At 40.2% G+C, this 72,089-nt stretch overlaps 2 protein-coding genes across 2 annotated transcripts; both read left to right on the forward strand.

The window, feature by feature from the left end:
- The first annotated feature begins 18,712 nt into the window (after window positions 1-18,712).
- On the forward strand, window positions 18,713-43,728 carry LOC137916051 (collagen and calcium-binding EGF domain-containing protein 1-like). Its single transcript, XM_068759172.1, has 11 exons — window positions 18,713-18,825; window positions 20,244-20,318; window positions 39,220-39,272; window positions 40,882-41,016; window positions 41,382-41,519; window positions 41,716-41,849; window positions 42,096-42,204; window positions 42,397-42,536; window positions 42,798-42,833; window positions 43,207-43,242; window positions 43,540-43,728. Exons 1-11 carry the CDS (start codon window positions 18,713-18,715, stop codon window positions 43,726-43,728), a joined length of 1,158 nt encoding a protein of 385 aa, XP_068615273.1.
- A 22,843-nt stretch (window positions 43,729-66,571) lies between these two features.
- LOC137916050 (cytochrome P450 1A1-like) lies at window positions 66,572-69,705 on the forward strand. Its single transcript, XM_068759170.1, has 6 exons — window positions 66,572-67,414; window positions 67,513-67,639; window positions 67,713-67,802; window positions 68,040-68,163; window positions 68,306-68,392; window positions 68,648-69,705. The coding sequence occupies exons 1-6, from the start codon at window positions 66,572-66,574 to the stop codon at window positions 68,943-68,945; spliced, it is 1,569 nt and encodes a 522-aa protein (XP_068615271.1). The 3' UTR covers window positions 68,946-69,705.
- The last annotated feature ends 2,384 nt before the right edge of the window (window positions 69,706-72,089 follow it).

Genomic DNA, 72,089 nt, shown 5'->3' on the forward strand with positions numbered 1-72,089 from the left:
TAAAAACGGCAGCTTAAGTGCGAGTGATGTCTGTGAGGTGAAACGCTGGTGACAGAGTTAGTGAACTGAATCTTGGATGAAAATCTGTTTGCACTTTGCTGCCTGGCAGGCTAAAGTGCTGCCATTGGGCAGGAAGCTGGAACTCGTCATGCTATAATAACATGTGACATGAGTTCAAGTGGAAATTCACACATTAAATATTACATAACAATTTAAAGTTCCTTTTTGCACGAGTGGTCAAATTGGTTTAAGCCTAACAGCTGCACGTAAACCATTATTACAGCTTGAAGAGGCTTGAATTGTGATTCAGCTATAGTCTAGCTCTGCTATATTCCTGAGCAGGAATCTTTTTCCTCGATCTGCATGATTTCTCAGTTTCTCTCATTGGTTTCATAGTACATTCTCCCTGTTTGTTAATTTTTCACGTCTTTCATTTTTTATTCTCTGCTTCCTCTCCCTCCCATCCTCAGAGTGTGAGTTCTCAGGAAACTTTGGGTCACAGAAAGAGCTCGGTGTGTGTGCCGCGAGCTTTGGGCCAGCTGTTAATCTTGCTGCAGTACCAGACTGTGGCTCAGCGCATCAAGGTGATGGTCCGAAAGGCTGAGAATCTGGCCAAGCTGACACGGATTCCTGGAGCTCCAGGTAAAGAACAAAACAATCCTCAAAAACAAGCAATATAACAATACAATACTGTTGAAGAATCGTTGTTTATTTATTATATTTGAATATTTTCCCAGTTTTACTGATTATGTTCCACAGCAGACAATAGATAAAATGTTATCAACCAAAGTAAACTGGTAGAAACAGACTAGCGCCTTTGTTAGTATTCTCCTCTACAGCTTGTAGTATAACCAGATTAGGAACCAATCGGCCTGTTGTCATTTCCTCTCCTGTCTCGTACTCGCTCTTACTGCATGTGATTTTAAGCTCCGCTCAGGCAGATGCAATGTTCTTGTCTAAAATGGCGCATAGCGTTTTAATTTGAGCACCTCTAATTAGCAGGCTGGAATGTCTGTGGAGATTCTTGATAATGAAGCTAACTGGAAAAAGCTTGGAGACATTTTCTCTGGTTAACATCAGGTTAAATATCTGGAACTCTCCATCAGCCGTTCAGAATTGAAGAAGCCTCATGGAAGAGAGGTGTACACTGTACACACTTCAAGACTCCCTACAAGTCTAGTTGACGTTATGCAACACAGAGATGATGATAGAATTGATTTAGGAGGGAAATCATGTTTATTAAGTGATGATGCAGATGGAAGATGGTGGCAGTGGAGGGCTGTTCAACATGTACAGACCATTTCACAACACGATATGCCAAACGTATATTTCTGTTTTAAAACTCACACTAACAAAAATGTTAATTTCATTTCAATTTTGGTTTTGCTGCTTATTTTATGCAGAAGGTTCAGGGAACAAAATCAGGAGTGTTTTCCTAATCTTGTTCCCATAGATCACTATGTTGTCATCAACCTGCATCAGGATGACAAAGTCCTTGTTACAAAAGAGACCAAAGGGGCCAGTGGACCCAACCCTGTCTGGAACGCTCCATTCCTCTTTGACCTGCCCTCTGGTGACATCACTCAGCTCCCATTGGCCCTTGAGTTTATCATCATGCAGGTATGGAGCAGTGTAAATGCATCTTTACACATTAGACAACATTCTGCATTTTATTTATCTTAATAAGATGAGATATTGAGAATTGAATATCTTCATACTTTACTTTCATTAAATATATCTGCAGGGCCGTCTTTACACCAAGAGCAGCATTCTTGGTCACGTGTTGATTGGCAGAGATGCTTTGGAGGCGGGACAGGATCACTGGAGGGAAATGTGCAGTCAGGGTCAAACGGAGACAGCCCGCTGGCACGCCATCCAATCAGATTCACCGTAACGGAGATGAACCGCTTTCCTTCTGTCACGCAGTGAGTGAGTTAAATGGGAATAACATTTATGATGATTAGGTGCCCAATCCTCTCCTCCCACATCCAAAGTGTTTATTGTGTTTGCTGTTATTTATTGTTGTTGCTATGGCAGCTTTGATAGTCAATATAAAGTGTTAAAGCTGTTTTCAGGACAGTCTGGAGGGAGACGCACTGCTTCCTGTCAGAATGAGAAATGTACCCTGGCCTTCCTGCATTGATTTAGCATTTATTTCCACTGTATAAATGTTTATTTCTGTTTGTGTGCTCCTTGTGTTGCTTAAGTTGGGCCGTGTGTCTTGTGACCAGAGGCTACAAATATTCTAAAAGTAGGTTGGGCTACTGTATATGTTGTCAGTATAGTTGTTCTGTCTGTTGTGCGTTACGCTGGTCCAGTATTTGTCCATATGCTGTAAACACTTCTTATGGATTCTTTATGAATGAAGCCTCAGTAACTTCATGTTGTGTGGAAGCTACAACACGTGTGAGCCCGATGGGTGAAGGATATCTCACTTTTATTTCGCAAAATCTTTATAGGTGGGTAAATACTCCACTTGTGTGCGTAGTCCTGTGTGCTGTAAATGCTATGGTTAACTTGTATAGCAGTGGATACATCAAAGAGAAGCGTTGTTTCTTCGGCTGTGGGACACGAGCTCTGTGCTCGCCGACTGACTGTGACCAATCAGCAGCATTCATTACTGACTGTCTATATACTGACCTACTACACTATGTATATGCACTGTACTCTCCTTGTTATTAAATTTTACTATTGAACATAATCTGCACGTGTGTCAATTTGTGTGTCCACTTATAAGAGCTGCCAGGCCAAAAATAAGATTTAACTTAATTTCACTGAGCTTTCCCTGCAGTCAGTGCAGCACGAACCAAATGAAACCGTTGCCATCTCGTTTCGTCAAAATAAACAGCAGCATTTGGAAAATAACTTGTGCTTATATAATTAATATTTTAGTAATTTGGTCAATTTTACTGCCAATTTTACAAAAAAAAACCCCAATAGACTCTCTATTTTGTAAATCATTAAAGTTAAGGAGCTGGATTCAGCTTTAAAAATGTATTATTACTGATAATTGATTATTAATATTAAAATAGTTGGACACCAGGATTTAATCTTTTTAGCCACGAGATTCATAAGGGACTTTGGAGAGTGGTGAGGACACCAGAGGGGATTATGGGTACTTCTCTGCCATCCATTGAGGACATGGACAAGCTGTGTCAGTGCAATAACCCAGTGCACGATTCCTATTTCATTCCGAGTCTAATCCTTATGTGCCATATTACTTTACTACTGTGTGTTTCTAATATTCTTAACTGTTTTGCCTGAGACAACTGTGTATTTTATTGATTTTAGTTGACGCTCCAGAAAGTCAGGTTTTGATGATATTACCAAACGTCAACTAATGAAAGTTGTTTATGATGTTTCGTAAGCATATTCCGTCTGGAATTGTGTTCATGTTAATGCCAAAGGAAGTAGAGCTGCAGCTATTAAATCAACGTAATTTTTATGCAACATGCACCTTAACACTCCCGCTAGAACTCTGCGGTCATGAAGTGTTGGTTTACTTGCGGTTCTCTTGAATTCAACAACCCATTATTAAAAACTATCTGTAGCTGCAGACTCCATGGCTAGGTTTTTAATTTTATAGACTTGTGGTCATAGACCTAAATGAGGCATTACAAAGCTGCAACAGCTCTGCGGGGCTTGAGTGACTCTAACGCTGCTAGCAGGAATAAAAAAAAACTTTGTAAGTCATAATGTAGAGCTTATGCAGTGATTAATAAATTTGGCCATGACATGCAGCATCACTAATGTGATCCGCATAAAGGTCAATAACAGATTATAACAATGACGTCACTGAGAGATAGATTCTGACTCGGCTGCAGAGACCTTGAATTGTTTTTAAAAAGGTGGTTAACTGTTAGAAGAAGGCATTCATTCAAATGGGAGTTAATAAAATAAGAAATTACAAGATTGGGTGACATCGCTCCCTGTAGCTATAAATAGCCATCGGATGTGCAGTCCATTGACTTCTTGTAGATCACTAAAAATATGTGACATCCGCATACACAGTTTGGGAACATACAGACAGAATACACACATCAATGCACACACCCACTCAACAAAGTCACATCCTGGGTCCTTGTGAGTCAGAACACCATTACAATGTGTGAGAAGTGGAAATTAACTATAGTCATGGGTCCAGTTAGCCAGAAAGCATATCCTTACTTGATTAAACTCATTATATTGAGTCACTATTTCCATTTTGGTTTTTGTGCCTTTCCATACAAATGAATATAGTTTCTTTGAACCTGGAGCCCATTATCTCCAGATGTGCTTCATGAGGGCTTTCTTGTTGCTAAAGAAAATAATGTTTTTATTTACCAGGGACAGGAAATAAGTTACCTTTTTCAGTTTAGCCCAGGGACGTTATTAAGCGTTAAAAAACCATTAAGAACCTTTAATTCATTCATTTTCCTGACCGATTTGTCCTAGCCGGGTCGCGGGTTGTGCTGGAGTCTATCCCAGCAGGCAACGGGCGAGAGGCGGGGTACACCCTGGACAAGCCGCCAGTTCATTGCAGGGACACACATAAACAGACAATCATTCACACACACATTCACACCGCTGGCGTAACCTATTTAGCGTAACCAATTCACCTAATTTGCATGTTTTTGGTGGTTGGAAAAAGTCGGAGAATCCGGGAGAACACTCCTCACAGAAATGCTGCAAGTCGGATTCGAACCTGTGACCTTCTTGCTTTGAGGCAATAGCATTTACCACTCAGCGACCGTGCTCCACATGTTCCAAATTTTTACCTGTATTTAAAACTCGGTGGCTGTCCTTTTGTAAAGATCATTAAATTATCTAAACCGTATGCAGCTTGTGGTTTTACATTTTCTGAAGGCATCATATGGCTTGCTTGGTTTATAATCTGTAGCACATTGTGATGGTTAACCATTAAATCTAGCAGAGATGTAGGGACTGATTACCTCCAGTCTTAACTTCCACCCCGCACAGTCTGTGACTCACACTCTAAGATCAGTGCTGCCTACACTACGCCCATGATCTGACATTTAACATCTGTCACCGTGCACCTGCTCTTATCTGAGGAGAGTATCCTTAAAACAACAGGAGAAAAAGACAACTTCCCACACACTGACTCATCCCCACATTTACTACGGGGCCATCAAACAGCGAGACCTGGTCTCATTTTAATCACTGGGCTCATTTTGTTTTGTTTTGATATAATGCCAGCCTGTCCACATTGACGATCATGAAACTTTGACCAGATATCCGATTACAACTCCCCCTTGTGGATTTATAAGGTAAAGCATCTGCCATCTTCTCCAATCTGAACCTGGAAACCAATAGTGACGACACAGCGCTCTCTCTCTCTCTCTCACACACACACACACACAGACACCACGACAAATATAACTAGTGTAATTTGTCTATAACATTGTTACAAGTACACCTCTGCGTAACATTGTATCCTTAGAGAGTGGAAAACGAAAAGGTAAAAAGAAAAATCTCGATCCTCTTACAGCAAAGAATAACTTTATTAACATTGGCTTCTTCAGTCTGAACCAGAAACAACTCAAAGTACATCAATTTGCCTCAAATTCAAGAAAATGAAATCCTTATGTGATGTGAGGGAAATTGCTCTGTTGTGTCTCTGAAGGATGCTGTCTCCACCTTAGTAACTAGTAAAGCAACATATCCATCCAAAATCCTGCACATGATTTTACACAATGCCTTTTGAGTATGAATACATGTGGGTGTGGATGCAAGACAATATGTGTGTCTGGACCTGTGTGTGAGATCCTGCAGCCAGCCCACAGCCCAGACTCCACATCTGGAGTCCACTAGGTAAAAGATCAGAGGACCGCATCAGATAAGATCTGTAGCATGTTCTGTGACCATGATTAATGAACACACGGATTGATTAGATCAACTTTCACACCCTTTTGTGCCAGTTCGGAACTTTAACCCCCCCCCCTCCTCTGGCTCGGGTTGCTCTGGGCCCTGAAGCCAAAGAACGGTCAGAGGTCTCGGGTCTGTCGGCACCGGATCAAATGATTGTAGAAGACAGGGACACGATTCAAGTGTCTGGGAGCGTTTAAGCAAGACACAGACAGGGAAAACATGTAAATATTTTAACTCTTTTACAGATGTGTTTTAGAAAGCCCACTCTCTCACACAATGTGGTCAGAGGACCTCAAGGATTGGACACAATTTACTGATGAGAGGAAAGGACTGGAAAAATACATTTCACTGATAGAAAATCACAAAAAAAACCACAAAAAAACTCCAGTATTTTCTCTAGCTCCTCCTACTTAGATTAGAAAAAAAAGCCATGATAATATTCTAGCAACACAAGGTAGTAACAATGATATAGACATTCACCTGCACACACCAATCCCAAATTAATAAAATCAGCTTATTTTGAAACATGATATATTTAAGAAAAAATAAGACCCTAATTCTCTCCAATAAGAATAAGTGATATCTTCACTGTTGCTCCCTCAATAAGCATCCCTTCTGAGGTGGCGTATAGATCCCATCTGGGGTGTTTCTGTAGAAAGGAATGACACTATGTAAGATGCATGGAAATAATGTATGCAATTTTCTGTGACAGAATATTTCCATCTATACTTCAGTTGTTACATGATTTCAGAAACTTCACCAGAATATTGACCAGCAGAGGGGAGAACACATAATAACTGAATTTCCATTTTGGGTGAACTGTTCTTTTAAATACTTTCGTCCTTAAAATGTGCGTCCTTTTCAGATAAAAAAAGATGACACAATGAAGGGTATTTGTACTCTTGAAGAACACTCTTCTCTGTAGCTGGTAAGTATAACAGGTGCTGATCTATATACTGCACACTCACACCAATATTTCCATCGCAGCAAGCCTTCCCTGCTGTGCATTCAGTGGGACAGCATGGTGCGTGACTGCAGCTGCAGAGGATGGCTGGCGAGAGCAACAGTGAAGATGGGTTAAAAACTACAAGGCCCAAATATTCCAGAGCAGCTGGACTCAGTGTGTCTCTCTCCTCTCATTATAAACAAAGGGCCAGGCATCGTTAAGCAAAAACACATGAATCTGGTTCATGTTCAGGCAATCCTCGTGTTGTGTTTCCGAGCAGGCCCTTCTGCACGAAACACATTTTTGAACTTCTGATGGGTTTTGTGATGCTTTGAAAGGGTGCTATTAGTGGTGCCTTAACCCAAGACAATCCAGGCCATTCAAGGACCACATTTCATGTTTTGGAGCTTTCATTTCTAGATGCTATTTCACAAACAAAAGTAAAAAAAAAGATGAAGACTGTGACCGTACTATGGAATCAGACCTTAAATCGTAGTAGGAAAATGGTAAATGGTCCGAGGCACTCTGATGACAAGTAAAAAAAGAACAGGGGCACCTATACGTGTTACATATACATTTAAGTGTTCTGTTCTGATTTTTATATTTAAAAAAAACTGTTTATTTACAACATCCCATCAATATATTCCAGACAAGTTGAGAAAGGGGCAGCACCCCCTTACCCCTTAACTTTACACACCGAGAATACTATGCAAGCCTTGCATAGTATTCAAGGTCACAGCTTGACAGAAAGCCCCTCACTTTCTTCCTTTGTCTACCTTTTAAGGCACAGATGGTGTTACGGGAACCCAGAACCAGTCTGCTGATCAGGAAGGGGAGTGAGCATGTTTACTACACGCACATGTCAGTCACAGCATGCCGTTAAGCCAAATCCATATGCGGTGTGTTATACACCAATTAAATTGCTATTGACAATAAATGTTGAGAACAAAACAGTTTTATTACACTTAGATATGCTGTGTTATTAGTTTGCCTTTGGCCATAGATTGAATATACGACAATGAATTCCAGCTGGCAAGTTCTCAAATGGAAAAACTCATTTACAGACGTATTAAACTCACATCTGCACGTAACAAAAATTCATACCTCTGCTCTGTGCGCTGCTGACAGAAATGTGGAAAATCTGAATGTCCATGACTTGATAATGTCTTATGGGTCACAGTATTCAAAGGAGTATCCTTGTTTGACCTACTTTTCTCTTATCAGAGGTAGAAACTAGAAAGGTACGAAGGCAGTTACTGTACATTGCAATAAATGTAAACTTGAAACTGATAGATAGATGCAGTATATATCTGTATATAGTATATCTGTCTGTCTGTTTTTTATCAGACACTGCATTTTTTAAGTAAATCCCATCGAATGCCTCCAACTAATCCCTGCATGCTGAAATCATTGGATGCTAATGAAACAACATCAACGTTCACAACCGTTATATTAAAAGGACACTTGAATGGTAGTAGCAACATGTGCTGGCCTTCCCATCTGCTGCTGCTTACTGGCTGTTCATTTTAGTTTATTGTTTTGAAAATCACGCCATTCATTTCCAATCTGCATATTCTGTTAAAGACTGTAGAATTTGATTGTTTTTGGGAGCCCGATTTATTCAGTCTTTGTTTATCTTGCATCTTACATAGTTTTGCTGGGCCCTCAGTGTCTCTGTTAGGACTCCGAACTGTGACACATACTGCAGGGACCTCTTCCTAGCCATCCTCGTAAAAGACATTATGGAGGAAGGCATTTCATCTAGGAGGTCATTGACCGTGAGCACGCTGGAGGCCCGGCTTACATTTAATCATCTATTTTCTTTGAGCAAAATGAGTCAAAGGAAATTGTAAAACAACAAGTAGCTTCAACAAAACGATTTGATTGGCCAAATACGCGTCCCAGTCGTAAAACACAAGAACATGGTTGTTGTGGTGGTTTTTAACTTTGGCTGTGAATCCCCATTTATAAGTATATGCCCCGTTGTGATTAGAGATGCAGCTTGGACTGCATCTGCTTTATGATAAGTGTTCACATGAACTGGACTGCCATGCACTTCAACTGTTAGGTACCGCCAGTAGACAGTGGGTCAGTCAGGATGTCTTTACACACCTGTAAAATAGAGTACTGTCCAGGGCAGCACGGATAAACCACAGACCTTTCCTGTGACGTGTTGTGACATTTCTGATTTGCAGGCTTGATCACCGAATCTGCCCAGTGTGTTAAAAATAAAAATTTTATGGCCCAATGTCTCTCACAGCTTGAAAATGTTGCGCCAGACATTCCAGACGCAGTCAAATATTTCTACCCCATTAAACTGATTTCTGAAAACACACAGCGGGATTTTCTCTGACTGGGCTATGATTCTACAGCAGCAGGATTTCCCCGCTGGCCTGACTGATTAAGACAAGGCCGAGGGTAAGCCCACCTAAATCGGTTTACGCATCATTTGATTAGAATTACAGCCCCCCAATGAAGGCTCTCACAGTAAGTGCCTCTGACATAACAGATGAAGGACACGGGTCAGATGAGGCATGTAATACATTAGGGACTGTTTTTATTAATCATCATTACCTTTAATTGTGTATATATATCATCTCACCTGTGACAACGTGTTTCTCAGGCTTTGAAGCTGATTATAATCATCTTTTATATATTTCTGTTCTTTCTCCTTATTTTGGCTGCATCATCCACCTAGCTGAGCCAAATCCATCGCAGCTGACATAGTTCCAGCCCGGCGACGTGTGCTGAGGTTTGAGTCATGTCAAATCCAGACTCGGTAGTGAGAGTCTGTGTTTTCAGCTGCTGACTACTAATTACACCTGTGAGAGCAAACAAAAACCTCTCAAAGTCTCCAACTGACTATAAATCAGAAGATCATTGTGCAGGTTCTTAAGGGTAACAGAAATCAAAGGGGTCAAATTGACAGCATGAATTCACGAGTCGGTTGATTAATTATATTTTGCCAGAAACCAACTTTTGATTATTGCAATTTATTCTGAAAGACAAGAGGACTGTGATGTTCAAACTCAGGGGGAATTTGTACAATTGCTTGTGTTTGTAAATCTACCATCATATTTCTCATTGAACATAAAATAATATGACTCTTTTCTATTATTGAGAAGATTCTTTCAGAGATTTACCTCAAATTTGAATCAGTCCTTCCTCTGGCCCAGATCCACTGATGCACAAAATTGTACCAAAGCAGCTTTTGAAGATATCTAAGAGAAAAATAAACAAACACAAACAAAAATGGGGTATCACATAGCCTTCATTTAATTACACAAGTGCCACTACAACATTGTATGATTACCAACAGCATGACATTTCTGCTGATGGCCTGATGTAAGGCAAATCAGCACAACACAGCAAAAACAGCAGCATTGAGAAACGTCTCACAGAATTTTATTATTTTCGCAACGTGGGGAATTTTTAATCCGAAGCCAAAAGTCTGGCGCATTCATCATCTACACTATTGGTTATTTATTTGCTGTCAACAACCTTAAACATGCAACAATGTTGGAAATCATTTTCTTCATCATTCTTTTGTGTAAATATATCCACCTCTGCATTCCAGTCAAGGTCTCTGGTGTGAATACTAATAAATACAGTGATGTAACTGCACACTGAGCTAACAGAGATGTGTACTAGCATATTTTACTCATCACTGTTGTGATTCATACACTTTACAGACACATAAAAAGTCATTATTGTTTGTATTGTACCCCCTTTGTATGTGAGTGTGAATCTCACAAATGTGTTTTTCATTATCCTGTCTTTTGATAACCCCGAGTTTAATCCACAATGGTGATGCAGACGAAAGACAGGAAACATGATTTCATGAATCACAGCACCTGATAAAGTGCAGACAAATGGGAAACTGGAGTAGTTTGGAATTCATTTATTTTACCTTTATGCAACACAGCTAACCTGCAGTGGAGGTATTAAAAATAACATATTTCAAAAGAGGCCATGTTCTCATGCTTAAGATGTGAGCAGTAGTTGGAAGGCAGAATGAAACACCATGGAAAGTAAACACAAAAATATTTTTTCATTGGCTGCGTCATGTCTCTAGAGCTTTTTAGAACAGAAAGAAAATCTACTTTTTCAGTTTTGAATTTCATGAAACAATAAGAGGTGATGCCGCTGTGTTTTTACAAATCTATATACCTTGTCTGAATGGGGCAAAGGCCCCAGGCCCATGTCAGTGTGAGTCTGCAGCATGCACGCCACGACACACTCACCTTAAATGCTGCCAACATTTCACAATGAGAGCTGAAAAAAACACTTTCATAAACACTGTGGCTGTGAAAGAACTAATCTCCAATTCCTTTCTTATCTGGTTTAATGGAAAAACAAAATGCATGATCTTTTATCTCTGCTTAACATCAACCAGCTCCATTTGAACTGAGCAACATAAGAGGAGGATCAGTTCTGAGAATAGAAGGATCATTTCTGTTATTTTGACTTGAACACTAAGGTCATGATGATAAGAGAAACAGGCAACATAAACTCCCTCAGCTTCCAAGCAACACATCTGAAATCAAAACAACATTCTAACAATGGATCCATGGGGAAGACCTGGAGATATGTTTGCTTGACAAAAAAAACTCTTGTATTTTATTGACACATTCGACAGGAGACCTGACAGGAGACATTCGAAAGAACTGTGAATAAATCACACAGATGGAGGAAGGCAGCAGAGACCCATTGCCTTCTGAGGACACGCAAAAATAACTGATGTCTTTGTGATATGAGGCCATAATTCTTCTATGAATTTATCACAAGTGAGAGATTTTAATGTTTGCCAGCGAGGAGTGCTCATCTCAATGAATATTAGTTCTGTAAAATTAGAACGATGTTCTGTATACTGATTTAACTTGACTCGTTAAGCAGGTTTTTCACTGGATCAAATGTAAATGAAAAATAGAATGTACAGTTTTATATGTTTTAACATCATATCATGTCTGCCTCGTGTGAGAATCTTGAAAAAATAAACTCTTAAAATGACTGAAAACAAAATAATAGTTGTCTGATGTTTGAGAGTGTTTTGGGAAAAAAGATTTTGCAATCTTTTTTTTTACACAAATGCATAAAAGCCAAAGAGGCATGCCGTGTGTTTGTACGGAGCAGACCGTCCACTCACATTCTTGTTTGAGTCAGTGCTTTAATGAAAACGGATTAGCAAACTGAGTAAACTGACAACGATGCGCCTCTCGACCATGTGACGTGAGTTGAGACTACATGCAAGAATTGACAACAAGCAACTGGCGCCATCCGGATACAACATGTTTCTCATACCAGAAATTTGTGTAACTCCCCGCCCCCCGTCATTCAGGGATAGTTCACATGTTCAGATGCTGAACCTCACTTGCATTGACTTGTCTGAAATAAATGATTTAAGAGACAAGGCCAATGTCTCAGACAGAATCACAGAAGACAGCATATCACCAACGACTGTGCTCTATGAGATGATATAAGCCAAAGAATGGAGACAGCACGGATCATTCAAGAACTCATTTGTGTCCTGTGGTAAGTTGTTTTTGGTTTAATTGGTTTGAATGAAGGTGCTAGAAAGTAAGAGATCACATTTCTATTTTCCCTGCAGTATGGACTGGCTGAACCAAACGAGACACTCCTGATCCCCATTCCAGCTCATCACAGCCATTCCTGCTGACCTGGCTCACTTTTCCAGGCTATGATTCCGCCTTTGTGTTTCGCCCCTTGTGTTTACCTGTGTATCCCTTTGGTGCAGGTTTTCAGTATTTTGCTAGGCTGTGTTTTTGTTGTATCCTTATTTAGTGACGGCAGCCCGTCTATCGTTAGTTTTTGAATATAGCAACTTTTGTTTTGGCCGTGTATTTTTTGTTATTAATGGTGACGCCAGCTCGTCCTACTTTAGTTTTTGAGCTTCAGTATTTTGTTGGGAAAAGATTTTTGTATATAAATTATTAAAGAAGTACAGATTGTTCCCGGCGTCTCCGTTTCTGGGGTCAACGACCATAATAGCCCAAGACTTGACACACCCGCTCTTCCTCTGACCTTATAGATGGTCAAGCTAGTCTTTTTTCACAGCTGGCTTGTTCAACAACACGATGTTGATGAGGATGCAGAATTTGCTCCAGCCCTAAATTAAAAACATATTTCTCCCTGGCCTGCTTCTAAGCAGGTAGGAAGAAACAACATATAAAACCCACAATGTAAGTGAACTAAGAAAGCCGGCGCTCCATCATGGGAACAAGCGAAGCCCAGGCCCGTGTGGGCATAATAATGCAGCAGAGAATGTCATTTCAACTGCTGCCCCTTGCTGTGCTTCTTTAATAATGTTGCTTCATATGTTTTATGGATTTATTTGATTCCAGTGGTAGAGGGTGCCAAAAAGACTGTGTAGTTTAATTTGATGTGCTCAACAAAGTTACTGTAAGTGAGTGCGTGTGTATTTTTAACATGATTCATTTGTGGTGAATAAAACCAGCTGTTTCATTTGAACGGTGGCCAAACCCCCCCACAATGCACCGGGGGAATAGACGGCGTGTAAGACCACTGAGTGCAGAGTTAACTGAGATTGTCCACTGAGATGAATATCAGATCTGCTCTCACAACAGTGAAAATATTTGTATATGTATGCTTTGTATTTTTTGTTTAATCATCAAGAAGATCATTCATTCATTTTCTTAACCGCTTCATCTGAAATCCGGATCGCAGTCTATGGGCGAGAGGCGAGGTACACCCTGGACAAGCCGCCAGGTCATCACATGGCCACACATAGACAGACAATCATTCACACACACACTCACACCTACGGACAATTTAGCGTAACCAATTCAACTAAGATGCGTGTTTTTGGTGGTGGAGGAAGCTGGAGAACCCGGAGAGAACCCACACGACACAGGGAGAACATCCAAACAGCTCACAGAAAGGCCCCAAGTTGGATTTGAACCTTTTGAAATCAAAGAACTTCTTCCTGTGAGGCAACAGCATTACCCAAAATGTCTTCAGATATGGATATATTTGAACGTGTAATCTGAGTGTAAACTTTTAATTTTTAATCACAAATATTATTTTGCATACTGCATAATACTAAATACACAGTTTCGTAGGACTGCATACGTAAGGACGTTGATGTATTTCAGGAGCGCTTGTTGCTCTTTTTTCTTATCACTAAGTTCACTAATCGGTAAATGTTGAGACATACTGTTCATTTTGGCTCTGCTTTCATTTAATTTATCACGTGAACAAGTCTCTCATTTGTATTAATGGTATTTCATATTAACCATATGTCAAAAAAGATTAATAAAGATCCAGCATCTTCTTAGCCAATAGATACGTTTGTATTCTCCAGTAGTATGAAAGAAATGACGAATATTCTTTCAGAACGAATAAAAAGAAATGAATGAACAGTTAACAGGGGTCATGAGGTCAATAATATTGCGGCTGTAAATGTGCACACAGTTGTTCATCATATTAATGTGAAAACGCTGCATTTAATGGGTTGTGTTAATCTGATCGTTTGAAGTTACCGCTCAAATAATCAGAGGTTGATTGAAAGTTTGAATAAACAAAAATAATGAACGATAAATGACTGTGCAGAGAAATCTGGCTTCAACATGGAGGCTATAATCTTATATGTTCTATTTTTAAGTCTACGTCTCTCCACCATTAGCCTCGATTTAACACGATAAATGACAGATAAGTCTGTTAGGATGAAGTTTATCTTGTTCATTTTTACATTTTTTAAAGGATATGTAAGATGAAACAAAACTGTGAAGACAAAATAATACATTGGTTATCAATCCATTCCTCTAAAAGTCCAATCACAGAGAGAATGTATACATGTACTTGCCATTTCTTTTTATAAATGAAACAAAGGAGATCAGAGCACAGTCAGTCTGGTAAATCCTCTGCTATTTTGGCTCTGACTTTGAACGCATGGACTGGAGCCTGCTTTAAAACAGACATCTAAGTAACAGACTGTTCTTGTAGCTTTTGTAAAGATCAGGGATAAATTGTCGCAAGCGTCTTCAAATATAGGCTGCAGTTGGGACTCGTGAAATAAATTTCACTGTCGCGCCTAACCTGCTTGGAACCTGTTTAATAAGAAAAACTCCTTCTTATATATCTGTCATCTAATTACGTAAATTATCTCATGCATTAACGGATTTAATTTGGAAAATGTGAAATCGGTAAAAATACATAAAAGAGAAATACAAAATTTGATGGTCAAACAAAAAGACAGCAAGGTGGTGCTCACCTCCGAAGAATCATAATGCTTCAGGGCTAAACAGATTTAAACAGTTAGAAGTATGAATTCATCTTGAAATAAGATTTAAAGCTGTTTATTTCTGGAATACATGTATAATAAAAAAACAACCCTCAGCAGCTGTAACTGATCCAGCTTCAGTCATAACACAAACCAGAATACAACAATTGCCAAATGCCCTGAATTCCAGTCAGCCAAAGAACCAATGTGAATTCATTGCTCCTTTATAAATCAATATGTGTCTTGCCACTAAATCCATCTAGGATCTTCTGATACAGCATTGGCATGCTTAACCTTGGAGGTTGGTGGCCGAGTTGTTCCAAAAATGAAATTCATATATGGAAAAATGTCTTGTATCCTCCCAGGTGAACATAAACGGCAATTATCTGACATATGCCGCATCTTTATAAAAGAAACTGAAAATGTATGTGTTTGCCAATGTTTTATCACTGTGCACACTTTTATCAATTCTGCATCAGTTTTATGTAGTGTTCTTAGGCACTATAATCTCTCCAGCGCTTCCTAGGTCTTCCCGGAGGCCTCCTCCCGATGGGACCTGTCCGGAACACCTCCCCATGGAGTCGTCCAGCCACCTCAGTTGACCCCTCTCAATGTGGAGGCGCAGTGGCTCTAATCCGAGTTCCTCCCTGGTGACTGAGCTCCACGCTCTAACCTTCCCTCACTCGTGAACAAGACCCCAAGATACTTGAAATCCTCCACTTGAAGCAAAGACTCTCCACCAAACCACCTTTTTTAGATCAAGAACCATGGCCTCAGATTTGGAGGAGCTGATCCGCATCCCATTCGCTTCACACTCGGCCGCAAAACGCCCCAGTATATGCTAAAGGTCCAGGCTCGATGAGACCAACAGTACAACATCGTTCGCAAAAAGCAAAGATAAAATCCTTTGTTCCCCAAACCAGCCCCCCTCCGGCCCCTGGCTGCACCTAGAAATTCTGTCCAGACAGTTTATGAACAGAACCAGTAATAAAGGGCAGACCTGCCGGAGGCCAACATGCACCTGGAACAGGTTTAACTTACTGCCGGCAATAAGAACCAAGCTCTGACTTCGATCCTACAGGGAACAGACTGACCTAAGCAAAGTGTCCCGGACCCCATACTCCCCCCCCCCCCCCCCCCCCCCCCAAAGACACTACGAGGGATGTGGTCAAATGGCATCTCCAAATCCACAAAACACATGTGAACTATTTGGGCAAACTCCCATGAACCCAAGAGCACCCGATGGAAAGTGTAGAGCTGTTCCAGTGTTCCACGACCGGGACAAAAAACATATTGTTTCTCCTGCATCCGAGGTTTGACTATCGATCTAATCCTCCTCTCTAGCATCCTGGAATAGACTTCCCCTGGGAGGCTGAGGAGTGGGATCCCCCTGTAGTTTGAGCACACCCTCCGGTCTCCCTTCTTGAGGAGCTTGACAACCACCTCAGTGACTTCAGCCCAGGTGATGGACGATTCCACCTCTGAGACCTCAGCCTCTTCTGCCTCCATAGAAGGCATGGTAATGGGATTAAGGAGAACCTTGAAATATTCATTCCACCGCCCGACAATATCCCCAGTCGAGATCAGCAGCTTCCCGCCTCCACTGTAAACAGTATTGGTGGAGAACTGCTTTCCCCACTTGAGGCACTGGAGTATTTGCTTCCATCGATAGTCGAGCCTGCCGGTACCTGCCAGCTGCCTCCGGAGTCACACGAGTCAACAAGACTCAACAAGACTCCTTCTTCAGCCTGATGGCATGCCTTACTTCCAGATTCTACCACTGGGTTCTGGGGTTGCTGCCGTGGCGGGCACCGGACACCCTGCAACCACGACTCCGAGAAGCTGCTTCAACAATGGAGGTGGAAAACATGGTCCGCTCGGACTCAATGTCCCCAGCCTCCTCTGTGATCTGGGAGAAGTTCTCTCGGCGGTGTTTACTCTGCCCCTCTCTTCACCCGAGTGTCCAAATCCCGCGAAGGGAAGTCTGATGACACAACAACAAAGTCGATCATCAGCCTAGAGAGGCCTGGTGGCGGTGCCATGTGTACTTATGGGCATCCCTGTACTCAAACAAGGTGCTTGTTTTTGACAAACTGTGACTAGCACAGGAGTCCAACGACAAAATACCACTCGCATTCAGATCGGGGAGGACGTTCATCCCAATTACCCCCCTCCAAGTCTCACTCTCACTACCTATGTGAGCGTTGAAGTCACCCAGAGGAACAATGAAGTCCCCAGTTGGAGCACTATCCAGGACCCCTACCAGGGACTCTAAGAAGGCCGGGTACTTTCCAATGCTGTTTAGCCCGTAAGCCAAAAAAACAGAGTGACACCGGCCTCCGACCCGAATGCGCAGGGAAGCGACCCTCTCGTTTACTGGAGTAAACTCCAAAACATGGCCGCTAAGCTGTGGAACTATGAGAAAGCCCATACCAGCCCGCTGCCTCTTACCGCGGGCAATACCAGAGAAAAGTAGAGTTCAGCCCATCTCAAGTAGTTGGGTTCCAGAGCCCAAGCTGTGGGTGGAGGCGAGCCCGACTATAGACGGTACCTCTCAACATCCCTCACAAGCTCCGGCTCCTTTCCCACAGCAAGGTGACATTCCATGTCCCAAGAGCTAGTCTCTGTGTCCAGGGATCGGGTCATCGGGCCCCCTGCCGTCAACTGCCACATTGCAGCTGTCCCCTATAGTTCCCTCAGCGGGTGGTGAGTCCACTACAGGTCAGGTCAGTCCATTACCCAGTGATCCTTTCGGGCTGATCCCGGCTGGACTCCGTGGTCAGAGTCCCAGCCACCAGGCACTTACATTCGAACCCTGACCCCAGGCCTGGCTCCAGGGTGGGGCCCCGGCTGTGTCATACCAGGCGACGTCACTGTCCTTGATTTCTTTCTCTTAGGGGATTCTTAACTGCTCTTAGTCTGGCCCGTCACCCAGGACCTGTTTGTGATGGGAGACACGAGCAGGAGCATAAGTGCCTGGTGGCTGGGACTCTCCATACTGTAGCTCCTGGAATCATTTGGGCTCTCAAACTCGCCCCCACAAAAAGGTGGCAGTTTAAGGGCAAGTAATAAAGCTCTGAATTAAAATGAAGAAAACTCTTTATTTTATAGGTTAAATTGTTTCATGATTCATGGTGTGGTTCAGTGTATTTCATAATGACGTGATTTTATTTTGATATTGGATATTTGATCCCATATCATTACAGACTGCAGCATGAATTTGATTTATTTATGTATTTATTTATTTACACCTATATGTCATCATCCGCAATGGGCTGGTCTGTTACTGGTTATTCCCATTTCTTTAAATGTCTCCTTGAAAGGCAGGAATGCAAATCTCAGAGGGATTAGCGAGAACACTGGGCTGTAAACCCTTCACTCGCTCTCCAAGGGGTCTTTCCCTCAGTGCGTAAAATTGGGACGTCGGCTCCGGACGCACAGCGCTGCTCCTACCCCACAGGCTCCATGTGCGTCACCTCTGCGGGATACTTGAGAGGGAGTTCTAGTATTATTATTTTTTTATTGTACTTCCTGCGCGGGTAACAGATACAGTAGAATAGTTTCGGGTTTTGTTTTTTTCCTGATGTGAAGGCATTTTGATATTCAACATATCAACTGTCCCGGAGCGCAAAAGGGACATGGGTCAATTTTATGGTGCGACTTTTTTACCATTTGGCGCTATCTGCGTTCTTTTCCTGTGGGAATCTGGTGCCAGCTCTATCAGGGCGACGCTCGGAGTGGACACCTCGAGGTGAGTCTCGTGGAAGTGATTAGAGGATCCTCAAACATCATGATTTTTGTGGCAGCACCTTGATGTCGCCGTGCAAACCCACCTCATAGTAAATTTCATCGAAGCACGGACAGCTCTGTAAGTTCACGTCTTGGTAACTCCCATCTCAGCGCGCATTGTTTGTTTTGGCATTCGATGTACGCGCAAAACAAGTCTGTCGCTGTCAGATGAGCGCAATGCCGAAAGCCCTAACAGCCCCATGCATTGTTGCTTTCTCCTCTTTACTGGTTGCGCAGTAAGATAGATCCGTGCGTCTTGTTCTAATTTGATTTCCAAGGAAAATGCGAGCGTCAAAGCAGGGAAACTCCAAATGGCTGGAATCTTTGGCTGCGCGTGGAGCCAAATGTTACTTCTGCTCAGACAAAACATGACAGATGCTTGTTGCGACGGGTCAGGAGGTGAGGAGAGGATGTGAGCGGAGCACATGTGGAGCAGAAGAAACCACAGAGAAGCAATCCTCAGAGCAGCAGGTTAAACTTCAGCCCATCAGACACATGCTTCATGTTTAAGGCAGATCACTGTAAAAGAGGAGAAAAACATTTTAGTTTAAAGCTTAATGTGGGAGGCATTCCTATATTACAGTGATTGATTGCCCTCCTGCCCTTACAAAAACACACACTGTACTGCCCATTATTGCTTTAAGCCGAGACTAACCTTTTTTACGGCTCAATTTACGTCTTGAAATCCACAATTTATCTGACGGTAAGTTCAGTGGTGTGTCTTTGTGTTTAAATATAAGGAGGCCCATATGAGAGCGCAACATCACTGAAATCACAAAGTGTTTAAACCTCAAATGTCTGGGATGTTTTTACCAATTAGGTTTTTCTGTTATCAGCTTTACAAACCAATTTACAGACTTTTTGCAGTTTAGCAGGAGGATCCCATTAAGTTTGGGAGAGGATCTTGATGAAGGGCTGGATTCAGTATTTCTTTCCTGCTGCGTCTCTGATGGCTGACACAGACGGATTCTATTCAGTTAAACTACCCGACTGATTAACATGAAACCGAAAGGATAGATCTATAAAGATTTGTGCATTTAACAATGAGTTTGTAAATGTACTGCATAAGATTTGTGCTCTGTTGGGTTCCGTTTCTCTTTACACTAATGCTTTCTGTCTTCGGTCTGTAATGACGGTTTTCATTACCGATTAGTTTAAGGATCTTTTTTTTCTTTGTGACCTTGATTTACTTGGCTTGAACGCTGACATTGACATCGTCGCACTGGAGAAGCTGGGAGACGCTGGTGGCGCGATCAGATGGTCGAGGAAGGATCATAATAGTTTCAGATTATTATTTTTGAAACCAATATAAAACAAATACAACAATATATAATGTTTGTCTTAGTCTGGGGTTTTTTTAATCATGTTTTTCTGTTCCAGATGTCCAGATAGTAACATCCTGACTGTGGAGTATCCTTGTGTCACAGCGGAAGGAAAGAACAGCACTTGTTTTAGGTAAGATTCATTCATTTCCTCTGGTCTGATGTAAAGCTGAGCCGCTGACTGAAGCAGCAGGGAGTTACCGTTCAATATAAACTTACAGATCAGCTGACTGCTTTCCCCAGAACAGTCTTTGGTTCAAGGACGCTTTGACAGGACTGGTGGCTGCAGCTCATGCCTGTGGGGAGGATAGAAACTTTCTGAGGCTGTGGAATGGCTTTTGTAACTCTTAAACCAGCCCACTGTGCCATTTCCACGAGTTCACACGGCACACACAGAATGTGAATCTGATCTTTCTTTCTCTGTTTGAGTCGGGGAGCTAAAACATTTAGGGGAGCCATCGCTGTCAGAATTAGAATGACAGCACCATCATAATCTGCAATGTAAATGCAGTTTGACAAGAAATGATGATTAATAATTCCTAAAGCAGTGCATTTTGTTCAGAGGAAGCTGGGGACTACAGATTCCCGCTACATACTAGCAACAGCCAATTTGGTTGAACTGCCGAATCACAATGATACAAAATGAAGTGTTTGTGTAATTTAAAATGGGTAAAAATGGCATAAGATTTTGAAAGTATGAAATATTTTAGATTTAAATTGCCTTCTCCCTTCTTGTTTCTTTTCTACGGCAGACATGGGTTAACATGTCCTATGAAATCACATCGAAGAGCATCTTGAATTATAAGTGGAAGGAAACAGATTAATTTAGTGTAGACGTTATGACTGACAGTAAGACTTTCATGATGCATCATTTACAACATTTAATAAATCAGTTTGGCGTTTAGAGAACGTTCCTCTAAATCCCAACCTGGGTTTGTTTGTTTTTTGCCGTTGGAAGACGCTTTAATAAATGAGGCACCAGGTCTGGTAAGAGGCCAGATCATCTGATCTGTTTACTGTCAAGGTTAGACTGTAACAGGCTCTGTGTCGTGTTTCATATCTGGATCTGCAAGAGATATGTGTTGCCAGGGGGATTATAAGAGGTTGTGTTTTTTGTTGCCAGGTTTCTCAAGGATGTTTAGCACAGACCTGGATCACACTGATTTTGCAAATAACGTCAGAGGTGAGCGGATTGATATAACGTGTCTGCATCACTTGGTTTCAGAAACAGCAGTAGGACGTCAGGGCAGGAGAAGCAGACACTGTTTATGTTACGCAAGACTATAAGTTTGTTTTTTGTAACTATCTGAATGTTTACTCCTTGGTTTTGTTTTGTTCAGAGCCTCCAAAATTTTAGGCTCCATTTTCATGACGCTTTCACTGGAAACTGAGTTTCAGTGGATCCACACAGATCCACTGAAACAACTGAAATGCTATAGCATGTATTCCAAAGTCATATTTAGTGGTGTCATTTAAAAAAATATGTATATATTTACCTCCGCCGAGGTGAAGCGGAGGTTATGTTATCGCCGGCGTCTGTCTGTCTGTCTGTCTGTCTGTCTGTTAGCAAGATAACTCAATAAGATCTGGATGGATCTGGATGAAACTTGCAGGAAAGGTTGGGAATGTTACCAGGAACAGATGATTACATTTTGGTGACGATCCATAAGAGATCCTGGATTCTGGATCACTTTGACATTTTTGTTAACATTGTAGTCAATGGAACTTCAAAAGTTGTTCCTCAATATGTCAGTTGATTATTGACCCATGTTTATGGAATTTGACTCAGTCATGTAGGATGCAGCACAAACAAAGCTGGACAGTCTGGGGTCATGTTATTGTGGCTGTTTTGTCCATAGCAGGCTGTTCACTGCCTGCGTACATAAATAAGGCTGGCAGGAACTGCACCAAGCCGGGCTGTGTTGTCATTGTTTTCCACTTTTCTTGGTGGAATTTTATCTGTTTTTAAAGGTTTATGGTTTCAATTCTCCAAAACACAGACAGCTGAAACGTAACAGTTTCTGGTTTGGGGTGAAACAGTCATTGTGTAAATGACCCATAAGTATAAACAGTGGGACCTTCATTTCCGTCAGAAGCCGAAATAACAAGCTTCTGTTTTGTACTCCACTCATTGTGCAGGCTGTCGGAACCCTATTTTATCTGCTAGAGCTATCTTGTGATATTAGCTTGAAGTTCATTGCAAATGCTGCCCCATTAAATGTTTACATATCTTACAATGAGAGACTCATAAAAGAGGTTTTAAAGAATTGGTATATATTTAGGAGCATTCGCCAGAACCTTTTGATGTCATTGTTTCGTTCATCCATTATGGAAACTCCAGAAATGCAAAAGGCACAGCAACATGGCAGATTTCATCATTATGAAGCAAATCTACTACATTTTTACAAATGTACCTTTATTCAAGGTCAAGAAAAAACGTGAGATCAAACCTTGTATGTCGAGAATTTTGACAAACCATTTCCTACATTTCGATGTACAACCAACTCTAAAACAGGGAAATGGTTTTATCAAGTTGGGACAAAGAATTAACGGTGAATTAAGCCACCCGAATTTAGGTTTCACCTTATACTCGAGAAGTCTAAAGCATTTTATAAGTAGTAAAGGCTACACTTTGGCTCAGATGCTTTTGGATTTTGAGAGGTGATTTCAATAATGGTACAACCCTCCTGGGTACACTTTTTTTTTTCAGGAGAAATCCCAAGTTTGACAGAATTGGTGTGGGTGCCAAGCCATGATTGAACAACTGAAGCTTCAAACTATGTTTGACCTGGAATTGGTCAAGCTAACACTGTTACTGCATCCACTGTCCAGACAGGCTGGAGATCGTCCAATCATGTTTGGCCTTCTCCTCGTATTTCTTCACCTGGCATGACTCTCTCATATTCAAATAATCTTGGAAAAAGCAATATTTCAAGGCTTTTGATTAAAGATGACATTTTAACTATTTGGAAAAATTCACACCTCCCAAAGAAAGTCCACTTAGTTGCTATCAAAACAGCGAAGCAAATTATGGTACTCTCCGCCGGGTACTTAAATCATGGTAGCAGTGAGGCTGAGGCGTGAGATTTTATGAGCACATTTGCTGACGTTTACGGAACGACGAAGAGTGATATTTCTGGACTTGAACACTTTATTGTATTTATTTATTTTTCAAATAGAAGCTCCATTTATTAAATGTGTTGCAATCTGACTCGCGCAAGATTAAAAGCAACAAACTGTGAATCTTTTTCTTGTCCCCCTCCTGCCCTGAGTGAATGATCTTGATGCAGAATGTTCTTGATGTTCTCGAGGCCAACACACTACTAAACGTGTAAAAATGTAAATGTAATGTTTCTGAGAGGTTTTTGTGGTGTACTGCAGCGTCTCACATCTAAACAAAAGCGCTGCAGGTCTCCTCCTTCCCCATCGGAGTTTCCACGGCGATGAGGGGAACCAGATCAATCTCTACATTTCAGATATTCCGGACATTTTTTTAAACCATATTTTGTTGTTGCTGGAGGTTTGATTTCGGACAGGCCGAGCCAAATGAACTATTGTTTATGTATGTTCTGTTTGAATTGTCTCTGTATTGTCTGATGATGATGAGAGTGAATTCTGTGTTGCTTTCAAAAAATCTAAACACTCAGCTGACCCTGACAGGACTGACTGGCTTCATTAAAGCATGCTTTTACTTGATTGGCATGTTCTGGCTCGAATACCCTGCAGGAGGCATTACTGGAGCAGATCACGCCCATGTACTACGCTACAGTATGAGCACTCAGGCTTAAGTAAGGGTTGATGATTGATGCGATGCAGTCATTAGTTTTTAGTGTTCCCATGCTTTACGCTACTTCGTATGTTACAACGATCCACGTCTCCCTGTGGGACCATTATGGTTTAATATTTCCTAGCATGTATGTTCATAAGCACTGACATCCTCTGTAATGGTGTCATCTCACAGAGAATATTAATTTCTGCCAATGTGTTGAGGAAGTCTCCTCAGTCAATTTACAGAGAATACACTTGTGTGTTTTTTTTAAATTCTAAAAAAATATTTTATGTAAATCAGAAGAAACATGCTGGTCCCCCAAAATCTGAATGAGTCCCCAGACGGGGGATTAGGTTAGCAGTGCATACACTAAGTGTTATGCACTATATCCTACTGCTGCCAAGCCATGTCTAGTTTGAACTTTCACTCTGAAAGTCACACATTTATACTCAATGCAGTGCCAGAAGCTACATACAAATAATATGGGATGTCATAAAGGCTTCAGCGTTTGTTTGACACGCACATAAACACAGGCTGAGGAACTACAGCCAATTCTGTGAAATAAGGACAGAAGTCCTGAACACTGAGCAATGACTGGAAAACCAGCGAGCACGTTCATGGAGAAATCTGAATTTGTCACATTTTGAAACAAACAAGACTGCTGAGCATTTCAAAGAACAAATAGCAAGCTCATTCTCTTACAAATGTACTCATTCCATAAATAACACACCTTTGCTCAGTTCAAAATACGATGAGTAAAAATAAGAGGCTTTGCTGCTACTGCCTAAAGACATTCATACTCAACATTAAAGACGGACACTTTGCATTCATGGTGTTCTTTTCCTTATGTTCTCAGAGTTTAAATGCATAAATGGAGAATGGACAGGGTTTTTGCAGAGTGGCTAAAAAAAACACAAAGAATGTCAAGACACAAGAAAGAAGACGGAGTTAATAAAACTCTCCATGTGTCGCCGTGTCTTTAACGGCTCTGTAGATCAGGGCAGTGTGTCACTGTCTCCTCTATTTATTCACCTGGCACTTTATCACAACCTCCTCTCGTGTTGTATTTCAGTTGTTGTTGAAATGTTTGAGCCTCTGCTGTCATTCTGTGGTTATATCAATGTCAACATAAAGGATCCACGGAAATATGTGGACATTGCCAGCAGCCATTAGCAAGTCATTGGCAGCAACCCGCTCTCTAACTGCGTCACGCGTTGTTTTTAAATCATTATTCAAATGTTTCTTTTTTCAATTCATTGACAAAAATTTTCGAAATGTTACTATTATGTGTGCAAAAATGAACTGCATATTTATTTCAAAGTGGAATCATTGAATAAAATACAATGAACTGTAAACAGCTCAGTACTTTGCAGGTGAAGCTGCTGCCAGTATTTACTATGAATTCATAATGAAAAGTACAAAAAAACAATCCGTGGAGCAGATGTTTGATAAACAGTCCAGCCAAAGCTGTATTTGAGAATTAATAACAATAAAAACAGGGAGAAAAGGAGGAATGCTTCTCGATTCCAGGACGAGTCAAACATTTGGACTGAGTGTTTGCCTCTGAACCTTCTTTGCGGGGGTCTCTGATAGCATTACTGCTGGCCCCTTACACACATTTTTGCCTTCAAATAAACTCCATCACTTCCTTTCCAGACATAAGAGTATCCCAAAAAAATATTGTGCACAACCAAACTACATCTTTACAGCATGACGAGACACAGTCGGAAGGTTTGCGTCTCCTGCCTAAAGGACGAAAGGGTTCAGCTGGTCAGAGACATGGCAGGTTCTCATAATGTTAGGTTTAGTGTTCAACCACAACGTTTCCTGCCTTGACTCATTATACTAGTCATGCAGGGTCTGTCTCCGTGAAGTTGCTATTGCGTGCTGACTGTAAGAGAGGCCTCATTACAACTGGCTAGCGTCTTGTATGGATTAAGTCCACATCAAATACAACGTAGCTGCATTCCGTTTCATCTCCCTGCTGCCAAAATACAATTTGAACAAGCTTATTCCCGTGTTTTCCATGCTTTAAACATATATGTGCTAAAAATCATTGATATTTAAGTTATTTTCAATCCAAATTGTTTTTGTTTTTTGTTTCTTCCTTGAATTATTTTTTATGATTTGGCTGTATGTGCTTTAGAAATTAAATCCCATCAGGAATTAACTCTAAATTAACGAATCATGGTATATTTGCAAAACTGTTTTCCAATCCCTGCAGACGATATGCAATGCTGCAAATTGTCAAATTGTAAGAATAGTTTTCCAGAGAAGAAGCATTGCTATAAGAAATGGCACAGCATACGACTATTTAAGCAGAATCATTGCAGGACAGATTTCTTCTTAGTCGAAACTTCTCCAGCGACTGTTTCATTCCTAACGAGCACCACCAAACAAAAAATATTTTAACTTCATAATATTGGAATAGCTATGTCTGCTCTTCAAGCCAGTCCAAACCAAATTGGTTTGGTTTAATTACCTTTCAGTTATCGAACTTTCTAGTAGAGACTTGGTTGTTTTAATTAACTACAGTGTGTGTGAGAATGGATTTGGATTTTGCTTTGTGTCTCATGGAATCTGTATAATTCTTTTAAAGGCTTTAATTGAAGGTCAACTATTTGTTGTCTTTAAACATAATTTGTCTAATGCCACAGTCAAGAAAATCCTGCTCATCTAATCAGGTGTCAGACATGAAGGCCTGTCCCAGTGTTCTGGGAAAGTGGCTTTGAGGTTTTGAAGGTCATGCTAAGGAACATGTTTGAAGGATAATTGGTTCATCCTGTCAAAAGACGTTCAGTGTGTTTCTTGCTGGTTTTTGTTGTTTGCTCCAAAAAAGGAAGAGGTGTTAGGTCTTATTAACATGCATGGGGAATGTTAAATCATGTTAACATGTGTTCTGAATGGGGTGTAGATTACCCACATACACAAAGTTCTGGCACAAACCCCCAAAGTTGCCCTGAATGTCACCCACAAACATTTTAAGTGGTCATTAATGAGAGCCGAATCATGGCCTGGACTTCATCTCCACTCCAGTCTATGGCTCCTCTCTTGTCGTTCCCTTATTCTCTGTTGTGGTCTGGAGAGACAGAAAGCAGGCCCCCTGTATAGTAGCCGGAGTATTTAAGCTTGGGTTGGGGTCATGTCAAGTGAAATGCAAATGCCATGCTGCGTATTTTCAGAACTTTGACGAGCGTCAGAGCTCGGTGCTAAAGTCAGTCTGAGAAAATGATTCTATTCTTGATGTTGTCAAAAATGATCACGTCTGAATTTTTCTTAAAAAAATAAAGGATTCGATATGTCGGGAAACAATTGATTTTGTCTGTGCTGTTAACTGTCTCTCTGGAACATGGCAGCCACAGATGGGAGTTAGTACGAGGCCACGGGGGGGGAGGAATCATCTGTGGTGTCCTAGTCCCTCTGAGACGGGAGGATGTTTAAGGTTTCAGCAGTTCAAAGCTTCTGTTTACAGAGTGATCGATATCCTGATGACTGAATGTGTCACAGACAAACCAATTGACTGATTGACTAACACACTGTTAGCTGCTGCCTGAGAACCAGCCAACAGCCTGTTTGCTGGACTTTGAACGGAACACACGAGTGAGTGAACACCTTCAATGCACAGGTTTAAGATGAAGCAGCGTATCACAGTCTTATGCCCCCTCTCATCTCTTTTGTTTCCGTCTGGATTTAGAGCTCTCACCTCAACTCCTACAGGGTCTTTGGACATTCTTTAAAAGCTGCTTACCTCCCCCACATACACACACACACCCACGCACACACGCGTAAGCATCCTTGTGAAACCTCAGTATTAGTAGTAATTACCTGCCACTAAGCAAATAAGTTGTCTGAGTGTGAATGCAGAAGCACAGCATAAGAAACATAAAATAAAAACAGCAAGTGGCATCAAACAGGCCGACGCGCTTTTTTCTTTTCTTTTTTTTCATGTCATGTCAAGCAGAAAAGCCACAACAACCATTTTCCTGTTCTCCCCCATCCCTAAAATTTAAATAGTCATGCTTTCTATCTATATAAGAGCTATCTACTTAGCTCTTATATTTCTATATCCTGTGTAGGAATCATCTTAAAGCACAATAACAACAAAAGAAGCATGAACGAAACACTTGTCTGAATAAAATCTATTAATATCTTTGAGTTTCATTAATTTCTGTATGCAGACTAAGTCTATTAATAATCTTAAAATATTATTTTCTTTAAACACACAGGAGCTCTTGGCAGAGGAATAATAATTATTATTATTTTAAATCTGAGAAACGTTGTACAGCAGGGAAAGCCATAAAAAGGTGGCAAAAGAAAACAAAGTGTATTGATGGAGGCTGAAGCGGCTTTGGAAGAAGACATATTTTTTTCATCCAAATAAAATAAAGCTGCTCCCTGGCAGCCGGAGGTCTCACGTCAGTGTGGGATGTGACTGAAAACACCACGTTCAGGTATTTTAAAAGAGTCAGAATGGGAAATCAGAGTCGGGCGAGGTGCAGCTGAGTGGTTTTTTTCTCTGTGTTGTAGTTGTCATCCCACTTAGATGAGGACAAGGATAGACGCTCGGCATCGGTGAGTCAGACCTGTAGTAGGAGACCAGATGTAGACATTGGCATTGCATTCGCTTCTTGCTCCCTCATGGAGGCTATTCCATATCAGATTCTTTCCTTTCTTGTCTTTTTGCAGTCATTACTGTTGCTTTTGCTGTTCTTCCAAAGGGGTTGCTCTCTCCTTCCTTTTGCAGCTCTTTTTCCTTTTCATTTCCATCTCACTCATTCTGTGACACACTGTTTTTCCTCTCTTTGGACAAGACACTGCACAGACATTGTCACAGATAGCATGAAATACAGAACATCTGCTGTACTCGTATGCTGCCTAACTAGCTGGCATGTGAATAGTTTGATGTAGTGGGAGGAGGGGTTTATCCTCTCCCACCATGCCTAAACTCACCATGGAAGATTGTCCTGACAGACGGGAGAGAGAGCACAAGTAATAATCTATAAAAGGTGGAGAGAGAGCGAGACAAGACATTTCTTTATTGAATTAATTGTACTTTTTTACCCTTAATTTTCCTGCAATGATACTTCAAAAGTGCCTGCAGTGCCAGATGTCTAGTTGTTATAAAATGGTGGTTCATTTTCAGAATGATTGACTGATGTGTTTGTTCCTAGTTCAGATTGACATTGTTCCAGCCCATTCTATGGAAGAGTAATTGTGTACCAGGAATGTTTGCTTTCTCAAGATGTTTTAACAGACTACAAACATATTTGTATTGTAATTTCATGCACCATTTGTTACTGCTGTTGCTGTTATGATTACCTTTTTTAGGAGTAGTTGTCTCCTCAGCAATTCATAGGGAGAACCAAATTGTAGGCACAAGGCAAAGTAGTTTTATTCCAGGGATTTGATCTGAATAAATCCAACAATCAACATACACTGTCAAACAATGTCTGTACTGGGACGGCAGGCCATCAGGCAGACAGGGTCAGTGCACGAGTGATCCAACATTCAGAGGGAATAATCCAAATGTGAAAACAGTCGAAAAGTCAGGCAGACAAAAAAAATATATATATATATATATGAGTGAACTCACAGAAAATATTGAAACACAGGGAACGAGAGGCTGGAACGTGCGATGACAGGATCAGTGACTTAAGAGGAAATGAGGAAACACGCAGGCTCTTTCCCAAATCGCAATGGTCAGTTTCTGTGATTAGATGTGTCCACGCTTCGAAGTATGCCAAAAGGCAGTACTGCACTGATGGCATAGTCCCAAAAGTTGAGTGTGAAATGAAGGAAGGTTGCAGGACACGCCAAACACAAACTGGTATCGTTGTGCTGAGGGAGATTTTAAAGGTATAATAGGCTATAGAAAATAAAGTATAAAAAAGTAATACAATTAAATTCACATTAGAACATATATGAGATACAAACACAGCCGAGGTCTCCTAGTAAGCAAGCATGGACGTAATATTCCACCAGCCACCATTTCATTTTAGAACCTTTCCCTTTCTTACCTTGAGATAATATCATATCAATATGTTTAAAAGAAAATCTCGACAGTTGAATGTTTGAACACTGTGTAATACTATCGGGTTGTTTAAAGTTTCACTATTTCACATTCAGATATACCATTTTAAGGATTTGAAAATGGCAATTCTACTTTCATTTAGCAAATAATACATCAGACAGACATGAGAGAATTGTATGTCTACTTTAATATGTTTTTGGAGGGGATCACAAAGTTTTTTTTTATCACACTGGTTAACCGATATTTCTGAAAATGCAGTCCATTTCAAGAAATGGACTGCAAAATGTTAACTGGGAGACAGATGTGGAGAGAGCAACGGGCAGAATGTATCACATCACTGAAGTGCTATTCATCTGTATCTGGCGGTAAGGCAGAGGGCTGATGTCTGTAGCAGGTGATGAAAAGCAGGCATGTGTATGTGTGTGTGTGAGTGTATATGCATGTCCACATGCGCTCTTGTCTGTGTGTGTATATGTGTGGCTCATGCTATATAATGTGGGTTGGATTTTCATGGCCTGCTGGGATGTGCAGTCAGAGGTCCCCCTCTTACAAGCCATAAAACAAGCTATTATTATCTCCTCTGGGGAAGCTGTGTTTTCAGTCCAATGTGTTCCTTTTTTTTGTCTGTCCTTGTGATTAAGGGAAGACTGGCATGAGTTTAATGAAACTTGGTGGAAGGGTGTAGCATGGTCTAAGTAACTCCTTAAATTTGGAGCGAATCTGAATCATCACAGGGCGCGAGTACAAATCATTTAGACTTTAACGGAATCCTTTATTGTTTGCTTTTTCCGCTTGAGAGAGCAGTCGAACAAAGTTGACAGTGAGTGAAGAGAGTGATCGGTATTGGCAATAGCAAAGCAGTGCATCAGAAAGTTTGCTCTTTATACATCCATGACACAGATGGAGCAGAGGGCAGCGGTGGCTCTGATGACCAATGTATCCTGGTAGGTACATTTTAGTCTATTATCTAACCTCACACACTTAGCTACAAGCCCACTACCCAAATGCTGAGGCCCAAAAGCTCCTCCAACACAGCAATAAATGATTACAATGTTATATATGAAGAAAACGCAGACAGATGAAACATCTCTGCAGGTACTGCATTTCATTTCTAGTGATGATTGAGAGGTAAGATAATGCTTCACTCTAATACTTTGGAAATGTATCCAGGCATATCAGGAAAACACAGTTGGCCACGTTGGAGACGTCCCCTCCAGAATCTATTATTTTATTGCTGCTGTAAAAAATAATAAAAAATCAAATAAAAAATCAACCATTGTCACACTACAGTGATGTTCCAGTTTTACCAATTCACTGAAAATTCTAAATTGCATCTGGATTTTTCTCATGTGTTCTAAAAAAAAAAAGTTATCCTGGTCCATATGTCCATTGCTCAATAATAATATTGATCCCAAGTGGTTTGCCCTGCAGTGATGGGATCAATATAAAAAGGAACAAGCAAGAAACTGAGACAGGGAGTTTGGGTCTTGATGCCTGGGAGGTCAAACAGCAGAGAATCTCTCAATAATAGAAGATGATTTGATTTTGGTCTGTAACAAGGACCAGATGGCTGCATCAGTGTGTGTATTGTGTGTTAGTGAGAAGAAGTACATGAATATTTCTGTACATGTGTACATTGTTATATTCGATGTCTGGATTGAATCTTACACATTTGATACTCCTGTGTGTGTGTGTTTGCGTGAGTGCACAGGTGTACATCAATGAGATCAGCCTTTCTGACTGTACATTTCTGAGCAGATTTTTATGCATTCTAAGATGCATTTGTGCAGACATTGTACGAACATATTGCATTTTATTGTTCTGGGATTATATTCTTGCAGCAATCCACTGTCTAGCATCAGGTTCTGAGTTCAGTCGTTTATACAGTGGATGAGGTATGTTCTGTCCTTTTGCTCATGATCTCAAAACATTGAAATGCTAGAATAGCTGCTTTCACCAAGTGGAAACAAATGGGGGAATCTCACATGAGGGCAACACGTTCAGAGCGATCCCACTCCACAAACGGATTGCTTTCGCTGCATCCCAAGGTCCACAGGGGCAGACAAACACTCGTTTCTCGCAAAGTCAATTTGTGGGAAGGGTACACTTGGAGTTAATACAAGATTATTTCAGTGATAGTTCGCTGCTTTGTGTTTTGCTGTTTAACTACACTGAGAGACGCTTAATACTGTCCTCTGTCTTCATTTTCTTGGACGATATTTAATGATGCCTTTGAGTTATGCGTCCTGCGTTTAATGGAGGCATAATTGTCTTCATTGCATTACAGACCAGAGGCAGACCTCCCAAAAAACCTCAGTCATCATCTTCCATCTTTTTCTGATTAGCATACACCTGAAGGGCCCTCTGGACAAACACAACGGCTGTTATTTTTCCTCAGTTTTGTGTGCGATCTGTTCTAGATTAGCTCTTTTTTAGCCCTTTTTATGGCTGAGGTGTCATTGTCAATACCCGACAGTGTTCATGTTCATGTCGGGTGTTAAGCATGGATTTGTGTACACAGTTTGAAGAGTTGTGGAGGTTTACAACCAGAAAGTTGCAACTGCAATTAATTCTAAATCTCTTTCACATCAAGGCGATTCATATGTTGGTGTAGATTCCTTCTTTCAGGTCGTGGAACCTTCATCCTTGAAGTTTGAATCTGAAACAGCTGTTTACTGTCCTACTGTTTAGGATGTGAAGACATTTCTCCTTTCGTTCAAAGGGCTTCTTCAGTGTCCTTTTGAAATCCAGTTCCAGTCTTCAAGAGGATTTTTACTAAAAGTTAATCATTTAAATAAAACAGATATCCTGTCTGGCATGAAAACTCAAACAGATACATGACTATAAAATATTTGTCATTGACATCACTCCTTAGTTGCTCTCGCTCTCTGTTATCTTGACCCTTACTCATCCCACTTTGATTGCGATCAGTCCATCGATCACTATCGTCTTGCACAATACATTTAGATAAAGGGTGTTTAATCATCCTTTACACATATGAAAACATTTTGAGCTTTCTTCCAAAGGAAATGCTAAAAACGCTCCTTTTTTACCGACATTCCTCAATAGATTTGTTTTCATCCCTTTATTTTCATGTCAAATAATTTTACGGTGAATGATAATGGAAAGTTGTTGGTTTGGTAAATGCAGATAACGCAATATGAATTGTTCTGGTATCAGAGGCTCAGTGAGTCAAAGTATTTTAAACTTAAGACATTTCATCCATCACATGACTTAAAGCACTATCTGTAAAATACTTGACAAAAAGTTATGCGTTTAGCTGTTTGTGTTCTGATTACTCTGGAAGACCGTTATTCACATCAGTCTTGCTGAGGGGGACTATCCATCCATCCATAACCATTCATTACATGTACTGAGCATATTTTGTGTCATTTGGAGACTGTTAGGGCCCAACAATGAGCTGGCGTCATGTCCAGGGAGTACCCTGCCTCTCGCCCGTAGCCAGCAGGGATAGGCTCCAGCAGACCCGTGACCCGCAAGAATGTGACACCGTTGGCATAGTTTAGCACATGATAAAAGGTGACAAATCACTCCTTAAAGGTAACTAAAACATGCATTTTTGCTTTTTTAATATATTCATCAATAGCAACATGCAGCAGTTTGTATTGCTGGGGAGAATCATGCAATAGTATGAGCTGTTCTTGCTTGCAGTGACTACATGTGTCATCCTGATGCTTTGTCATCAAGCTTGTCAGACTGTACAGGCGTGGAAGCATAAATGGTTGTTTGTAAGAAAGTGGTTGTCATGGGGACCTCTCTAAGATATTTGCTATTCTCCAAGAGGAAGAGCTGCCATGTTTGTGTTTTTTCTTGTATTATTTTTTGCTTCCATGCCCTATGTGTTGCATTATTTCCTGTGTTCTCTGTCTGACCTCTTTCCCTCTCGTCACACCTGCTCTTCATTCCCTTCGTCACCCTGCCTTCTTATCCCTCCCTCTGTCTTCAGTTCTCTGCCAGTTCATTGAGCTGCACAGTCACGTTCCAGCCTTTTTCTCACGCCATAGTCGTAGCCTCGGAACCTTTGCATGATATTTTGACCTGCCTTTTGCCTAACGATTTGGATACCTTTGCTAGTGTGGACTGTTTTCTGTGTACTTATTTTATTAAACCCTTCTGTTGCTCTACAGTCAGTCTGTGTCTCTGCATTTTGAATCCATACCATCCTGTTCAGCGTTTTTGACGAGCTTTATATACAATAGTAATTTTGTAACCTCAGATTACAATTCTGGGTGTTCCTCGCTAGAAGCCAAGTGATTGGAGTTGGGTCATCCAGGAGGGATGGCTCACCGGGCCAGGTTGCAGGATTGTATGATGGGAGCAGCCAAACAGTTTCCCTATTGATTATCTATCTGTGCAGAACCAGGCTACCTGTTTCTCCCTTGCTCCACTTTTTGCTAAGCTAAATTAAAACCACCTGACTCTTCATCCATACTTAAGTCACAGCTTTTCATTTAATATTTTATGATGTAACAACAGTTAAATTGTGTGTTTGGTTGCACCAAAAATATTACTGTGATGCTGAAATGACAATGGTGTAACTAGAGCAAAAAACGCTTAAAAAGAGGGGGTGAAAATGGAAAGTGGTCGGAGAAATGATGGAAAGATGTGGCGAGGCATAGAGAGGAAGAGGAGTGAAAGCCTTACTCTGGTGGAAGCGGATCAGACCTCCTGTGCTACCAGTCAAAGCTTCCTCTGTTTGGCCAGAGTCCTGATGGCTCCCCTGAGACCATGCTGCTGGAAGTGTGCTCGGCAGAGCAAATAAACTGAGAGGAGGTGACCACGTTCGCCACACTAACACCTTCACATATGTGTACTCAGATGAGTTTTAAATGTGTACACATGTAATTATATACAAAAAGGCCGGTACAGGCAGGCGTGTGCAACACCTTCACACCTTTGGTTAAAGCTGATTTTGCTTAATTTAAAGGGACATGGTTTTTTTGCTGTTGTGGGATTTTTCATCTTCAAACAAGTTTCCAAGCTACTGGAATTCCATTCACACAACTCGCTTCACAAAAACAATCTCTCCAATTAGAGCAGCAGCAACAACAACAACAACAATGTGATCAAGTAAGTGAAGTTGAACAATAGTGACTCCCAACAGAATATATGTAAAATCTGACAGCCCACCAAAAACACATTTTATTGTTGCTCTCTTCACCCTAATGTGTTTGGACCTGCCAAGTTTTTGAACTGCTCGTGATTGTGAGAGCTGCTGAGCAAATAAATCAATTACAGCGTAGATGATGAATCCAACATGCTGCAATTTAACATGTATTAACCACATCAGTGAGAAGCATCCATCAGATTGACAAGACGCACGCACACACATGCATCCTGTCCTGGTGTGTCAAGAGGCCATTGACTTCCACCGAGCTCCTCTTCCTGTGTTCCTCTACTAGAGTCCCAAGAGGGAAACTAAGCTAAAGACAACCTTCATTCCTGTCTTTTAACCTTCCTCCTCCTGTCTTCCTCCCTCATTTCTTACATGTGGCATTTTCTCTCCCATCTTAGTCCCCACAGAGCAGCCAAAATGTACTCTGAGGTGATACAAAGGAGATGCCATTTATTTCAAAGGACATACGAAGAGAAGGATACTGGAGCCGCTAATAATTTTCTTTATGTGTAAAAACACGACCATATGTGTAGTAGAACAACACCGTAATATGAGCGGTATTCATAATGCAGCTACCGAAAGTATCATCCATTGGATAAATCCTTTATGAAGGGATGTTTATTATTCCGTTTCGCTGAAGAACGACAAGAAATCGGGTCCCTGCCAGGTCTTGAGGACTTATTTTTGTCCTGACCGATATTGAAGAAATCTGTGAAGAAATTTAAAGAAAAAAATAGAGCTGTCTTCTTTGGTGATGTTTTCTAAAACCGGCTGTTAAAGGCTTTGAATAATCCTTCTAGCCTCAGCAAGTTGAGAAAAAACTAAAATATTCCTTTGAATGAAATAAAGATGAAAAGGAGTTTCATGGACTGATGTTCAACATTAGATGGTCAAATTCTGTCAACAACTAATGAACCAGTGGAATGTGCCTTGATACCAGTACACAACAAAATGACCTGAATATAAATTGACATCGCAAACTGGATGCAGGGCAAATGCCTCGCTATTTGACTGACAATAAAAGGCTGTACCAAATTATTGGATGGCATGTCAGCCCTCACACAGCGCATTCTCAAAGACAGGAACACACACAGTTCTGGGTTTTGAAGGGAAGGTTACTGAATTTTCTTTTACTCCAAGCTGCTACTTGCTTTTGATTTTCTTGCCAAAATAACTCCACTCAAAGAAATACACTCCCACCAGACAAGCTCCTACACTCATGAGCCTCAAGATTCCACAGAGTGTAGCTGTATGTGTTTTAGAAGCGGTGTCATGTTGACTGGGCCGGCTGCTAACATACTTTCACTTTCCAAAACAAAAACACACGGGTCACGTCTTCCTCCACCCTCATCTGGTTGTCGAGACAACCCGGGCCTCTCTATCTTGTCCATCACAGACTCCCAAAGGAGGGCGGCGGAGCCTGCTGCGTGTCTGATGGACAGGCACTAGACATATGGGAACATAAATTGTAGTGAAATCAACTGACTCTGGGAATGTGTTCATATATCTGATAAATGTAAAGCAGCAAAAGCAAAGTATTCTGGGCAGTGGTCTGTGAGACGCGACATGATGATGTTTGAGTTTTGTTTTGGGGGGTGTTCTGTACACATTTGATGGGCCTTGCTTACCGGTATATTATAGTTACACTGTCCTGAAACATTTCTGGTATTCCTTCTTTTCATCCATGTCCGTAAGCGATCTATCTGTGTGCATCCTTAAAGAAAAGCATGAATGGGCACTAGTTGTCATCTACTGGTTTTCATTGTCTCGTAGAGTACTCAGCCTTGTATGATGAATAAGTTCCTTATGTGTTTGGCTTGTTTCACATTTTAGTCACCAAGCTAGTGTCACATGGGCTGATACCCATTCATCACACTGTAGGTAGACACTATTTAACAAGCTCGGGTGAACTTGGTGTGCTGATGTCTAGCCTAAGATTAGTTGATTTAATTATAATAATTTCCTAATTTGAATTTCTTTAGATCTATATTAATCTGTAAGGGTTTGAATAACGGCCTGCTTCGACTGTCACAGACCTATCAGTAATAGCAATTACTGAATTAAAAAATGATTAATGGGACTGCATGGTGGTGCAATGTGTAGTGCTGTGGTCCTGTCCTGTGTTCAGCTCTGACTTTTCTCTGTGGAGTTTGTATGTTCTCTCCATGTATGTGTGGGTTCTTTTCGGGTTCACAAGCAATATATAGGTTGTTTACTGCTCTAAATTATCCATAAACATGAATATGACTGTGATTGGTTGTTTATGTTTCATACAGTCTGTGATAAACTGGTGATTCTTCCAGGGCCTACTGCCCAATGTCAGCTGGGATAGGCTCCAGTTCCCTGTGACCCTGAACAAGACAAGCAGTTAATAATGTGAATGAATTATAAATATTAAAATGTGAATGTGCCCATCATGAGAACCAAAAAGTAAATGTTTTAAATTTTGGTACAATTTGGATCCGTGACTCCCCGGTGCATGGAGACCAGCGAGCTGGGGGTTTGACCTTGAGGCACTTCATGCAGGTGAACAGATGATCTGAAGGCTGGTGTGTAAATTCTGCAGCAGCTGTTTGAGAGGAGGGGATGATCAAATGCAGGTGCATTTAAGGATCAGAAGTACCGACATGCACACACACACACACAAACACACATCCTATTGGTGCATCGCTTGTCATGGAACAGAAGAAAAATCTTTGATTATTATCAGTTGAGCAGTACTACCTCATTTATTTCAGAGTTAAAAGTACACTTTTTGTAACCATTGACTAAATTAAAGCACATTATGGTCACACTAAACTGGCCTGTTAATTAAAGCTGGACTGTTTGTTACCCTGAGAGTCTCTGATCTCATTGAAAAAGGGAACATCCAATCAGAGCCAGATTGATGGGAATCTTTAAATCAAGTAAACATTTTGGTTGGCTGCAACATATTAAACCAGTTTAGATCACTGACGGACTCACTGACAGACTTACTGACTGACAAGTCTCAGCATTCGCCCCATTTCGTCCTTTCAGGCCTCATCCATTCCTCTCAACACTCCCAGGCTGCAGATTAAAGCTGCTCTCATCTGGATCTCATCAGTTTAGGCCAGCCTTGCTGTTTTATAGATTATTTTTCATTCAGGAGAAGGAAGGGGTTCTCAAAGTGATTAAGGGTAACGCTGCATGGAGGCTGGAAGAGAATCAAAGCAGCATGTTGTCATGGGGGAAGTGTATGAGGCAACGGCATACAATTTGTAAGAAAAAAATTGAGCGTTATTTTTCTTCAAATGTGTGTGTGATATTTGTTGCGTGGCTGTGCTGCTCCAGTTCCTGAGCCATTTCCTCTTATTTTCTTTTTCCAGCTGGAACGTCTGTAATGTGGTGGATTGTTACGGCGTGACTGGATGGGTGTCATTGCCATATGCTGTAAATTAATTTTGGGAACAACTGTTTCCCAATATTAATTGAACAAGACTATTTCAAAAACACTGCATCCAGCATGTGCAAATAATTTGGTATATATTTGTCAGGAAACAAAAAGGAGCAATATCCCGAATCACAACAAATGGTGCCTAAACAGCTACTTTTCCATATTTATCAATGGATTTTTTTTTACCATGGAGAGGATACAGAAATGTCCTGAAACCATTGAGAGATTCTTATCGCTGTCTGCAATACAGAAATGACCCGAGGACGACTACTGAATTGTTGTATGCAGAAATCTCGTCTGTCAATTTACAAATCTGTCCTTTGCTTCTTTCCTGTCTGGTGTGTATTTATGCTTTGAGATCCATGCATGACTGTGCATGATCCCAGGCCAGGTAATTGTTAGAAGTAAGATTTCAACAATGTCTTCAAAGTGAATGCCAGTAGATTTATTAGTGCAGCAGTCTGCTGAACCTTTGCGATTTCCTCCTTTGCCTTCCAAGAGATCTTGCAGACAGAAGCAAACCATTAATTCTTCATGATGGTGTTTTTATTAAGCAATCTATCAAAGCAAATGTCTGCACTCCCAAACACATAATTATGTGTTTCCTGTTCATGCTAAGCTACGGGAACCTATTTCATGATGCAACTTATATGTCTAACTGTAACCTTTTTGTACTTTCCAGGAGGAAATGCTGCGACGGATTCAGGTTCGTGATGGGCCAGTGCGTACCTGAAAGTAGGCAACCCATACACGCTGTCCTTTAAGTCTCACAACGGATTTGGATGCTCCATATGTAATGTAGTTCCTCCAAAGCAGCAGATTATAGATGTGCAAAACCTGCGGACCAGTGTAATGGCTGCTCAGTTTGAAGTAAACATGGTTAGAAAGCCATTTCAGATTCAGTGGTTCAAACAACAGAAAGAAAGCAACACTGTTTGCCATTAAGTCCATTGAATGAGCGTGATTTGCTGCAGCCACTAAAAGCCACTTAAACTTCATTGACTCTGATCCTTCATGTTCCTCTGGCAGCTGATGCGTCAGTGTGTGAAAACAATTAAAGAGCTTAGAGATCAGATAATAACCAGGCCTAGTGGCAGGCATGGTTTCAGATATGGTCCTTGTGGGTTCCGTTTCTAAAAGATGCCTTCTCCACAGCAGACACTGGGGTGTTGGCATCAGATAACATGCAGCACATTATCTTTTTGATGAAACCTACACTCTACAGTTTCCAAAAAAAACCCACAAAAAAAATCACAACTGCAGGCTCCTTTCAGTTAACAATCCCACAATGCAATTGGTTGTATTTTACGCATGGCAAGCATACAATTCCTCATCCTTGCACCTGTCAGTGCAAAATCTGAATTGGAATATACCACTGTTTAATTGTGTGCACAGCTTTTGACTTAATTGAGTAATAAGCACAAGTCATGTCAAATGTTATTCCTGTGAGCCACGACAGTGTAACAGTGTGTGAGGTGCTTGAACGCAACACTATGGAATTCTGCCAACACTCCTAATATTATTCTGCTGCACTTTCATTCAACAATCAAAAAAAAAGAAACCATACCACTGCCAAGACCTAAGAGTTCCATTAATTAAATTAAAACCTACTTCAAAACTTCCAAGACACGTAACTGATCATGATAAAGTTGCTGATTCAGCCATCTTGCAGTCTTTCACTGACCAGAAAGAGCTGGTCAGAGCTCACAAACTGAATGCAGGACAACCAAGTTTCATGGTAATTCATCAAGTAGTTCATGTATAATCAATAAAAAGCTTTCATAATCAAAAGGGAGAAAAATTAAGTCTAATAACTTCATTATACCTAAAAGCAATAGAGTTAAGTAAGCTTGATCCACACAATGTCAGCCAGTCAATAAATCAATCAAACGTATGAATATAACACCTTTCAAATGGTTTGTATGACACTCAAGGTTCCGTACAAGTAACTAATGGTACAAGATAAGTCTAAAGAGGATGCACAGATTAACGAAACCGTGAACATCCACCGCTAAAATTTGGAATACATTATTTTGACAGTTAATTGAGAAAATACTCTTTTACTATTGGTGCTTATTTCCCATCTAGTTTAGCAATTTTTCAAGATATGTGAAATATGAACCAAAATACATAAATGTCCGGCCTCACAGGCAGAATCTAAAGGATTATTCATTATATTAAAATAATTTCATTGACAGCAGAAATTCATCTTTTCATTCCCCGATAGTGAATGTGGAACTTTGAAGTGTAAGGAGATAACAATGGAGATCAATAGCTGTCCTGTGTGATGCAGCGTTTTGGTCCTGCCTAAGATGCTCGGTCCTTGTCCTCTCCGCCCCTGTAGGTGTGGATGTGTGTGAAGCGTCACCCTGCGAGCAGCAGTGCACTGATAACTTTGGACGAGTTGTCTGCACATGTTATCCCGGCTATCGCTTCGACCGCGAAAGACACCGCAACCACAAATCGCCTTACTGTCTGGGTCAGTGCGACACACTTCAAACGCTCATGGCACATTTCTCCAGGGGTCCACATGTAAATAAATTCCTTTTGAATCTTTTGATGATAATGTTGTAGGGTATTTCTCAGGCTTTAGCTTAACATGGAAAACGGCGCCCTCCTGTGTCCTAATGAGGCAAACATGGGCCCCGTTGAAGCAGAACTACTTTCACCCATGTGGAGAATGAGATAGTTGTTGACATACTGACACAAATAAAGTGAAGTCACGACAGACTCATTGTGTTTCTTACCGTTTTAAAGTGTAAAGCTGTTACAGGACAGAAAACGTTGACATTTGTTATGCAAAATGGCTTGATGTTTTCTCTCTCTCCTTTTAATCACATCCAGACATTGATGAATGTGAGCTCCCAGGAAACAACATATGTGATCAAGAGTGTGTGAACACAGCAGGCAGCTTCCATTGTCGCTGTCGCAGTGGCTACATACCGGCACCAGATCAGCGCTCCTGCATCCCTGTGCACAACTGTAAGTGTATAGTTCCAGGGAGGATGTTCGACTCTTTAGTTCTCCATGGTCTACATGCACTCTCTGAGTTTTATTTAACCATGTAGCACTAAAATGGTACACTATGGTGCAAGAAATGTCACTGGTAGGGGTTTAGTCCCCATGATGAAAATGTATGCTAGAAATAAAAGAGAGAAAGAAATATTTTGTGTTGCAGTGAGTTCGTCTGGGAAGTCCGACACATTGATGAGTTCTGGCACATGCTCATTCACCTGCCAAGATTTTATGAACATGAAAAACAGTTTGCTGCAGCTGAAACTAAAGCTGGGAAACGCACAGTCACCAAACCAGGTAACAGGTCATCTGGGAGTCCACTTGAAACTGAATTGAATAGTAATGTTTGTTGTATTTAAATATACTTTACATACATCAAACTTTCTGCAGCCATGTGTGACATATGTTCAATATGTACCACACTGGAAAATTAATGTTCATATTTAGTTAAAATGCTCTAGAAACAAATCCAAAAGACACGGCTCATGTGAGGAATCACTGTTGTATTGTCCTCTGTTCAGCCTTTCGTCTCTGTGTTTGTAGGTATCTGGCCTGGCTAACAGCAGTGACAAGCCATCTCTGGGGAGGGCAGGGAAAAGTCCTGATAATCTTCCTGGTTTACCTGGTCCTCCAGGAGCTCCTGGGGTCCCAGGTAATGTTGCTCTGACTGTAAGTTGAGAAGCAGATATGTTCACAGGAAGAGTTTGTGAATGATGCAGTCTGAATTCCTGGTTGAGTAACTAAAAATGAAGAAGATACATTTACGTGAAGTGTTTGTCACTGATAATCACTACCCAATTTTAGATCATTGCTCTGATTTTTTGCATTCATCTGTCTTCACCAGGACACCCTGGAGAACCAGGGAAGAGTGGAGACACAGGAGAGAGGGGTCCACCTGGGCCTCGGGGTCCACGGGGAGACATGGGACCCATGGGACCAGAACCTGACCTGAAGCACATCAAAAGAGGGCGAAGAGGGCCGGTGGTAAGACAAAAAAATATATATATAACACAGGATCTATCTCATCTGAGTATTCTCATCACTCCAAAATGTCACATCTTTAGTGTCTCTAATAATCCAATGTGCCATGAAGACATGAAAACACACGTATGGTGCTAACAAGAACAATTCTGTGTCCACCCAACATGAAATGATAAAACAGGATGTCATCCTTTTGTCATGGCATGAACATTGCTGTTCTGTATAGTTCTTTCCTGAGAAATATGTCTTTAATCATCAATACAGGGACCTCCAGGAGCACCAGGAAGAGACGGCCTAAAGGTCAATATGACATATTTGTATTCTTCTGACTGTCTCTCTTTAATGCATTCAATATATATTTAAGCTACACTGTTGCCATCTAGTGTCTACATCACCTTAGGCACCCATTACTAAAAGAAAGGAGCCCACCAAAATCCAATTAAGGCATGGCAACAACAAAAAGGTCTAAATAGAAATAATTAATGTTTTAATTTTTTATTTATTCCTTATGGAAAACACAGTCACTAATTATATTATACACTGCTAACAATGTTAATTATGAATGTATATGATGCATGCGTAAATCTTGCGAGTTGTTGCTTACAAAATGGCATAGAGCATTTCAGAAATTGTGAAGATGCAGTTTTCACTTAAGTCTGGTTCACATCAACAGGGAGACAGAGGAGCTGCAGGTCCCAGAGGTCCACCTGTAAGTTCACTTGTTCCCAAAACACAGAATAAATAGTAAATGTATATGCATTACGTACAGTAGTATATGTCATCAAACAATGTTTTAATTATTGTACCGTATACTTATTTAACTTTTTCCTTCGTTGAATAAGTCGCCAGGGCTTCTCATTTTATTCTTTCAAAAGCAAGCCCATAATATTATATAAGATGTTAGCGTGCGATGGTCAGTGCACTACATTCTTCTTTAAAGATTTATTGTGCATCACATTCACATCTCCCAGAAGAACACCCAGTGAAAAATATCCTCTATTCCCAGGGACCGCCCGGCTCCTTTGACTTCCTCCTGCTAATGATGGCTGACATCCGCAACGACATTATTGAACTGCAGGAGAAGGTGTTTGGGGAGCGTCGAGGCATCTCTTTGGACAATCCGCCTTATTCCAACGGGGAAACAGAATTTGTAGAGTGGGGCTCTGGTCAAGGGGATCTCATGCTCAATACCTGACCTTCGACATCCCACCTGCAGTAACTGATTACTTAATCCAGCATAACAAGCACCATGCTAGACTCTTTTTTTTCTTCTTTTGCTGGTGGTATAAATGCCAGCATGTAAATCGTTTCTAACCCAGCAACTGGGATGAACTCTGCAAGGAATCTGGTTTACACTCTTAACACTGGAACAGACAGTAAAACAGAGGGACAAATGGATTCTAAAAACAGATCTTCACCACTGCAAGCACTGTGTGGCTGCCTTTCAAATGCTGTGGTGTGACCAAGGGATATAATGTGCAGGACACAAAGCCAGTGTTTGCCTTCATGTCTGAGTCTCTGAGCTGAACCATTTCAAAAGACGAACTTTATCTCCCGTGATTCTGTCCATGGAAGCTCTGCTGCCAACGACAATTTGTCTGCAGGACGGTGGTAAAAAAAACTCAAGACCCGCACCATTTACAGCACCTGCCTCTTGGATCCAACCTAAAGTCCGCACTCTGCAGTGAAACAATAAGAACCGATGCATTAAAAACAAAAAAATCAAATAACCTATGTTTGGATATGATGCAGAAACATTTACAGCTACAATGATAACCGAAATGTAATCTAGGATTGGTGTCACATATGTTAGACATCAAATCATTTGATGGTACATTAAACCAGTAGTATCCATGGGTATCTTCTTAATAACATGCAGTCTTACATATTACTCAAAGAGGTTATAGAAAAGCATTTTAAATTAAAGGAAGAAACAGATTCATGTTATTATGGAAGAACAGATCATCTCTGTTTAGACTCAATTTTATAACCCATATATAATCAAACAAGTTGACTGAACATGTTCTTGATTAGAGAAACAAGGGACACCAAGAAAAAGGCTGTTGGAAAAGGATTTAATGTGAAGGTGCTGCCATTGATCTTTCTTCGGTCATGGCTTATCAATTTGTGATTATATTTGGTGAACAAGTAATAAACATTTCATATTTCGCTGGCATTTGGGTGCTGTGTTTAGCACAATCGTTTTACAGTAAAAAGGTTCTGGCTTCTAATCCAGTCCTGGGGCTTTCAGGTTTGGTGAACTGATAACCTATTCAAGGTTGCCCAGTGTCAACTGGGATGTGCTCCTCCTGTCCTCTTATAAGTCTGCAATGAAGTAACTTGTGAAATGAGTACCGGTACATGAAGGTGACATGGAGTTCAGTTGTGGTTTTTGCAAATACCGGTACATAAATAAATAAAATAAAGGAGATGGAGCTACAAACTAGCCACTTAAAGGAGTCTGACATTTTGTGAAATATGATTACTAGCTTTGATGATTAGCCTAATTTGAGAATAGAGCAGTAGGTTAGCATCTGGCACCAGCTTGTTTTCTTTTATTTATTTTTTTTACAAAAAGTCTGAGAACAGTGGCACAGACACACTTCTGTAGGTAAACCAAACATTTTTGGTTTTTGGACAGAGCTATTTTTACAACTTGTTTCCAAGCAGCAACATTTCCCCAGACTGATTTTGAGTAACTCTCATCTCCTGAACAACTACCGGTACTGGTGCTAGAGATAGCGTGTTCATCACTATTGCCAGTGCTCAGGTTTAAAGGCAATGTTTCTAACCCCACTCTATTTATGGTGATTAATAATCTGCATGGGATAAAACCTGCACCAGCGAAGGGTGTTAAACTAAAGCTAAGCCCCTGACCATCGGGCCTCACCATTGTATTGCTTTTGAATACCAATCCAGTGTTTACACAGAACTACAACTTCGAAAACATGCAAGTTATGGAAAATAAGTAAATTGTGCTCGATCTTACGTTGTAGTCGCATAGCTGTGCTAATTCTTCTCGGCACCTAATGCTGAACTGTAGCGTGTCAGAGCGTCATTATGAAAGATGTAAACATCAGAGGTTGAGGGTCAAATGATTTGGTATAAACAGCCAGAGGGATAATGATAGACCACACGCTGTTACAGAGGGCCTGTCTGGGCATGAAGGGAAAATAGCTCAATGCATGTTTTATGTGCTTTAGAGTTGAGGAACGTATAACTGGTGAGTGTGGGTACAATATGATATTCAATATGTATATATATATATATATATATTGATTGGGTGTTATTTTTTACTCCTAATCTTTATAGTTATGTGTGTGTGTGTGTGTGTGTACGTGTGCGTGTGACCTAATAGCTCCGCCTATGACCTCTGCCTCTGCGGTCACCCCTCACAGTACAGTCATTGCCAAGCATAACCAGGATCAAGTCAAACAGTGAGAGAACGGCAGGAGAATGAAAGAGATGATCTCATTTCCTTCACTGCTTGTCATGCAACTGGAAGCATTTCTCTCGGCCTGTAGGGGGCAGCAGAGACGAGTTCAACAGAGATCTGTCACCTCCATCGTAATGTGACTGTCCTATTTTCAGCGTCGCAAAGATCGCATTGTGTAACATTTTAATAGCTTACGTTTAACAGAGTGTAATTTATAATTGTCAACATAGATAAAGGGAATTGCGATTAGATTATTTTCCATTGGCGTCACTGACAATAGACTGACAGTAACCGCGTCACTGACAATAGACTTTCAACCGGACAGGTTTTCCAAAACTATAAATGGTTTAATGATCTTTGTGAAATCATTATCTCTGACCAGTAATGATAAGCAATTTTCATCAAAGCCACTGTCATGTGACACCAACAGTGTTGTCCTGTGAGGAAAGCTGTGTTTCTATTCGATGAAATCAAAGTAGATTTTGGATGAGAATAAAGATTTAACTGATAAAGAACTTGCCAAGATGTTTCCTCATATCAGGGGAATTTCCTTACAGGCACAATATGGCCATTCATAAATACACTGCTTGCACGACAGGTCTGTCCCTTCAAACAGCACTGGTTTGTGTGTTTACATGTGTGGAAAAAGGTGTATGCAAATAGCCAAGGTGTGTGTCTGTTAATGGGGTGTGCGTGTGAAGGAAGCATGTTTGTACATGATGTGTTTTTGGAAATGTAAATACAATACGTCATGGCGGCCTGTCACCGCCGTTATTCTCTGCTGTTTGTTATCTTATAAGGCAAAAAAAAAAAAGACCATATAAGAAAATATGGGTAGTACGGGCAGTGCGGTTAGCAGGAGCTAACTTAGCATTGGCAGTTTCTCCCTTATGCCGGTGTGAAGCCCGGATAAATGCTTCAGGAATGGCATCCGCCGTAAAAATTTGCCAAAAAACAAAATGCAAATCACCATAAATAAGAAAATGATTGTTACCATTGTGATAATACTTGTCTCTTGTTACTTGTTTGTTGCTGTAAATAGAATAAAATGTGAAAATACTAATACATTTCACACATGTTCTTTAATATTCTGGCACCTTTATACACATAAAATACTAGATCCTAATCTCCCATTTTGAAAACTATACTAGGGACTTTTATAATGCAGTTTTCTCTAAATGCACTTTCAAACTGGTTCTGTACTTCTTGTTTATTCTTGCTATGAAATCAAGCCAAGTCACGTGAGAAGAAGCCACCGAGCAACGCTGCCACCAGAGCTGCACACAAGAAAAACACAAGTTATTCACTGTGAAAGGAGTATAACGTGGGCTTATTTTAGCAAATACAAGAAAGAATGAATATTCTTTGCGAATGTCCCCACCCAGAGAGAACTGGACTCCCTTGTATAAAATATAGCTTTTCTTTGGTATCGGGAACATGCGTGAATGTTGACGTTACAACTGCACTAATGAACATCTCCAAATTTCAAATGTCACATACATGCATAGTGATGTGTTCATCAATAATCCTCACAGTTATTCTCGGCTCTACAGAGCCTTACAGAATAGATAAGTTCAATGAATCAAAATTACAAGCAGAGTCAAAGCACAGAAAATCCATTAGTTTTAGTGAACTGGATTTCAAGTGAAGGTTTATGTTGCTGCAATTCAGTAATTGTCTTAATATGCAATAACTTAGTGACATTTTGCAGCAACTTATGTGATGGAAGATGCCCCTGTTGTTTTGTGTGTAATTGAGATAATTAGATGTGAACATATACAGCATATAACCATATTTAATGTGTCAACAAAAGTTAAGCGGCTGCAATTCTTGCTAAATACAGTATTTAGATGTTTCCAGGTACGTTGAAGACATAAATCACATTGCGTATTGAGACATGTCTTACGGTTTAACATGCAACCATGCATGCACATATGAACTTCAGCACGAAACACAGACATGCCTTAGAACACCTGACAGGTGCAGGTGTGGTCTGCTCCGAGACATGCTATCTTGACACGCTAACTCATTCTTAAATCTGAGCTCCGTGCCTGAGGCTGAGTGCTAAGCACCCGAGTTTACTCCCCTGGAGCCTGTTCCTCTTCCCGTCCTTGGGCACTCCCTCTTCCGATTGATGGCCGACTTCTGTCACTCTGTTCATAATAGCGCTGCTAAGCAGCCTGAGAATATGAGCGTTTCTGATGAGCAATGGAGATATTATCTGTGTCAAAAGCATGCCAGCTGTCCCTTGATCATTGTGTATGGTCTGTTATTAAGAAATGTCTTTAAGAACCATTGCACGAAGCTCTTCCAGAAGGATTGATTCCTTAATGAAGAGCCACATAACATTATTTATTATGAAATGTTTTCTGCAAACTGTCATTGGTAGCATGTTTGAGAGTCTGTGTTGTTTAAAGTTATAATTGTTTTTATTGCGAGAGTAAACCGAGCTTTACCTTTGCCTATTATGTCGTAGTTTTTGTTTTGTTTTGAGGAGTTGAAAGTTTCCACTTGGCTTCAAATTCAACATTACAGTTGCATTTCATTTGTGTTGTTAGAACAAACTTGGATAGAAAAATCTGAGAGGGCAATTAATGGCAGCACACTCTGTAAACTCCCCAGGCCTGAGGCACTTGAGCTCATCCACCTTGGCTTCCTCTGCTATTTACAAGCTTTTTGCATACAGACAGCAGAGCCAAGAGTGTGAAAAACCGGATGAGCAAGTCTGCAGCTCTCTTTTCTTTCATGAAAAAGAGTGTTCCCTCTGGTTTAAGACTTGTGTTGCGTGAGGACAGCAATGTCATCTCTGTCGACCTTCTGACCTGGCTTGTGGCACTTTCACAGCTTGTCTTTTTTTCTAATTTGATGTTTAGGAGCATGCAGATTCTCGAGGACAGGCATCCACATATGTGTATGTGTGTGCGCGTGAAACTGCCTATTTAGATTATCTTTGCATGAGAGACACATGCACAGTGATTATCAACACAGAAAATAAAACCTCCAACCCCTTACGGTGTCAGAGTTGTAGTTAACTTTAAAAATACATGTGGGCTCCGGGGAAAGATGTTGCAGGGGGAAAAAAGAACACTCTAAAGAAGTCATTTATATCTGTGTGGAAACGTTTACATCACACAGTGAGTTGGGACTGGGAGTGCCGATGGTTGCCTGTATATACTATGGAGGGATACAAAAATGACTTTGTCAAGGTTGAATGTTATACACAAAAACATGTTTCCACAAGCAAGCGCCAAGAGAGGCCAAGACTTTCATCAGGGTGTTCTGCCAACTATGTGAATTCCTGAGATCTCCCAGGGAAAGATGACGGATACCCTCCAAGATCTACTCGACATTCTGGTATCGTCATAGATGGGATTCATATTTTTGGGAAGATCGGGACACACTAGAAAGGGAGCACAATTAATGGAGATCAATGGCCTGAAGCACTATTAGGCAGTCAGATATGGTTCCGCTTACATCACAATGGTGCCGCATGACTTGCTATAACCCTGACAAGCTTTTACCAGTAGGCGTGAAAGTTGAACTGGATGGGACAAAGGGATTTTCATTTAGATTAATCCCAATGTCTCTGTGGTGAGTCAGACACTGTACGTGCCAAAAAAATACAGAAATGACTGCATGGACATGGAATCATGCACAACAATGGGCTTTCAACACAATAAACAACTGTTGACAACTGTGCCAGTGTTTGTCTCCCCTGAAGTGAGCCAGTGTATGCCGAAATTAATTCAACTTGGTTTACTAGGTGCTGCCTAAATACAAATTTTGTCTTAAAGTGGTCTTATGATGTCATTAAAACCATAAAAGAGTGAAATGAGATATGCAGCAGACTATTTGTTACACCAAGGCTGAAAGACATGTGCTGTACTCATGCGAGAAAATCTGTGTATCTGCGGGCGTTGATGATTCAATAAAAACGCCCACCAAATGCTAAAGCAGCTTCATGATTTCCCACATCAATGACAGAATGTTTTAAAATTACACTGGTAAATATACAAAAATAATTTGTCGATCACAGAACAGCAGACTCCTGTCAGCTTCGAAGAGTCTTGGAGAGTTAGATATTTTCCCTTGGAAGTTGGCAGAGCATAAAACAGAGTGAATAAAGTATTATACAGAATATTGTGTAAGATAACATGTTTTTGCTAGCATGCAAATAAAATGCTGTCCACTGCTGTGAATATTTGGTGCTAATTGTGTCAATCTGGCACTGATGGATCTGTACATATTGGTAATGGATTATATGGCTCTGTTGGCGATTCTGCAATGCAACTCATGAGTGTTGTTCCCAAAATAAAATTAACTTTGCTGTCACACAAGTGGAGTGTTTGCAGTATTACAGATTTTGGCTATAAGCTACTCATTGAGTTAATTGAGCCTAAATGCTGGCATCTTTGTGATTGGTGTACGACTGAAGTTTAGGACAAGCAACCTCAAACAGGCCATTCATTAGTCCTTTGCACGCAGAACTTTAATGGCATTTTTACTTTGTCTCTTACACACACACACACACACACACACACACACACACACACACACCACAATTTGATGCATTCGTCATAACACTATGTTTCCAATTGAATTCATCACAACATCTTTTAGCCTATTACACAATGTCAGCCGTGTTTTGTCGACACAATAAACACGGTGATGTTTGAAAATCAACTCTCACAATGACACCCTGCCAATCATTTCCCTGCCAAACCCATAATTGCAGCATCCTCCTGCTGCAGTGACGTGGGTTCATAGAGTGTTCCCATCCTTCAAAACAAATACAAGTTGCAACATCTCTTGCCAACGCTGTTTGGTTTTACAATGACAGTTAATCTCTTCCGTCTGCTTCCTAGTCAGCTGTTGTGAGAAAAACGGAGACAAACCACAAGTGGGTAAAGGTGATGGCATGCGGACTGACCACTAAATCAACCAATGGCACTCATGAATGCAAAATATCTCCTTGGAGCAGTCTGCTTTACCCTTGTGTTTGTGTAATGCCAGTACAATACTCATTTCATTTCTAAGGCTCATGCATGCACACTAACGCACTCACAGAGACTGTTGCAGAGAAATGGATTCATAGACACTTAGAGACACAAATGCACAGCACAAGCATCTCAAATTGTTTTTGGCCCAGGGGGACTGAAAGTTCTCTGGCGTGATGCTGGTATCTATGATATTGTAATTTTTCAAGTGGCCTGCTTTTGAAAACAAACTGGTAATTTAATTAGAGCTTGGCAAATGTGCAGATGCCAGTAGGATTGCCAAGCGACTCCCACTATAATAAAGGTAATGCTAATACAGCAGCCGCGTGGCAGTAGCTGCAGAGCAACATTACGGCACATTTACTCATTTTTCAGCCCAAAGATAAGGACCTTGACTTTTGGAGAATTGTGTTTTTCTATGTAACATTTCTCATTTCTTGCTTGACCTATAGTTGCTCAGATTTGACACCTGCTTGAGACACTGTTTAAGTGAGTTCATGCTGTTTAAAATGTCATTAAAAGTACTTTGATGATGTGCTTGCACAACAAAACAGTACAATATAGATTATATATATATATAGAGAGAGAGGGAGCCTGGTACAGAATTAAGTATTGTTTCATGTAATGTTTCATTTCATTATTATTATTATTATTATTAAACTGCGTATTGGATGGAAATACATCCCCACTCTATCTCAACTGTTGTCTGTATAGTAGTTACATGTTAGGTACGTATTTCAAAATGTGTTGACTGAGAAGACAACCAAAGATGTAACTCAGCTTTCCCCATGACCGGCTAATAAAAATACTAAGTGGATGTTTTGATTTGGTTCAGTAACAATCACAGCAAATGTGTCTTCTGGAATCTACAGGTGCAATAAGAATAATACGTGCCTGTCAAACTTTTCTCTTGATTTATTTTCTGCTGTATTACATTAGGTATTTATTCATCATGTAAGTAACAAGAAAATGGGGACAATTCTCAAACAGCAAATGGCAAAGAAAATTAGCTGACATGTCAAGTATTTGTTGTTAAAAGGACAGAAGTTGGCATGTCTATGTCCCTTCAATTGCCTGTCATCCTCACAAAATTGCACCTGACACCTTACTTTCTCTGTTGCCAAGCCATTTGGGTCTGTGAATCGCTCCTATTCCAGCATTCCCTAAGACAAATTTTCTTTAGGAAACCCTGCCAGTCGCTAACGCCCCAGACAGCACAGCTCCCAGGATGATGGAAGAGAACTTAGGAACTAGTACCGTAAATGTTGCCACTGAGAGGGATGTTTGTAATGTCCTTCATTTTTTTTGCTACTGCAATGGATGGATGGCAAAGTAATTTAACCTTATATTTCCCATTATTTTAGTTCTGAGAAAATAAAAACTTTGTGTAAACTCTTTTGAGATTATAGCGAGCCAAAGTCATGGTGGCAAATACAGGCTGCTGACCAGCAGTCGTAGCTCAGTGCAATCTCCTATTCAGCATTCCTTCCATCTCTGTTTGTCCAGTGTTCCTTGAGCGTTCTACATTCTAAGTCAAATCAGCATTAAATCAAACAATGTTTTCTTTGTGAGCCTGACAATCCGGTAAAAAGCTGCAAGCACAACAATCTGGGTACTTAGGTAAAGCTTCTTAACTTTGTTTAATCCGTATTCATAAAGCGCACCACCACTCCTTGTTGGACCGTTTCTACCAAACATCTGCCTTTTTCAGTTCAAGCATGTTCCACTGGTCAGAGCCGTGCTCTGCCCTGACGAGCGTCTTTGAGATTGAAAATGGTCTAAAATTGTTCCTATGGAAATGGTCAGCTGAAACATGCTGGAATTTTTCTTGTGGCATTATTTGGTCAGGCGTCCTGGGCTAAAAGTCGCCCACTGGGTGACTGGTAAAAACAAAAGTACAACAATGGTTGGAATACTTTGCAGTTTGACCTCCAGCGCAGAGTCAGTCATGCAAAACAGAAGACAGTCTCTTGGACGTATGTGTGGATGTACACGCTACCAACCTATGATCCGCTGTGAACACTTCCCCTTTGGGACTCATGCATAATGCAGATTATATAATGCAAACATGATGGATTGTGGGAAGCTGATACACAGTTACTCCAGGTGAGGAGCAAAGCAACAAACTTTCCACTTATAAAAATAATTGATAGACAGTTAAATTGGATTTGTGATTTATTGTACATCATAGTTTTAAGGCAACATCAGTGGAAGGGTGTGATGGATTCATCCCAAGAGCATAATACCTATTCCCCAGCAGTCAAATCTATAAAATGCTTGACGTAGGGAAGCAAATTAAGCAAATAGTTCATAAAACAGCAACAGAGTCAAATGCTGGAAATGTTGCTAATGAAATAACTCGCCTGGCCTTTGGCATTAACAGATATCAATTCAATTCTCTTTGGAACTGCGTCACCGTAAATGCATCTTTACGTTCCGCACACTAGTGCCTCATTGCATGCATCAATGGGCCAAACAAGTTGTCTTCCTGCCAAAGAGAACAGCGTGTCCTGAGTATAAGTCTTGAATGACAGACAGAGAACTCGTTTTCAGGCAGCTGCTGTCATTCACAAAAACGTTTTCATTCACCTGTGCCTATGGGTGTGTCCTCAAGAGTGTTTATGTGCTCATTGTGTAACCTGTTGCTTAAAGGCCCTGAAACATGGATAGCTGCAGAACTGCATCATAACCCCTCTGTTCGGTGTCTATGTTTACACACATTGTGTACTTTAACTAACAGTCACATCTTTACCATTACATTTAGAGACAACATGCATTATTGTGCTTTTTGTTTTTATATCTCTCTTCATTTTGGCCATTTGTCATAAATTCTCATGCATAGCATTCTGAAAAGACTCTCACACTGTTGCAACTGTTGCAACATATCTTAACCAAAAATATCATGTTGACAGAAAAGTGCTATTTAGATGTCATTTCAGTTCATTGTTCTAAAGTCATGCTGAATTAGTTGGAGTTCAAAGTGGCAGAATTTCACATTTACACACTTTAATTCAAGCGCAAACAAGCTCCTGGGGCATATGGATAAAATTTTTGATTTCACATTCATGTAAATCTTTATAGTCCATTTCATTAATGGCCACATTATACACACTGGTTTGTATATCTTATTTTACAATCATGAGTATTTCATAAGAATCCTTTTACAGATTACAGACTTTACCTAGCTTCATTATCTCCCAAGTCTTTTGCACATACACATAATCAAGATACACTGGATGATTCCAGTTTAGTAATACTTGTGTCTCACCCAACACCATACACTTGAATTACTGTGTGATTAGAAATTGCAGTATTAGACCAAATATAGAGTATACTCAGACACAATTAAACCAAATCCTAACATAATCAGTAGGCTAACAATAGATTTTGGATACACTAGTAGATATTTGACATGCTATTATTCCAATTAGAATATTTAAAAAATGCCATAATAGCCAAAGTATTCTCCATTTATGGCTATGAACATGCATCTATAATATAGGAATCATTAGATCATTCATACCTGGCATGAAACTTGGCTGACCCAATCACATGAACAACTCTGTGCACATCAATTCTCAGCTCGAATAATCATGCAGTACACAAATTATGTCCTAGATTATTGTGTTTTGAGTTTTTGTTTCTTTAACCTGTGCAAATAAATACCTGTCTGTGGAATAAGAAGACATAACTTTATTGGCATAATGAAAGAAGTTAGTTCAAATGTCATTTATAGCATTGGTTGATGTTACAAAAAAGAAACAAAACACCTTTAAAAACAACTTCAGGGGATCTTGCTGTAGCTAGTTAAGATCAACAGTGGAATCAGTTGAAATCGAGGGCACACTGTCAAACATCTGCTGTTTACTTTGGCAGGTAACCAGACACCTGATTTTGCATTACAATGAATCAAGACAGACAACCAGTAGTTTTAAGAATGCAGGTTACTTCTGTTGTTTGAACATCAACACATTGAAACCAGACTGTTCTGAATCCTTTTCCCACGATCAGAGACAGTAATTAACATTGCCAGTGTAGTTATCTCTCTCGCTCTCTCTCTCTCTCTCTCTCTCTCTCTCTCTCTCTCTCACTCTCTCTCTCTCTTAACCATGACAGACAAAAGACGGCGTTCCTATATAGATTCAAGATACTTTATTATCATTATGCGAACATAATAAAATCGTGTGAAGGCCCACGGCTTAAGGCACACATCATAACATAATCAAAATCAGAAACAAAAACTAAATTCTCTCTCAATATATATAATATATATATATTACAAAATATATATAAATGATATTATTCCGACCGCATCAAGGGATTGCATCGATTCCTTCTAAATTTGTCCCTCTTGATTAAAAATACAATGTTCTCAAATATGTACAATTTACATATGTGTAAGTTATTTCTAGTGTGTTTTACAGAATAGGACAATAGAAAATAGAAGCAGACTGACCTTCCAGGTATGCAATGTGCAAGTAATTGTGCATTAAACCTGCATTTTTTCCAATTACCAGAAATGCCAGTTTTGAAAATGTATTTTAGCCTCATGATGAAATGACCGAATATCTTGCTTGATTTATTATCACAAACTACATACCGGTACTCATCTTCTCAAACTATTTCATCATCTTCGCATAGACTTTGGGCAGATCACATATCAGGAGTTGTACTTTCTCTGTGTGTGAATTAACCATTAAAACCATAAGGAAGAAACAAAAATCCTACTATAACGCAAATTGTTGTGCAATATTGGTCACCCTGTGGGTGAATGTGATGAGTCATTGCTGTTATGCAATGGTTAGAGTTGTAGTATTGTTTCCTGACAGAGGAAGTGGAGACACATTTAAATGGTGAAACATGCCACATGTAATGATATTGGTCAGTCTTTTCATCTGCTTGCGCAGAGAGAACATAATCATACAGTAGGTCGTGATGTAATAATTAAACATTTGCTTAACCTTTTCAGTCTTATTAGACAAACAACAGGGATTAAGGAAAAGGATGCAGTGCCACTGAAACAGGAAACACTTGTTTTGATTGGGTGAGTGTGTATTTCCTGAGGCTGGTGCTCATGTCTTCTTAACTACGTATCATAGTATCATATTAACCATTTTTACTCTAACATTCATGCAGTCAATTGAGAATCACCGATGTGGTGGGAGAAAGCTGGAGAAGCAAAAGGGAACCCACACAAACATGTTGCGAGCATACAGACTTTGCACAGGTCCTCAACTGGATTGGTGCCGTAGACCGCCATCGTGCTGCTCCTTCAAAATTGAGTGGTTCCATTTTTTGTGCACACTAATTACCTAAGGCAGAGGTTATGTAATTATCGACATTGATTTCTTTGCTTGTCTGTCTGTTTGATTTGACGATCCAGGCAATAGGGCTTCAGAATTTGTTCCTCAATATCTCGGTTGATTATTGATCAATGTTTTGGGAATTTCACACAGTCATGTAGGGTGGGGACTTCTATCCTACCACTAAATTTCATTCGGATCGTATCCGGACTGCGAATACTGTCGCGACTTTTCCAAAAATAGGGGTATTCATTGCATTTAGCAGAATTATGGAAAAACTACTGGATGGATCTTGATGAAAAAAATCCGAAGATACCTGTCTGGATGCAAAAAAATATCTGGACTTTCCCATTTACTTATAATGAAAAAAATATATTTTAAAATATGCATTCAATTTACTCACCAAAAATCACAGTCATAAAGGATGAGGTCAGGAAAAAATATTACATTTTAACAATAAAGCCCATTTATGGATTCAAACATCTGTTAAAAATACACATAAACTCTGATTCACTTTTACTTTTCATGGTTGGTGTATAAAGACACCAAGAACAATCTAGAACCTTTTGATGATGATCCAGATCACCATGTGGCCGGTGTAAATCCAATTAGGAGGGGAACGAGCTCGGGTTTCTTCTCTGTCATATGTTAAAATCTCCCACCAAGCCTCAAGAAGACTCAAATAAACTCCCCCAACTCTCTCTCTCTTCCTTTGAGTGAGGACTTTTCACAAAGCGTTCCTGCGTCATGATTGCCATCTTCATACTGAGGACCTAACAAGCTACTAGATCACTGCCCCAACACATGCTGGCGGCGCGGAGCAGTCAGTTATTGGCTCCTTTCTGCACTTTTTTCTGCTTCTGCCTGGATTGCATAATATATACATGCGAAAGTACACAGAAGGGCGGCGTTTTTGCTTATCCATTATGCTATTACTGTGCCTGCAAAACACACAAGACGTCACATCACAGACCAACAATTGTGAAAGTGCACAAATAATGTTACTATGCACACAACAATCCACGTTTCATGCTTGCAAACATACACACACACTTCCCTGTACTGCACATACACAAGGCTATACACTTCCTTCTATCTGCCTGATTATCACTTGCTGTGTTGCATAAAAGAGCATTTTGAGGCACAGAGGGATCAGATGTTGGACTCCTTCACAACATTGCTGCTGGTAGAAAAGGAAGGCATGACACTGAGTAATTTACACCACTGTCCAGTAGCTAAGTCAGCAATATCAGCCAGGATGTCCTCATCCAGCCTCAGTTCTCCCACTAAGCGTAATACATCCAGTGTGTCTGAGCTGGCATGCACAAATGATTAACTGGTGGCAAAGAGAACTGATTAAGAAGATAAAGCTTGGCACACAATAGCCTCAGTGCTACACATGTACCTGCATAAACAGCGCTTCCTCACGCAAGGGAATTATTCACTCCTGTCAGTCATTCTGTTTTTTCATTCTGACACTCGCCCCCTCAACAAGAGAGTGTCTTCAGAGCGGAAGACGAGCAATTTGTTCAACACACACACAAATGAGCAGATTGAGTCTTTTGTTTTTGTTGCCTTCGCATTGAGTTAGATTTTGAGTCGGAATATAATCTGTAGAAATGGCTCTGGGTCACAATGACACAATGCATGAAAAAACTGAGCTGTGGTCTCATAAAATAGATTTTTTTGTAAGCAGTAAAACATTAATAAGTACTATAATACACAGCTAATACAGGCCAAAAGCTGGTGAATCAGTAAAGATCAATTCTGTTGATTTAGTTGATAGTTTTGCAGTTGGGGCTTAACGACACTCCCAAGTGTAACATTGAAACAAGTTGGGTTTAGAAACCATTATCATGCATTATCAGGTGGCGTGTTGGCTGTTGGTTTCCGATCATTGATGTCTGATGAGAACATTACTTGTTTTCCTTTCGTCCCTTTCAGTTCTCTCCCCACCGTGCTGGCTATTTGCAGGGGAAAACATTTAGACACCTGCATTGTGGGAGCAATCCCAGATTTTTTTTCTCTCATTATGATGAATCTCAAGTGTCAACAGCTTGACAGCAGTTAAGCAAGATTTATCCGATGTAGCCACAGTATATGAATCGAGCAGAGAAACTTGCTCAACAGCCTTCATGGATCCAAACTGCCATTCATGAAAAAATATATACAGCTTTCCTCTATCTTCCTGTTACAACTGTCATAATTAAATAAAATGACTTATTTTCTTTATAATTTAATACGTCTCCTGGTTAAATATTACATAATAAAGGTGAAACTGACTGGTTTGTCATTGACCTTATAAGATGTCTCCTCACACGTTGGCTCATAACAAAACATCAAAATCCAGGTTGAATCCTGCACAAGCTGTACTATCCATAAACAAGCAGACCTGTTGTTGCTGCAACAGGTCTGATGTTGGAAATGACATGATCAACAACATGGTATGACGAGAGCACCTGACCAGAAAACAGTTTCCTGAGGAATCAATGTTAAGCAGGAAGAAGGAGTTCAATGTTGATATTTCAATCCATTCAGTGAAGCTGAAGATAGAGAGCATCTCATCCCCATTATTCACCATCAGGAACCAGAGGAAGAGGCCATGATGTTTATTTGTGATGATGACATGCATTGATTAAACGTTTATCCACAGGATTCTGAAAGCAGACTAAATGGGACATCAGTGAGTCATGAGTTAACACCTCTGTGGATCAGAGTGTGAATAATGGTGAGCGTGCACAAACCGTCTCATCAATCTCCACGTACTGTAACAAAATATTTGTCCTTTGTCTGTCTGACAGATGATTTCCTTTTCTTTGTCATTTTTTTTTTTTTTACAATGGAGTAGCCTCGCACGGAGGACAACCAGGCAGACATTGTCCTGTTGATACATTTCTTGCTGCTGTTTAAACCTGATTTTTTTGGCCCACCACCTATGAAAACAATTACTGTTGTCGTTGGTATCAGAACATCCTGATACAAGTCGTTTCAGATTGCGAAACAATCTGTTTTATTTTGTCATTTTTTTGAAGCTGCCGTATTTTGAGAAGCTTTAATTTTTGTTATTGCATTATTTCCCGTTCTTGTTTTGTTTCCTAATTTCTGCATGGTAGCTATATTGTATATGTATAATCCATGCGCAGTACTACAACAATGGAAAACCGGTCTATATATATATATATATACTGAATTTATCTTTATGCACATTAAGTTTGAGCTACATGAACAAGTCCTGGTGATTATAACCTCTTTTTGCCTCTGATGCATGTGACAACTTATTTCTCCGACCTCCTACTATTTTACACAACTTAGCGTGCGGTTAAAAAGGTCCCATGACCGTTTAGTTAGAAAAGGGTGACCAACACCTCCCTCAGCTCTTTCTGTACACAACCTCCCGACCCTTGGCTCTGTCCAGGCAAACATAGTCTGCACGCAATGCACGATGATTAACCCGTAGATCGTCTATTTGGAGAGGAATCACTCAATTGATTCTTGTCTGTCTGTCTCGTTCTCGCTCTCTCTCGCATGCATTTTCCTGAGCTAATATATTGCAGTTATATCCTACAACCTGTTGTTGTCGAGTAAATAATTTAAACATGCTACTACAAGCGAGCTTTTTACTTCATCATATCTATGGAAGTGTTTTTATTTGTGGGTGCATAGACTGTATGAAAATGGTTCTTCAGATAGATAGAAATATGTTGTATTTTTGGGGGGAAATGTTGCATTTCAATAAGGAATATTCTTGCCTGTTCATCACTTATGATATAGACATATCAGGGCTTACAGCGCCCTAGAACAAAAAGCACTTCAGGCTACAGTTACAAGGTTCCAGTAATGTACAGGTCACTATGCAGACAGTACTATTACTGCCTATGCAATAATACTAATAAAAAGATGTTTAAGTTGGATTACAATTTGCAGAATACATCTTTCCCTGTTTTTTTTTTTTTTTTAGAATACTCATTTGTATTTGTTAAGTTGTTTACTTATAGGTGGCAAAACTTACTTCCAAAATAATTAAACCTGATTCTTTTCAAACTCGTCTTGATTCTAATGGAGGAAGCAAATCATATTTGATTATTATAAATTTCCCAATTCCGCCAATTCACAGCAACTAACTTACTTCGACTGCATGCCTCAGTTTGTGGTTCCCACAAAAGGCATCAGAGTGAGTCCTCTTTGCGAAAATCACTCTCTGTGGATTTACCCGCACATGACGGGCTTTCTGACGGCCGGTTGGTTTGCAGCAGCAGAGAGGTTGCAGTCGGGGCAACGTATGTACGTGGATGCGCATGCGCGTGCACGTATGTTGGCGCCGAAGAGGTTAATTTCCGCCATGCATGACTTGTTTTGCGTTCTCATAGAAACTAGAACAAACGTTAAAACCGTTACATTTATCTTATGAGAATAAATGTAACAATAATGACGCAATAAATGTGACATAAGACTGATCAGGGCAGAGAACACAGTGAATCACTGAACACTACTATTTTAAACATCTGGGGTGTAAAACAATTTCATTTCAAGCATGATTAGCATTTTTGCTGTTTTTCTATGCAGAACTACTATTTTTATTTGAAGCAAATCTTTAAAGCTGCATTGATCAATATTTGGTGAATAGAAGGCAGACGTTAGAGTCACATTCTCCTTACAACTCTATTTACTTTGCTGTATTTATTTGCTTCATCATCTAACTTTCAGTCTCAGCATTAGTTTAATGAGAGAACTAGAGAATCAAACATACATGCACAGTGGAGCCATAACCAAGAGCATGTGAGCTGTGTTCAGAGTATCCATCTATCTATCTATCTATCATCTATCTATCTATTTATCATCTATCTATCTATCTATCTATCTATCTATCTATCTATCTATCTATCTATCTATCTATCTATCTATCTAGCAGCTATCTATCTATCTATCTATCTATCTATCTATCTATCTATCTAGCAGCTATCTATCTATCTATCTATCTATCTATCTATCTATCTATCTATCTATCTATCTATCTATCTATCTATCTGTCTATCTATCTATCTATCTATCTATCTGTCTATCTATCTATCTATCTATCTATCATCTATCTATCTATCTATCATCTATCTATCTATCTATCTAGCAGCTATCTATCATCTATCTATCTATCTAGCAGCTATCTATCTATCTATCTATCTATCATCTATCTATCATCTATCTATCATCTATCTATCTATCTATCTATCTATCTATCTATCTATCTATCTATCTGTCTATCTATCTATCTATCTATCATCTATCTATCTATCTATCATCTATCTATCTATCTATCATCTATCTATCTATCTATCTAGCAGCTATCTATCATCTATCTATCTATCTAGCAGCTATCTATCTATCTATCTATCTATCATCTATCTATCATCTATCTATCATCTATCTATCTATCTATCTATCTATCTATCTATCTATCTATCTAGCAGCTATCTATCTATCTATCTATCTATCTATCTATCTATCTATCTATCTATCTATCTATCTATCTGTTTTGTTTGTGCGGGTCATGCCTCTTCTCAGACACGCACGCATCCTAAAGGTTTCCTCTTCATGAGCTGCCTATTTACTTTCGGTTATGACACCTTCGTGATCCGCTGGAGTAGGGGAGGTGGCAGAAAGATGGATGACCGAGATATTTCCGCACGCAACTATTGTTATTGCAACAGAACGCACACAGGCTTCTGTCTTGCATAAGGATGGAGGGGGGGTTGCGGATGGGGGGAGCATTCACTCAGTTTCTATTCTGGTATTCACGCCTGGTAAGGAAGGGAAGGTGATCCGGTAACCCCCGACTCACACAGACACACACACGCACACGCACACACAGGCAGAGACACTCTGTTGTGTTTGCATGTCCTGTCATCTGAATACTGAGACCCTTATTGTCAATTGCTTTTTAATTTCTGTTTGGATTGCTTTACCATCGATTTGGATTATTAATTGTGTCATCGAGTACAGAAGTAATTACTGCAGAAAGAATACTTAGATCGTATTACAGTAAGAATTCTAATACCACAGTGTATATACGAGTATCTATGTGAAAGTTGGTAAATTTATATATTTCATCAAGTGTGTTTTATACTCCCGTGCAACATGAACTATTCTCCCCATTAATAATAATCACAAATTATTGCAATATAATGATAAAAATACAACACATATATGTGTATTAGTTACAGTGCTCCTCACTTTTTAATTAAAACAGTGTCAGTGTTTTAGTTCCAGGATTTTAGTCTAAAACCAGGCAGATTTCAAACAGGAGTTAAAAACAAACTGCAAGTACCGATACTTAAATACTGTCATTGACGTATATGTAGTATATAATCAAGTTTAGTGTGTATATGCGTCTCACTCAGCAGTCAGAGTGGTGTGCTGAATATAGTCATCTTACCCAATAGTTAGAGACGTTCTGTGTTGTTAAATTATCAAATTAAGTACTTTGACTGTATCACATGTTCCAAATGAGATCACACGTACTAGAAAAAAATAAACACAGTTTAAAAGAGCATGAGATTGTGTGTGAAAATATATTGCAGCTTTATATTCTTGCCTGCAACGCAGAAGTCAGATATGCTCCGAGGTCTCAGATTCTGGAAAAATAGTAGAGGCACAGAATCCAAGTTGTTTGTAGTCCAGTGTGAAGTGTCCACAGTCAGTGATGGTTTGCTGAGCGTGGAATCCCTGAGCTTGATTGGCTGGCTGACTCGCTTGACCTGAACCCAAAAAGAATCTGTGGGATATTGTAAAGAGGAAGATGAGACACCAGATCCCTCAATGCAGATGAGCTGAAGGCCGTCATCAAAGCAACCTGGGTTTCCATAACACCTCTGCCACAGGCTTAATATATCTGATTGAGATCATGAATATCATAATGAATATTCTTGTTTTTCATAATAATTTGCCTATATCTGTAAAGAAAGTGGAAAATGGGCATCTGTTCCGCCTCAGAATGGAATCAACTCTTCTTTGCTCCAAAATCAGACCCTGCAAAAAAAAAAATCAAATACATTCACAGCTTTTTGAAACCAACAAACACACAAATAAAAACAGTAATCACAAAACATCCTTCAAACCTTGTAGGTAATTTTTTTTTTTTTTTTTTTTGTCAGGGTGAAGGTGTTACCATGATCAAAGATGTTCATAAACTCAATATGGGTGTAAGTATACATCTTTATTCAAAAAGTTCTTTAGTTGTTGGATTTCACATGTTTTTACAAAAACTAAAGAGTGAGCACTGGATTTATTAAATGCAGAAACAAACTATAAGTAATTATTTATTTTGGGGGGGGATTGGAAGTTGCAACTTGTTTTCATCAACATGTTTTGCAAAGGATGTATAGCTTCCTGAAACCCTATGGAGGTGCTTTCATTCATTCAGGTCATGTTAAATCATGAATACCTGCACAGAGTACAAACGACCTCCTGACAGCGGCGGTATGCAAAGAGAGACTCTCGCACGGTGAAATGGAGATACACACCTGTTCTGAAGGTAGATGCGTGACAGCCTCTGCGTGAGTAGAAACTAACAACCTTCACAGTCATTACATCTGCTTTTATGTCCTGTTTAAGCGTGATTGCCGTGAGCAATGCATTTTTCCTGTTCTACGCCTCCTATTCCTTTGAGATGGACACACCACAGTGTCATCATGTGCATCTTGACATGAACCACCACTGCAACATGGTCTCTGCACACAGCGTCCACAGCGGCACTGCTTCTCACTTCCCCATAGTAGCATGTAATCTTTTTAAGACATAGAAGGTTACCTCCAAATCTCCTACAAAGGGCTAATATCCACCACCTTTAGCTCCCTTACTTCTAAAAAAAAAAAAGAGAAGTTGTCTCCCTTTAATATTTATTTATTATTGTTTTTTGTGATGTGAGGACCAATAAGGGCCGTGACCTATTGGCATTTGACACACCCTCCTGCAGCCTGCGCACTCTCTGAGAATGCAACTGGCTCTATATCCAGGCAGACATGGAGAGACTTATTTTTCTTTGGGATGATTTCTTCAACAAGTTATATAATCACGCACAAATAAAAAATCAACCAAGTGAGGATCATATATGAATAGAATCAAATGTATTGTATTTCATTTCATTGGAGTAAAACCAGTCTCACAACAGATGTGCCCATCGCATGATTTAATTTTAATTTAATTTAATTTAATTTAATTTAATTTGAACAGAGTTCTTTAATGCTGCTGTGCTTGTGTCATTGATCGTCAGTTATAAGGCAAGACAAGATAAAAATGAGATGAGATGAGAAGAGATTAGACAGATAGGATAAGATAAGATAAACGTGAGTTTAAGGCTCTTTAAGGGAGAGAGAAAGTGTGACTATACTTCATGTCGTTCTGTAAGTTACTGTTCTTAAAACCTCTTTTGCCAGTTGGTGGGTTCTTCCTGTGGAACTGCCCCACTGTGTTGCATGACTCCAGGGAATGAAGCCTGACTGACAGATTGCATGACTCCAAAGCCCCAAGATCATTGTTACAGAAGCCATATCGCACGAATATGCGTATTTTCGTGCCCAAGCAAGGGGGGGGGGGGGGGGGGGGGGATCTCGCGTCCTGCGCTTTTGTTCTGTAAATTTAAGACCCTTGTCTCCTTTCCAGAAGCTGCTGCCTTCGCGTGACTTGACCGAGCAGATTTAGGATTGTCCAGAAGGAGACCCTCCCCTCTGAATGGCAGCTCCGCTTCTCACGCAACCTGCAGCGCCAGAGGCGCAGTTCCAAGGCGCACGGCAATAATCCCTGGAGAGTTGACACGGAGAGACTCGAACCTGCACGCATGATGCAAAACGAGTTGAATGTCAAATTTTAAAAGACACAGTTGTGAATTAATTGATTTTTTTTTGTGTGTGAATTAATAAATGGCTAACGTAATTTAACTGGTCTTCATGTTGCTGATATTCGACCCTCATCAAGAACCCCCACATACAGGAACAAACATACTGGAACACATAAAAAAGTATTTTAATTTTGAGTTTGAAGTTGTCTTTCCTTCCTAAATATGTGTCTTTCGTTGCTTGACATTCCAACGTGTTCAGCTTGTTGTCCATGAAGTTTGGAATCTTCTTTGTTTTTGTAATTTCTTTCTCTGTAATTGGTGAAATAAAAATAAAAAATCAAGTATGTTTGTCTTGCATTTCACGTCAGGTTAGCGTGTGATAGGAGATGAAAGGGTGTGAAAGCCGTGCTGTTTCTCGATGCATGTCTGATTAGGAAATGCTCTGCGAGTGTGAAGGGTTTAAAAGAGGACAAAGACGAATTGAACTTATCTATCTCTGCAGGGCTGCGCGGTTAACCCCCCCCCTCCGAGCATCCTCTTCAAAGGGGGGGTGAGGGCTGGATCACTCAGCTCTCACGCAACTCGTCAATGTTTAACTGCAGCGGGGAACAGAACAGGTACACGCACGAACTGTTGTCACGACATGCACCTGACTGGGAAGGCGCGTCTTTGATCTTAGTCCCGTGGACTAAATGAAATAGATTTTAGAAGAAAGCAAAGAAAAAAAAGCACGTTTAACTTGTTGGTCAATATTTTTCGAAAAGGAAAGTCCCCTGATGTTTACTTTGAAGTTTTCGTTTTGTCACGCGAGAGTAATCCGTTTTTTTTCTTCTTAAATTCACCAATCTATCTAATCTATATCACATTGCACGAGCATTTCTAACAAAATATCGATTCAAATCAGTTTGAAATCACGTCACTAGCAAATAATTAAATTAGAGCTAGAGAGAGAGAGGGAGAGAGGGGGGGGGGGGGGGGGGGGGGGTGTGATTACGTCACGAATTGCAGCCAATGAAACTGTTCAGCGCTCTATAAAGCAAGTCGTCATTCTCTGTTTTAGGAGCTGGACAATAACTCTCTACGTGAGATTTATACTATTTGGAAAAGTTCTTCCAGGTCCAAAGAATTGTTCCAGTTTTTATACTTCACTGAGGTAAGACATATATTATCGCCTACCTGTTAATAAGCATGCATGCATTTGGTGTTTGCAGTTGCAGCTTTAATACGTGTTTTATCATGAGATTGAATTTTTGGGTAGTGACAAGAAACTTTATATTGCTTGCTGCTTTGCATCGCCTGCCTCTTGTAAAGCATGCTTTTGTACAGAATGCGAGTCTGCAGAATCCGAACAAACACCGTCTTCAATTACTCTAAACTTTGTGGTGCATGTTGCACAACATCGCTCTTCAATACCGTAATGCCCCTCCTATCTCATTTCCAGGTAAAGTAGAGAAGCTGAAAAAAGAGCTGTCATCATGGCCCTAATGATACTGCCGTTAATTGGATCGGTGTCTGTATCTGAGAGTTTGGTGGCTATAACAACAGTCTGTCTGGTCTACCTGATTCTCAAATTTTTCCGCACTGAGATTCCTGCGGGCCTTCGTCGCCTTCCTGGTCCAAAGCCCCTGCCAATCATTGGGAATGTGTTGGAAGTCGGCAGCAAACCTTACCTGAGTCTCACCGCCATGAGCAAGCGCTACGGTGATGTCTTCCAGATCCAGATTGGTATGCGTCCTGTGGTGGTGCTGAGTGGCATTGAAACAGTACGACAGGCTCTCATCAAGCAAGGGGAAGAGTTTGCGAGCAGACCTGACCTGTACAGCTTCAGGCACATCAACAATGGCACGAGTCTGGCTTTCAGCTCAGATCAGGTTGGAGTGTGGCGAGCCCGCAGGAAGCTGGCCTACACTGTCCTGCGTTCCTTTGCCACGCTGGAGGGCACGACCCCAGCGTACTCCTGCATGCTGGAGGAGCACATCTGCAAAGAAGGAGAGTATCTGATCAAAGAGCTCAACACCGTCATGGAGGCTGATGGTAGTTTTGACCCCTTCCGCTACATTGTTATCTCCGTTGCCAACGTGATCTGTGGAATGTGCTTCGGCCAGCGCTATGATCACAACAACCAGGAGCTGCTCAGTATTGTGAACCTCAGTGATGAGTTCGTACAGGTGGTGGGCAGTGGCGGTAACCCAGCAGACTTCATCCCCATCCTTCAGTACCTGCCTAGCACAACAATGAAGAGGTTTATGAGACTCAATGCCCAGTTCAGTGCCTTTGTGAAAAAGCTTGTCACCGAGCACTATGCCACTTTTGACCAGGTATGCCACAGGATGAATCGCACATAGTTTGTCTTGCTCCATATTTTGTAAAACAAGCCTTAACTTGCCTCTTTTTCTTACATTCATTTTTCTTTCAGACCCGTATTCGGGACATCACAGATTCCCTAATCGATCACTCTGCGGACAGAAAGCTGGATGAGAACTCCAATATAAAGATATCCGATGATAAGATTGTAGGAATTGTCAACGATCTGTTTGGAGCTGGTGGGTTGAAATAATGTAGATACAGAATGATTTCATCAATAATGTCCTCACAGAGGTGTCTTTTGACTTCTAGGTTTTGACACCATCTCCACTGCCCTGTCCTGGTCAGTGATGTACTTGGTAGCTTATCCCGAGATACAGGAAAGGCTTTTTGATGAAATTAGTAAGTACAATTCACGCACACTTAATATTTTTTGTATATTACATTTGTCTTTCAGGATGGTAAAGATCTGTTAATTACACAAGTGGCAATATATATATATATATATTACAGGATCAAACATGTTGGTGCTTTTGAGAATTGATTGCAATTTCTTTAATCAATTAAAAAGTGTGAGATGGGTTTGCAAACTTCATCTTCATCCTGAATTAATAGAAAACTATCTTTTCTCAATTCCAGAGGGCAAAGTTGGTCTTGAGCGCACACCTGTTCTGTCTGACAAATCCAACTTACCCTTTCTGGAGGCGTTTATCCTGGAGATCTTTCGGCATTCTTCATTCCTTCCCTTCACTATCCCTCACTGGTGAGTTTTACAATTTTTAGATGCACGAAAGTACAACAAATATTCATGAAACAAACAAAAATATAGCTATTTAAAAAACAAGTATTTATGTAATACAGATATGTAAATGTGAAAAATGTCCTAAAAAAATCTTCTTTTTCAGCACATCCAAAGACACATCTCTGAACGGCTACTTTATTCCAAAAGACACCTGTGTTTTCATCAATCAGTGGCAGATCAACCATGATCCGTAAGTTCTTTTATTATGCTTTTTTTTTTGGCAATGCCAAAAGGGTTGAATATGGCTGATATGTCAGAGCTGTCTGGCATAACCAGAAGATCTAGCCTTGTTAAAGCAAATAAAAGTTATTCAAGGGAACACCGCTGACAAATGCATGCAATCCACTGCTAATTTGTCCTGGAAGAGGACATTAATCCTCCAATTGATTGGGGACCTATGATCAACAGTTGTGTAATTTTTGTCTTCACACACTGTATTATTCAGAAAGCTGTGGAAAGATCCATCTACCTTCAATCTTGATCGCTTCCTGAATGCTGATGGCACTGAGGTCAACAAGATGGAGGGAGAGAAAGTGACTGTTTTTGGCTTGGGAAAACGTCGGTGCATTGGCGAGTTGATTGCACGAAATGAAGTTTACCTCTTCTTGGCAATCCTCATCCAGAGGCTTCAATTCCTCCCAATGCCTGGAGAGCCACTGGACTTGACCCCAGAATATGGTCTCACAATGAAGCACAAACGCTTCCCTTTGAGAGCCAATCAAAGAACAAGGAATGAGCAGTGACTCTATTCAGAATGTACCATATATCACTCAGAAAGTGGTATAAGTTGACTTTAACACTGTATGGAGCATAAGAAAGTAAGGAGTCAGAGAAAGTAGAATCTTACTCAGAATGTCAGCATCACATGCCAAATTTCACAGCGCGAATGGCGTTGGAGCAAGTAAATGAATGTCGCTTGCAGGAGATTGTCTGAGATGTTAAGGTTTGCGTAAATACCTAATTGCACATGAGTGAAGTATAAGGAGATGCTTGGTTCTCCTGTATTGTGCAGTAATCTAAACTACTTTCATTTAGAGGAATGCTCTTTGAGACAAACAATGTTTTACAGGACAGGCAATACTAATTAGACCACTGTATTGTGCATGATTTTCTTCTGTGACATGCGACTCTCATCAGACATTACTTTTTGATACCATTTATAATTGTATTTAATTTTGTGTAATTATATTATAAAACACATATATGAAACTGAAGCTATATTTGTATCCCAAAATGTGATTTGAGTGTGCGTGCATGCCTGTGTGTGCGTTTATAACGTTTCTTGTATTTTAGAGTCTAGTTTTTCATATTTTTAGGTGAGTTTTATTGTGACTAAAATTGAGTGTCAGAGTTCCAGTGATTTTTCGATTTTTTTAACATTGGAAGGCTATGCAATTTTCTATTTCTGTTTCTAATGTAGCAATGATTTTATAATCTATGGGGCATGTAATGGGGCCAGTCTTAAATCAGCCACACGAAAAAATAAAGAAAAATGTTTGAAAATCGTCTCGTTCCTATCGTTTATTTGATTAGAGAAAAAAAAACATGAAACACTGATGAGGCAGCGATAATCCGCAAATTTATGACTATGTCAGAGTTATAAATTCACTCTTGATCTGAAGTAAACAGGAAGAGAACGTAACGTGACGCAACAAGCCCACGTGATTGATAAAGGAAGTGACGTTTGCATCAAGCAGGGGAATAACGCAAACAACAGCTGGCTTCACTTCACAGCTGTCTGCAGATTAATTTTAAGAAGGTAAGGCTTCGTACTAGTCTCTGAATATATTTAAAATAAATATTCAAAGTGTTAAGCATAGTTATAAAAGTTAAAACAGTTCACCAGACAAGAACCGGCCGGTACAGGCGAAGCTCATGTTAGCTGTCTAGCTAGCTGCACAGCTTGTTGGTTGTATGGATAAGTATTAATTCTACGACAGAGTTTCACAACAGACGATAATCTATTTAAAGTTACAAAGGTTAGCGCCATAGCTATGGCTAGCTGTCATATTATAAATATTACCCAGTTATTTGTTGGACTAAAGAGTTGTGTCTAAAATCACAATATTCCACCTGGTACCCTCAACAGTATAAATATCACTGGGTAAAATCACAATATTCCACCTGGTACCCTCAACAGTATAAATATCACTGGGTAAAATCACAATATTCCACCTGGTACCCTCAACAGTATAAATATCACTGGGTAAAATCACAATATTCCACCTGGTATCCTCAACAGTATAAATATCACTGGGTAAAATCACAATATTCCACCTGGTATCCTCAACAGTATAAATATCACTGGGTAAAATCACAATATTCCACCTGGTACCCTCAACAGTATAAATATCACTGGGTAAAATCACAATATTCCATCTGGTACCCTCAACAGTATAAATATCACTGGGTAAAATTGTCATCGTTAGAGAAGTGCATAGAAAAAAAGGCATGGGGGTGATCATTATTTGTCTTGTGTTTTTAAATCACAGGGTCGCAGTGAACATAATGGCCTCAGACTGGTTCGGTGGTGTTGTGTATGTAAACTGTGGGCTGACATTGGGAGTTTATCAGGGAGAGGTGGCATCTGTTGAAAACGACCCTATCGCAATGGGATCAAAGGTCACTTTCAGGTAAGGAAGAAAAATTATTTTGACAGATTTCATCCTACACATGTTTTTTTTTTAATGCAGATGTAATACACTGTCCTTGCACAGCAGCACACAGCTTTAGAAGGCAATATTATAAATATAAAAAATATTTGTAACTAAATAAAGAGCATTATATAGCCTTGGTGGTGGTATATAGATTGCGCATCTTTATCCACACAGTGAGCCATGTCAGATAGTTTTATATTTGTCCATGTCAGCCAAAAACAAATCTCTCAAAATGTAGAGACTTGTTGAAATACAAAATACAAATGCATGTTGAAAGACATACAAGCGTTCCGAGATACGAGCAAGCCTGCGAGCAACATTTTGCTTTGAGATGTGCGCACTCATCCAGATGCTGACGCTGCAAGCGCTCCAAGCCTGCTTCACTCATTCAGTTATTTTCACTGTATTTGTGAATATTCTTTATAATAATTCATGGGTTCAGAGAAAGGGAGTGGTGAGGATGGGCGTGACAAGGAAAGATGCGTGATGGCAATGGAGATGAAGCACGGCATTATGAAAATTAATGTAATTAAAAATGACCGAGGTGTCCGCGTAAGTGATTTGGCACGCCAGTACGAGATGACTATTATTTCTAAGTCTATGAAAGTGTATGTGCAAGGTTCAATTACAGTATAAAGTGTCTACATAATATACCGTCCAACTCTCGCTGCCTCCCTCTTCCTCCGCACTGCGCACTGCTGTTAGCGCTATCGTCTGTCTCGAAGTTAATCTCATAATAAAACCACAATTTATATTATATTAATACTGCATATCATTTATAATATCATTCTGTATGTGTGTATCTATATAGAAATTAAAAAGTGCATTCCATGGTTATTAGTGTTTTAATTGTTTTCAGTTATTTTATATGGGAAAAATTGATTTGACATACGAGCAATTTTAGTTGCGAGCTTGGTCCAGGTACTAATTATACTCCTATGTCGAGGTATTATTGTATAATATAAGGAAACATTTGGATAGGCAGGATATTAGAAGCATTGTGTAAGTCACTCTGTGACTTTTGTCGGAATTTGTTTAAGTCCGATCACTTTCACAGTCAGGATCACTGAACAATGGGGAAGTCAAAGGGGAATCAAACTAGCTAATGGACAATATGCAATACTTTTCAGGCAAGTTGTAAAAATGACCTCTGCCAGAGCTTTTCCTGTGCACAGACGGTGATGCTTGCATAATAGGAAGCCATGGTATTTTTTTTATTTGAGGGGGGGG

Source organism: Brachionichthys hirsutus, unplaced genomic scaffold (genome assembly GCF_040956055.1).
Source record: "Brachionichthys hirsutus isolate HB-005 unplaced genomic scaffold, CSIRO-AGI_Bhir_v1 contig_198, whole genome shotgun sequence".
Taxonomy (NCBI): domain Eukaryota; kingdom Metazoa; phylum Chordata; class Actinopteri; order Lophiiformes; family Brachionichthyidae; genus Brachionichthys; species Brachionichthys hirsutus.

Excerpts from the sequence above, each read along its gene's own strand:
- LOC137916051 (XM_068759172.1), top strand. The coding sequence starts at position 18,713 with ATGGGTCAATTTTATGGTGCGACTTTTTTACCATTTGGCGCTATCTGC. Across the intron at positions 18,826-20,243 it reads CTCGGAGTGGACACCTCGAG|ATGTCCAGATAGTAACATCC; the intron begins GTGAGTCTCGTG and ends TTTCTGTTCCAG. Across the intron at positions 42,537-42,797 it reads GAGGGCGAAGAGGGCCGGTG|GGACCTCCAGGAGCACCAGG; the intron begins GTAAGACAAAAA and ends TCATCAATACAG.
- LOC137916050 (XM_068759170.1), top strand. The coding sequence starts at position 66,572 with ATGGCCCTAATGATACTGCCGTTAATTGGATCGGTGTCTGTATCTGAG. Across the intron at positions 67,415-67,512 it reads ACTATGCCACTTTTGACCAG|ACCCGTATTCGGGACATCAC; the intron begins GTATGCCACAGG and ends TTTTTCTTTCAG. Across the intron at positions 67,640-67,712 it reads CAACGATCTGTTTGGAGCTG|GTTTTGACACCATCTCCACT; the intron begins GTGGGTTGAAAT and ends TTTGACTTCTAG.